Genomic DNA, 72,089 nt, shown 5'->3' on the forward strand with positions numbered 1-72,089 from the left:
TATGTTAATCCGGTTTACTTTATGTTTCAAAAGAGGTGTTAATGATGTTTTTATATTAGGTTTTTGTATGACAAATTGATGCGCCTCAATGGTTTGGACGTGTCATTCGGATTCTTAGCACCCGCGACCGTCAACTTAGGTTTAATCTTAAGTAGACCAGATACCGTGACGGAGTACGTTCTTCGGATCCTCATGGACAATAAAGATGCGGAGAAGTTGTTTTTTATACCGTTTAATACCGGGTTAGCATTTCATTCTAAATTCATCTATTATAATTATTTTCCAAGTTACCATCTAACATTTGCCTAATCATTACAGTGGACATTGGTTGTTGCTCGCAATCAATCCTATCCGAGAAATTGTGTATTATCTTGACTCGTTAGGAAATGATTGGACAACATACCCGGATATGAAGGTCCTAATTGACACGTAAGTGAGAATGTTCAAAATTTTTCTTAGTTTATGTGAATTGTTCTAATTGCTTCATTTTTATTTTATTAGCGTCCTACAAGCTTTTCGGGCCCAACGAGATATCCAAACCTCAAGGAGAGGCGCCAACTCCATTACATGGATTAAAGTGGCGGTATATTTTTAATTACCACATTTTTTATTATATTAGTGATGACACTTGATAAAACTTAGGATTTATAATCCATATTTTTTTTTTCATATGTAGTGTCCTCAACAACGTAATCAAATAGATTGCGGGTATTTCATGTTGAGGTTTATGCGAGATACTCTTGCTTTGGGCCGATTAAAGATTCCCACCGATGTATGTATTTCTAACTTATGAGTTATTTTTATATTTACACATATCTCATATAATTAAATAGTTGGAATTAATTCAAAATATGTTATATTATTATGTAGTACTTTGATGAATTCAAGTGTGCATTTTATACAAAGGATCAAGTGGACGAAATCAAAGAGGAGTGGTGTCAATTCATGATAAAGCTCAATGTTTGTTCATAAATTTGTGTAATTAATGTGTACATTTGTAGTATATGTTATGACTTGTAAATGTGTACATAAATTTGTATATATTTTGATACATTTAAGGCAAAATTGGTTTGAATTGGTATATATATATATTTGTTAGCCAAAAATTGGTAGAAAAAAGGCCAAAATGGCATATATAAAATGTGATAATTGTCTGTCAAAATCTGGTTGAAAACAGGTAGAAATTCTGGTTTATAAACCTGGAAAAAATGTGGTTTAAAACAAAAGCTTCAAAAATTTTCGTATACCTTAGACAGCGCTTTTGTAAAAAGCGCTGTCTAAGGGGGGGATTAGAAAGCGCTTTAGGCAAAAGCGCTGTCTAAGGGGGGGGCTTAGACAGCACTTTTTGAAAAGCGCTGTCTAAGGTATACCTAAAAAAATTAAAATAGGAGGGTCTTAGAAAGCGCTTTTGGCCAAAGCGCTGTCTAAGGGGGTGGGGCTTAGACAGCGCTTTTCAAAAGCGCTGTCTAAGGTATACCTAAAAAATTTAAAATAAGAGGGTCTTATAAAGCGCTTTTGGCCAAAGCGCTGTCTAAGGGGGGGGGGGGCTTAGACAGCGCTTTTAAGATTTAAAAAAGCGCTGTCTAAACCTTTAGCAGCGGAGGTTTAGACAGCGCTTTAAAGCGCTGTCTAAGGCTAAAAAAAGCGCTGTCTAAGGTCTTGTTTGTTGTAGTGAAACTACAAGTTATAAGGATCAAAATGCAAAAAGAACCACTCATTTTGGAGCTTTGGTTCAAAAGTTATGCTCTTTTGAACTTTTGAACACACTTTGCCATGATTGGACCATATCTCCTCAACCACAAATGAGAAATTCATGATCTTGGACTTTTTGGAAATGGGAGAGAAAGATCTTCAACTTTCATGTTGGACAAAATTTCATTTGAAGCTTTCTTGATGATGTAATCTTGAGTTGAAGTTGGTCCAAAATCTTTCCATTTTTGGAAACTTTCAAATTACAGGTCACTTGCTATTTTTGGAAAGTCTTGACCTGACCTCAAATTCTTCAATGTTGATGTTTGAAATGTCAAATGAGACTTGTTTGAATATGAATGAGGCATCTCTAATCACTTCCCACCTTCAAATCCACTATTGACTTTGCAGTTGACTTCTGTTGACTTCTATGGGCCTCAGATGAATTGATCATGTACTGATGAGTTCTGAGCCTTCAACACTTGGCCAAATTGCTTCAAAGTGGTCCTTGAGTCATGTGAGCTCATTGGAACCACCCTAGGGCTTTGATCTCATGGAGAATGCTCTTGTTGCCTTGCACAGTTGAATCTCCTGACCAGTCTTGCCTGATGAGATGTAATGGACTATGCAATGACAATGCAATGTTAATGACCTAAAAAATGAAATGAATATACAAATGGGAGGTGCAAATTTGAGGTGCTACAAGTGGCAAACATCACAGCTTGTAATACTTTGAGCTTTAGTGGAGAGGAATTACCTGAGGATGGACAAAATCACAATCGTGCTCTCCATATCTCGGTAAAATGCAAAGATGATGCTTTGGCAAGAGTGTTGGTTGATACCGGATCTTCTCTGAATGTTATGCCAAAAAGAACACTCGCCAAGTTGTCTTATCAAGGACCAGCTATGAAGCCTAGTGCCTTGGTAGTGAAAGCTTTTGATGGTTCCAGGAGAACCGTGATTGGAGAGGTGGAATTGCCCATATTGATTGGCCCTCACATATTCCCGATTAATTTCCAAGTCATGGATATTAATCCAGCATATAGTTGCTTATTGGGACGTCCTTGGATTCATGCTGCAGGGGCAGTCACCTCCATTTTGCATCAAAAAATGAAGTTTGTGGTGGACAATCAACTAATCATCATTTCTGGAGAAGAGGACTTTGTGGTCAGTCACCTTTCATCCTTCAGATACATTGAGGCTGATGAGGACGCTTTGGAAACTTCTTTCCAAGCTCTTGAAATAGCCAATGCCACTTTTGTGGAAATGAAGGACCCTGTTGGGAAAGCTTGTTCGTCTTTCGCTTCTCTGAAAAGCGCAAAGTCTAGCATCGAAGGAGGAAACCCTGAAGGTTGGGGTCAACTTATTGATATTCGTGAGAAGCATGATCGCTTTGGTCTGGGATATGTGCCTTCCGTTGCGAAAGGAGCCCGAGTCCCTACAAAGGACAACACCCGAAGCATCCAGGAAGTATTCCTCAGCACAGGATTCATCCATGGAGATCAAGTCAATGCAATTGAAGATAGCACTGAAAGTGAAGACGAGCCATGTTTGGTTTACCGGTGTGAGACAGCTTTGAACAACTGGAAGGCGGTTGAGATCCCCGAAATTTTTCCTTTGTCAAAGTAATAATTGTTGTCTTTTTCCTTTCAAATCCTTAGCTCTGCCCAAGGCTAATGGATCATGTTGTAGGGCCCCTTTTCATTTTCAAATAATCATTATCAATGAATGAAAGACATTTTGTTAAATTCTTCTTATTCATTTATTTTGCTTTCTCTTAAGAAAATGGCAATCTTTTCAAAAACAAAAAACTCTTCATTTATGCATCTTTTATTTTTACTTTTCTAAAAATCAATCATTCAAACATGCAGAATAAATGATAACCCCGTTGAATCCAATGACTTTACTACCTCTCATAACTTTGACTCCCCTATCTACCAAGCGGAAGAAGAGGGTGAAGAAGATTGTTACATCCCCGACGAATTGGCAAGGCTGCTCGAGCACGAGTCTAAAGCCTTTCAGCCACATGAAGAACCGGTGGAAACAATCAACCTTGGCACAGAGGAAGAGAAGAAAGAAGTCAAAATCGGCACCACGCTTGAAGAAAGCATCAGAGAGAGATTGGTCAAGCTGCTACAAGAATATGTGGATGTATTTGCGTGGTCATACCAGGATATGCCAGGTATAGACACCGACATCGTTGAGCACAAGCTGCCACTTCAGCCAGACTGCCCGCCAGTAAAACAGAAACTCCGAAGAACAAGACCAGATATGGCTCTGAAGATTCACGAAGAAGTCAAACGACAATTTGACGCTGGTTTTCTCGCAGTGGCGAAGTACCCACATTGGGAAGCTAACATTGTACCTGTGCCTAAAAAGGATGGAAAGGTGAGGATGTGTGTTGACTATAGGGATCTGAACAGAGCTAGTCCGAAGGACGATTTCCCTCTACCACACATTGATACTTTGGTAGACAACACTGCAAGGTTTGTTGTGTTCTCCTTTATGGATGGTTTTTCTGGATACAATCAAATCAAGATGGCTCCAGATGACATGGAAAAGACCACTTTTATTACCCCTTGGGGCACTTTTTGTTATAAGGTAATGCCTTTCGGTCTCAAAAATGCTGGGGCAACTTACCAAAGAGCTATGGTCACTCTTTTCCATGATATGATGCACAAGGAGATAGAGGTCTATGTTGACGACATGATCGCTAAATCTCAGAATGAAGAAGATCATATGAGCCATCTGAAGAAGCTATTTGAACGCCTCAGAAAGTTTAGATTACGATTAAACCCTGCAAAATGCACATTTGGTGTCCGTTCAGGGAAGTTGCTTGGTTTCATTGTTAGTCAACGAGGAATTGAGGTAGACCCTGACAAGGTCCGAGCTATACAAGAAATGCCTGCTCCACGCATCGAGCGAGAAGTCAGAGGTTTCCTTGGACGTTTGAATTACATCTCAAGGTTTATCTCACACATGACGGCCACGTGTGAGCCTATCTTCAAATTGCTTCGAAAAGATCAGGTTGTTGAATGGAATTCTGATTGTCAAAATGCTTTTGAGAAGATCCGTCAATACTTGCAAGAGCCTCCTATTCTGATTCCACCTGTCCCAGGAAAGCCATTAATCATGTATATGACTGTGCTTGAAGGATCAATGGGATGCGTGCTGGGGCAACATGACGAAACTGGTCGGAAAGAACATGCTATTTACTATCTGAGTAAAAAGTTTACCGATTGTGAAAGTCGATATTCGCTTTTGGAGAAAACTTGTTGCGCGCTAGCATGGGCTGCTCGTCGTTTGAGGCAGTACATGATTTGCCATACTACTTTGTTGATCTCAAAAATGGATCCAATAAAGTACATCTTTGAGAAACCTGCCTTGACTGGAAGACTTGCCCGTTGGCAGATGCTCTTGTCAGAATACGACATCCAGTACGTAACCCAGAAGGCAATCAAGGGAAGTGTGTTAGCAGAGTATCTTGCTCACCAACCAGTTGAAGACTATCAGCCATTGAAGTTTGATTTCACCGATGAGGATATAATGGTGGTAAAGGATTGTAAGATCCCATGCCCAGATGAAGGACCAGAACCAGGATCTCGATGGAAGCTCGCGTTCGATGGTTCCTCCAATTACAGTGGTCATGGTGTGGGAGCCGTTTTGATGAACCCAAATGGTGGCTTTACCCCTTTTACAGCAAGGTTATGCTTTGATTGTACGAATAATGTCGCAGAGTATGAAGCTTGTATCCTTGGTCTCGAAGCTGCAATCGATCTCCGAATCAAGATCCCTGAGGTGTATGGAGATTCAGCCTTGGTGATCTATCAAGTCAAAGGAGAATGGGAAACTCGTGATGCAAAGCTGATCCCGTATCGCGCTCATGTTGTGAAGATGATAGAATACTTCGACGATATCACTTTCCATCACATCCCAAGAGTAGAAAATCAAGTGGTTGACGCTTTGGCAACATTAGCATCAATGTACCAAGTCAGATTCCATAATGAAGCTCCACTTATTCGAATCGAGCGAAGAGATGAGCCTGCCTACTGTCAGCTGATTGAAGAAGAAACTGATAGTAAACCATGGTTTCATGACATCAAGCGATATCTTTTAAGTCAAGAGTATCCAGAAGATGCTACATTGTTGGATAAGAAAACTCTGAGGAGGTTGTCATCAAAATTCTTTTTGAGCAATGATGTTCTTTACAAGAGAAACCATGACATGGTTCTGCTCAGATGCGTGGATAGACACGAAGCAGACATGTTAATCAAGGAGATTCATGAAGGATCCTTTGGAACCCATGCTAATAGACATGCCATGGCCAAAAAGATTTTGAGAGCTGGCTATTACTGGTTGACCATGGAGTCTGATTGTTTCAATCATGCAAGAAAATGTCATAAATGCCAAATTTATGCTGATAAGGTGCATGTACCGCCAACACTGTTGAATGTTTTGACATCACCTTGGCCTTTCTCAATGTGGGGCATCGACATGATCGGTGCTATAGAGCCGAAAGCTTCCAATGGTCATCGCTTCATCCTGGTTGCCATCGATTACTTTACAAAATGGGTAGAGGCTGCTTCCTACACCAATGTGACGAGACATGTGGTTGCTCGTTTTATCAAGAAGGAGATTATTTGCCGCTATGGAATCCCAAGCAAGATCATCACCGACAACGGTTCAAACTTGAACAATAAGACAATGACAGAATTATGTGAGAGTTTCAAGATTGACCACCATAATTCTTCTCCATACCGTCCAAAGATGAATGGTGCTGTTGAAGCTGCCAACAAAAATATCAAGAAGATCCTGCAAAAGATGGTGAAAACTTATAAGGATTGGCACGAGATGTTACCCTTTGCTTTGCATGGATACCGGACCTCAGTCCGCACTTCAACAGGGGCAACCCCATTCTCCTTAGTGTATGGGAGGGACGCAGTTCTCCCAGTCGAAGTAGAGATGCCTTCAATGAGAATATTGATGGAGGCCAAGTTGGATGAAGCTGAATGGATCCAGAACAACTATGATCAACTTAATCTCATTGATGAGAAGCGGATGACCGCACTGTGCCATGGACAATTGTACCAACAACGAATCAAGAAGGCATTTGACAAGAAGGTCCGTCCTCGAGAGTTCAAGGAAGGAGATCTCGTGCTCAAGAAGATCCTGCCAGTACACAAAGATTTACGTGGGAAGTGGACTCCCAACTATGAAGGCCCATACGTTGTAAAGAGAGCATACTCTGGAGGTGCTCTATTTCTCACAACTATGGATGGCGAAGAGCTCATTCACCCTGTAAACTCTGATGCAGTCAAAAGATACTATGCCTGACAAATCCCGGTGGACTGAAAACCCGAAAGGGCGGTCCAGGCAAAAGTTAGGGATATAAAAAAAAATGGTAGCTCGCTAAGTCGAAAACCTGAAAGGGCGACTTAGGCAAAAAAGAGCGTCCCGGTGGATTGAAAACCCGAAAGGGCGATCCAGGCAAAAATTAGGGACAAAGGGCATAGACTGCATCGGTTCGTCACTGATCAACACAGAAGAGCTAAAAATGGAAGATCAATCTAGTTACTCCCTTCAGAAGCGAGGTCTCGTGAAGTCATTGTTATTAGGGATAGTAGTAGTCATGGCGATTCAATGTAAACCTTTCCCTATTGCCATTTTCAAATTTGTAACATTCCATGGAGCTACGCCATTTGTGTGCTACCATTCTTGAATAAATACAAGTTTGCCCATCAAATTCTATCATTTGTTGTTTTTCTCTGATTTTCTTTGTTATGCAAAATGTCATTTATTTGTTAATAATGAAATTTTGAACTCAAAAAAGAATTTTTCAACATATTGAGAAACACAATTTTGCTTTGACATGTGGAAATATTAAAAGGAAATCTTTCGTCTTTCCCCGCAAGTCTCAAGTTGCAAGACTCCCATTGGATGATCAGTATCTATCTCCAGAGAGCACAAATTTATCATTCTCTGGAAGGATTATTGGGCCAGTTGTAACTGTTAAGCTTGATAGATCCTCCTTTGATGCATTTACTCACTTCTTCGATTGAGTTATTGGTGTTGAGGATTCAGTACCTCCATAAAGCTTTCCCTAATTTCCAGTCTGTATATTGTCAGCATTTGCATTTCATGATCATTCATACATCATGCATATAAGCAAAATCCAAATCATGCATAGCCCGAAGCGCTTCGCGCTCATTTGCATAATCTCAGGTCTCGTTGTTGATTGTATCCCTTGACCTCTGAGACCAGTTGTTACTGACATCGTCTGTTAAGTCTGGTTGTCACCAGTGTCTTTGACCAAATCCAGTTGTAACTGGTGTCCTTTAAGGTCTGGTTGTAACCAGCATTTGTTTTAAACCCAATTGTCGTTGGCATCACTGTCAGTCTGTTTGTAAATACATTTGTGATTGATATCTGAAGTTTGGTTGTCGACACATCATTTCAAGTCCAGTTGTTACTGGCAAACTCCGTTAAAAGTTGGTTGTAATCCATTACTTACGGTTAAAATTCCAATTGTTGTTGGCACGTACAGAGAGTTTGAATACCCTGTCTTTCCTGATGATTCCGTGAAAGTCATGTATGACTCATCATCTTGGGGAGTTCCCAGAAGCTTAGAGGTTTTTCGTGTTAGAAAACTCCAATGATGTTGGTTTTGTTTGATTTCTCTGTAAAGAATCATCGTAGCCTTTTGCGTGGATGATCTACTTATAAGAAGACTCCCGCTTATCTTTGTTTTACATAAATTCCCTATTAGGAATCTCCAAAATCTGTGATTGGATGAATTTCTTGTGAGAAATCTCCAGAACCATCATATGTATTCTAAAGTGTCAGGTCATGTATGAACCTGTTATTGAAGCTTGCTTTGTATGTTTTCCAATATTCCCAGGTCATGTCTGAACCTGTTTTTGAAGAATCTTTCCAATGTTGTCAAGTCATGTATGAACTTGTTCTGGAAATTTTCTCAAAATGTTCAAGTTTGTTATCAGGTCATGTATGAACCTGTTGATATACTCTTTTGGAATTTTTCTGAGTTTGTTAGGTCATGTCTGAACCTGCTGTCAGAACTTCTTGTTATTCCAGCATTGTCAGGTCATGTATGAACCCGTTGCTGTTGAGCCTTTATTCCAGTATTATCAGGTCATGTATGAACATGTTGCTGAACCTTTTGTTCCAATGTTGTCAAGTCATGTATGAACTTGTTCTGGAAATTTTCTCAAAATGTTCAGGTTTGTCATCAGGTCATGTATGAACCTGTTGATATACTCTTTTGGAATTTTTCTGAGTTTGTTAGGTCATGTCTGAACCTGCTGTCAGAACTTCTTGGTATTTCTCAGCATTGTCAGGTCATGTATGAACCCTTTGCTTTTGAGCCTTTATTCCAGTTTTACCAGGTCATGTATGAACCTGTTGCTGAACCTTTTATTCCAGTGTCGGCAAGTCATGTATGAACTTGTTGTGGAAATGTTCTCAAAGTATTCAAGTTTGTCATCAGGTCATGTATGAACCTGTTGATATACTCTTTTTGAATTTTTTTGAGTTTTGTTAGGTCATGTCTGAACCTACTGTCAGAAATTCTTGATATTCCCCAACATTGTCAGGTCATGTATGAACCTGTTGTTGAGCTTTCTTTCCAGTATTACCAGGTCATGTATGAACCTATTTTGAAGAATCTTTCTCTATGTTTATTTCAGTGTTGTCAGGTCATGTATGAACTTGTTGATACACTCTTTTTGAATTTTTCTGTTTGTTGACAAGTCATGTTTGAACTTACTGTCAGAACCGTTCTTGGTATTCCCCAGCATTGTCAGGTCATGTATGAACCTGCTGTTGAGCTTTATTTCCTGTATTACTAGGTCATGTCTGAACCTATTTTGAAGAATCTTTTCCAGTATTGTCAGGTCATGTATGAACCTGTTGCTGAACCTTTTGTTCAAATGTTATCAGGTCATGTATGAACCTGTTGTAGAAAGTTTTCTTATTCGGGTTTAGTAAGTCATGTGTGGACTTACTGCCGAAATCTCTTGTATTCTAAGTGTCGCTCATCGAATTTCACTTTGAGTACTCTCTAGTGTTTTCCTGTTTCTCCAGCAAGATTGTTTTCCCCAGTGAATTGGTTTTTACCATTTGTCTGTTTCCCTGTGGACCATCAGTATTCCCCACAGATCGGTCTGTCCAGTAGCATCTCCTGTTAAGGATTCACTGTGTCCCTAATAGATAAATTCAAAAAAATAAAGAGTCATGCATCCATGCATATCATATCATAACATTTGCATTTTTCAGGATCAAAATCTGGGTCTCCATAGTATTTAACCATCCCCCACTGCGATCCGATGAAAATTGTTGTTTCATTTTCCTCTGGTGGAGGATGTTTAAATAGGGGCAACTGTCATACCCCGATTTTGGCCCTGAAAATTTTTCCCCATCAATCACTCGTTTGCATTCTTTCTTCATTCACCTTCATATCCTTCATTCATGTTCATGTTTACTATTTCATATTTTTTTACATTTTTCACTTTCCAAATTTACATTCATATTTTCTTCATTCGCATTGAAAAAAAAATTCCATTCAATATTCAAGAATTTCCACATATTCATTCATATTTCAATTACGTCATTCATCCATCTACATGGCATGTGGATAAGGTATCTCATCACCAGAACACCGTTGAAGAAAAACACAATGAGTAAAGCAATGTAAACTTCTCTTCTTCTATCCTTTCTCATTATTTTCTCACACTTTGTGATTGAAATCCACGAAAAAACAAACAAGTTGGAACTCTTGACCGTCTTCACAAAGCAAAATACATAGGAAATTCAGAAATTGATAAGAGTGAATTTGAAGTACAAGAAATTGTGTAAGACATTGATGCCGTTGCTGATACTCAAAAGGGTTTCAAAGAGAATGATAGAATCAAAAAGCTTTCTGGTCAACCCTTTATGAGATTCTCTTAATTTGAAGGATCCTGAAATATTTAATACAGGGTGCAATATACTTAAACGTGTGTCCAACAGTGCACTTTGGCTCCTGAAATCTCCTGCAGCAGGCGAAATGAGACTGAGGGCATATGCTGCTGCACAAGGGGTGCACCGCCACCTAGAATGGTTATAGTGCAGCAATGCAGTCGTGATAAGGGTGTATTAGAAGTTCCATGCAACTACGCATCTCCGTCTAAAAAGTCTCAACCTTCGAAGAATGTAATTGGCTTTTGTACTGCCGTTTTCATTGAACTTTTGGGGACTGTTGTGACCGTTGATGATGATATTGTCAAGAGAATACTTCCTTTTGTGGTCTCGGGTCTTCAGTCAGGTGTTAAGGGGCTTTCAGATCACAAGGCCAGTTCATTGATGACAGTTGGCTTACTTGGGAATAAAGCTGCATTGGCTTCTAAACTTTTGAATATTTTGATACGTTCAGTTGCCGAGGTTGCTCGGGAGGAGGCTAATGAGTTGATAGATCTTCATTGGTTTCGGTTGTCCCTTATTGCCTTAATCAATCTTGTCCGATCCCAAAATGTTCAAATACTTCCAATAAAGGCCTTGGAGATTTTAAAGGAACTAAGGAATTTGCCAGGGGTTTTATTAGAATTGTCCAAGGAGTTCAACATTGAAAAGTTTCTTGTTGTTTTATTGGACTCCCTAATTGACTGCAGTTCTAAAGATGAATACTGCCAGCAGGCTTTGCTGTCCTTGATAGAAAAGGTCCCCATAAATGATTCTGTTCATCATGTGGTCACCAAAATCCTATCAACTTGTGTAAAACTATCGCAAAAGTTGATGACTCGATTTCTTTGATGTCAGCAGAATCGTCAGGCAATCGGCCGGATGATAGCATGATAAAGGATCTGTTTGTATTTTTTGCTTCCTCAAAGTTCAAACATGCATTCCGTGAACACCTCCATTTCTTAGCTGCACAGTGCAGTGTATCACCTGCCCGCCTATTATCTAAGTTTTTCATAGATGAAGGTGTTCCTGTTGCAGTTCAGGTTGAAAGTCTTCAGTGCTATGCATTTCTATGTAGTTTGTCGCAAGATAAATGGCAAACTGAACTTTTGGCCGAATTTCCTTCTATTCTCGTTCCATTGGCTGGTGATGATCAGACTGTAAGGGTTGCAAACTGATTGGAAAATACACAATCATCAAACCAAAGCTACCCTGCATAATTGAAGAAAATGAAAACGTGGATGAGATTGCTGGTACATTCCAACAAGGCATTGGTCCAGAAGGAATGAATGAGTCCTTAATTTAAGTAGTGATTCCAATACCGTTAACCATGCTACAGATGCCATAGAATGATTGAGTCCTATTACAAGTTCAGTTTCCACAGTTTGATGATGTTGTTAGGAAGCTTGGTGTGAGAGCACGGTTTTGACTACGACCAAAAGCCATTCTGCATAAAACCACTGAATCTGCAGAAACAGAACAAGTTAAAGGAAAATACCAAAAGTTCTTGCCGGTAGTAGAAGGAACAGGGATCGTATCATTGGAGAGAGGAAAACTTTGCTTGAACTTGTTGATTATATTTCAGCTGTGAATTCAAAGTTCAGTGAAGCGACAATGCAGGAGATCACTAAGATGGCAGCGGCAAAATTGTTTCGAACTCTACCGTGTTCGAATCATGATGGTAAGCTTGCGGAAGCATATGATCCTGAAGAAGAGGAACCTGCATTGGAACCGGCATGGAGCCATCTTGTATATTGGTGATTATAAAGAGGAGGTTGTTGTTAGCTTAGGGAATCTTAAAAATCTTGGTTTCAGAGAGCTCCAACATGCAACGGATAGTTTCAGCTCCAAGAATATACTCGGTGCTGGAGGTTTTGGCAAAACTTATTGACGGGGGAAGAAACAAGGCTGCTACAGAGTTTTCAATCTCTCTTCTTAAAACCCTGGTCATTGACGAACCAAAAGTTGTTTCAGGACTTCACAATCTTATCGATGCTTCGACAAAGCTTACTACAAAGCCTGGATACCCCGAATCGTTGTAACAACTTATTGAGATGACCAAGAATCCTGTTGCTTTATCTGCTGGTAATGCTGGAAAGGAAGATAAATTGAGGCTATCTAGAGACAATAAAGGTCCTAGTCTGCTAGTTGAAAACCAGGATGCCATGGATGCCGCCATTGTTGGAACTCTAACTGATCCAAAAGAGGCAAGGGCTGGAGTAAGAGAGGTTCATTTCTTACCATTCAATCCCGTGGATAAGAAAACTGCCTTGACTTACATTGATAGCAATGGAAATTGGCACCGTGCAAGCAAAGGTGTTCCAGAGCAGATCATGAACCTGTGTAACCTTAGGGAAGATGCAAAGCGGAACATCCATGCTATTATTGACAAGTTTGCAGAGCGAGGTCTTCGTTCTCTTGCTGTTTCTAGACAGGAGGTTCCTGAGAAAACTAAAGAAAACGCTGGTGGTCCTTGGCAGTTTGTTGGTTTGTTGTCACTGTTTGACCCACCTAGGCATGACAGTGATGAAACTATTCGGAGAGCTCTTCATCTTGGTGTCAATGTTAAGATGATTACTGGTGAACAACTTTCCATAGCAAAGGAGACTGGGAGGAGACTTGGGATGAGAACTAGTATGTACTCATCTGCTACCTTGCTTGGACAAGACAAGGATGCGAGTATTGCTGCACTTCCAGTTGAAGAGCTGATTGAGAAGACAGATGGATTTGTTGGGGTATTTCCAGAGCACAAATATGAAGGCCGATATTGGAACCGTTGTTGCCGATGCTACGGATGCCGCAAGAGGTGCTTCTGATATTGTCCTCACAGAACCTGGATTGAGTGTTATCATTAGTGCAGTTTTAACCAGTAGGGCTATTTTCCAAATGATGAAAAACTACACGATCTATGCAGCTCTATCTCCAGTAAAATCATCTGATATTTCCTCGAGTGGATTACAGTTTAAACTAATGGCTGCAGATACGAGTGATTTGGAATTTGCAACCTTGCTAGAGTTGAACAACTCTGATATAAGTTTAAATTCAACTGCATTTGTTCCACTTCGTGCTAGGTTTTTTTTTTAGATGCCATGGTTGATTGTAAGATGCTGGAGTCTATTTATACAAAGGAGGATAAGGAAGGCCATCTAGCTGTTCACAGTGAAAAGTTAGCTATTGTGTCTGCTCTTTTGAATGCACAAGAGTCTCAAATTAGAATTACCAAAAACCTTCGTGTTTGTGGAGATTGTCACATTGCTGCAAAGTTAATCTCCAAAATAGTTGAACGTGAAATTGTTGTTAGAGACACTAATAGATTCCACCATTTTAAGGATGGTGTTTGCTCTTGTTGAGATGCTTCGGTATTTAATGGTTGCAGTTCCAGATACTTTTGTTGCTTTGAATTGCTTTCCTTCACCATCCACTGTAGTCTCACCTACAATGAATAATGGCAGCTTTGTCCAATGGAAGGTCCATATCGAATGCGAAAAAACTTGAATGTTGTAGACTTAAAACTGACACCATACAAAATATTCTTGATGGACAGTTCGAATTGGAGATATCAGGGTCGTCGAAAGGAAAAGTTGACCACGGTCATAATGCATCCAATTCAAAACCTTATTTTCCACTGTGGAATGATGGTGCCAAATAGAATAGTTCCGACAGTGAGTTGTTTGAACCTTTCTTTGAAGATATGTTGGATAGTGTTAAAGATGCAGTTTCTGAGAAGAACTAGTGGAATGAAGACAAAGCTAGTAGCATGAATGCAAGTCTGCATTCTACACTTGAGCATGGTGCTAAGTCTAGTACAAGGTCAGTTCCAATAGGAGAAAACACACAAGGAAGATCTGATATGGGATCTCCAAGACAATCTTCTTCTGTGGAAATTGATGATCTTAAGATTGCCGCTAATAGTTTGCAGCCGCATCAGTATCAGCAGTAGTGGATGTCCATGCGGTATCCTGCTACTGCTATGGCTATGATACAGCAGCAAACGATGATGTATCCACAGCATTACATGTTGTGTGCTCATCCTCATCATTATCAGGCGCCGCCTCATTAACATTAACCGTCGGCCGGTTGTAGCACAAAAGCACTCCAAGCCATCGGTTTAAATTGTTGCCAAGTGTTTGAGCTGCTAAGGTTGCCGGCAAAGTGCTTCCTGCCTTGAATGGAAAATTGACCGGTATGTCATTCATTGTCTCAACTGTGGATGTCTAAGTCGACGGCCTTACAGTGAGGCTCGAAAAGACCAACCTCAATCCACGCCGAAGCTGTTGCAATACAAATACCCAAAATCAGTTAATTCTAAAACAAACTTTTCAGCTAAGTAAGTTACAGTGGTGAAAGTTTTTCTCACCAACAGTAGAGTTTTCAAAATGAAGAGAATTGAGAAGGGGACCACAAGTTGGATATGGACAAAATTCAAAACCTCTCCACTGCACAGCAGACCTCCACTACTCTGAGGAAACACAACAACACAGCAGAGAGGCCACTGTTCATTTTGAGGGAGAGAGCCGAAAAACCCTAATTCTTTGGAGGAGCCGCGTTACTGTTCACCAACGAAAAAGAGGTCGACGGCAAGGAGAAACGAAAACCATAGTGGTTCTTGGTGGTGAAAAGCGGAAGATCAAAAACCGGTTCAGACGGAACCGTACCTACATCCGTCGGTCAATCTCGCCGCAACCGGTTAGTTTCTTTTTCGAGTTTCTATTTCTATCTCCGCTTCCTTGATGCTTCCATTTGTGTGGTTATTGTTGTTAAATCTTTGATGTTCAAAATGGAAAGAAATCTCTGTGCGTTAAGATGAGCTTGTTTGACTTCTGCTACTGTTTTAAACTGTGTTTTATTTAAAAGGTTAGGTGTTTTTTTTATGTTATGTATTAGTGCTTGAGACTATGAGACAAGGATGCCTGTCCGGCGGAGTTGGTAAAGGAATGCTTTGGCAAACCCTTGGTCCTGGGTTCAATACTTGTGGGCGCCATATTTGATTTTACAACATTTTTAATTTCTTTTTAATACCCCTTTTATTTATTTTAATTGTTAAATATCGATTTTAATTTATGGATTCAACCATTTCCATGTTGTTTATCCATGATTTATTTTATCGATATACTGATAGTATTTCGCCGCGTTTTGACTAATCGCATATGACATTTCAATTATTGTCAACATGCGCAAACCGACTTTGAGCACATTATTTAGGTTTTGTGTGTCCCTCAATTTCCATCCGTGCAAAATCCCGTTTTTACCCTTTTTAGATTTAATTTTTAAGTGTTTTGTAAATAAAATTTATTGTATTATTTTTTTTTCATATGGCTTACTCTTGGGCCTTCTTACAATGAGACAGTTCTCTTGCACTTACACTCATACATTGCATTAATTGTTGTTTGGGATCGATTTAATTATTCCAGTATTCTGAATCCCCATTTGACAAAATGTACCCCACTCCCCCGATGTGTAATAATTTTACTGTTTTATTTCTTTATTGCTTGACTGTTTAGTTAGCTACTAACACAAGAATAAAATCAACAATTTCAAAAGATCAAAAAGAATGACTCGATCCAACGTCGAGTATTTTCTCAATAAACAAATCAATACATTTCTTCCTCTCGTTTTATTCCATTGCTTTCAAAAATTTCATCAAATGCTTGATCCAACGTCAAGCCATTTTTCATAATAAAAACTCAAAAATATTAATTCATATTCAAAACACTTTTCAATAAAATGGAAATGGAACGTGGTGTATACCGCGCACTCCTGAGACTAGGATTCGAGATGTATATCTCGCCAATCCTAGCTCTCGCCATCATCCAAATTTATCCACTTTGTTTTCTCTCAAACACTCATCCAAATTTCTCTTAAACGTCCATCAATACTTGATCTAGTGTCAAGTCATTTTCACAACAAAACTCAAGATACCTAATTCTTATTTAACACTTTTTCAATAAAGATGGAAATGGAACATGGTGTATACCGTGCACTCCTGAGATTAAGATTCGAGACGTATGTCTCGCCTATCTTGGCTCTCGCCATCATTTTAAATTGTCAATGCGGTTTCTTCAAACCCTTTCTCAATCAAACCTAAAAATACTTAATCTCTATTAAACACTTTTGCCAATAAAGATGGAAATGGAACATGGTGTATACTGTGCACTCCTGAGGCTAGGATTCGAGATGTATATCTCGCTCATCCAAGTTCTCGTCATCACTTAAAATAAATCCAACCAATCAAACTCTTTTCTCGCCGCCGTGCGATTAACCCTTCAAACCTTTTCACAAGCGAAAGGTACTAAACAATGCAAGGCAATGTTTTTCCACCTGTTTTGGGTAGTCCAACAATGTTTTCGTCAATTTGACACAAAGTAGCTTTCGCTAAAATCGACCAACAAACAAACATTTTTCTACCCAGAACTACGTAAGCCTTGATTTCTCTGTTGAGATGCGTAGGAGCAGGATTTGTAAATCTTGTCAGGCCCACTAATAAAAAACTTAGGTTTAGTCCTTCGTCAAAAATCCAAAAACATTTCTTCTCTCTTCTATTCTTTCTTTCCCACATAATAATTCGAAAAGCCTAACATTTCAAACTAACATTAACGCACACAACTGACCTAATGGTTCCCGTTGAGTACAACGGACGTGAGGGGTGCTAATACCTTCCCCTCGCGTAATCGACTCCCGAACCCTGATATTGGTTGCGATGACCATATCTTATCCTTTCTTTTGTCTTGGGTTTTATCGATATTTCCCCTTTCCTTTTTAGGAATAAATAAAGTTCGGTGGCGACTCTGTTCGGTCCATCATTGCGAGCGTGCGATCGCGCTTCGCTTAAAAGTCGTATCCCCATTTTTTCTATGAGGTACGACAGAACCTTTCATGGTTTCTCCTCAGCGAGGGTGCTCAGTGCAGTGTTGTTTGAAGTTGTTCATCTTCATTTCCCCGGCAGTGCAGCATTCTCCCTCCAAGCCCTATTAGCCCTATTGTGGGTCATCCCCAGTAGAGTGCTGCTTGAGCCCTATGGTGGGTCATCCTCAGTAGGTTGCTGTTTGGACACTTTTGTGGGCCAGTTCCCAAGCAGAGTGTTTGATGAAGACTTCAACTTTCTTCTCTCCAGCAGAGCAGTCTTCTCCTCTCCCCAGCATGGGTGCTTTTCTTTGGAGATTTGGTATTTGGTGGATTGACATCCCAGTACTCCATCATTTCCTCGGATAGATCCCCAGCGGAGTTGTTGGCATGATGACCTTTATCAATGCCTATCTATCCCCACCAGAGATCTGGTTGCTTCTTGGTATCTTTGACCCCAGCATGAGTTGTTGTTGTGGCAGTTCCTGCCTGTGCTATGAACTCTTTTCTCCGGTTGTGACTGACGATCCCTCCGGAAGCCTCTTGTGGCCTTTTTCCTCTGCAAGATGGTGTTGTAGCCTGATATCCAGTCTCTGGTAGATCTCCTTTGCTCTCGGGTGATCTTTTGGCTTTCCCTCTGGAAGGGTAGTACGGGGTGGTTGATTCCTGGACCTATGTGTGTTAGACATGTCTGTTTGTCAGCATTCATCATACATAAATCATGCATATATGCATAATCATAACATTCAGATATTCATGTTGCATCTTTTGCCATATATCTGTTGATTGTTGTCTCCTGCTAATGGGTGATATAGATCTCTCTAGTAGATCTCCCCAAGCAGATGTTGGTGTGTCTGATCTCTCCATATAGAGTCAGCCCCTTAGGCAGAAAGTGTCTACCATTTCCTTCGACACTCCCCACTGAGTTATATCCTCGTGGATGACGGTTGTTTCCGTTCCCTACCTACACACATAACGGGATGGGTTTTCCCTATTGAGTTCTTTCCTCATTAGGATGAGTCTTGATTCAGTTTGCCTTTTTGGATCGATCCTAAATTGGCTTCCTATTGGCTGTCTCTTGTGCTTCCTTGTGGTATAAATGAATAGTTTCTCACTAACCGGCACTCATTCATCTTATCCTCAGCGGGATTTGTTGGCTTCTACCCACTAACCGGTAGTTGTAAGTCCTATCTTTACGGTTTTCTACCTACTAACCGGTGGTTATAAATCCTACTTTCATCCCCTAGCAGAGGTAACCTTTGGGGTTCATTCTGGTTGTTGGCGGATTTTTGCGGTCTTCTACCTACTACCCGATAGTTGTAAATCCTATTTTCTCCCATTCTGTTCCTCAGCAGATTGTTGTGGTTTTCTACCTACTAACCGGTAGATGTGAACCCTCTTTTCTCCCCTTTGTGGAGTCAACCCTTATGCTCATCCTAGTCGATGACGGTTACTTTTCCGTGGTTTTCTGCCTACGAACCGGTAGATATAATCCCCTCTTTGCGGTTATCATTATCCAGTTTTCGGTATTGATAGTCCTTTTCCCTTTTGGATATTTGCTTTGATTAAGCAATCTTATCCCCAGCGGGTTTTCCCCTTCCTTTTGGATAATTGCTCAGAGTAAGCCATTTTATCCTCAGTGGGTCCTCTTTCATTCACCGTTTGCCGGTAATGTTTGTGGTTTCCCCTTTTGATTGGTCATCTTTACATACTTAGTCTGGTATCCCGATGCCTTTCTTTTCGGTTGATTTATCCTTTGACAACCTACAACCCGGTTATGGATAATCTTCCATGCGAGAGTATTATCTACGTTTTGACGGCTATAGATAATACATCTCATGCACTCTTCGGTCGAAGCCCTTCGTGTTTCCCCAGTCGAGTAAGATTCGTTGTCCCTTTGCGGAATCGAATATTCATTCCACCCCAGTTGTTTGGATAATTGCCTTGTTCACGCAATTTATCCCTAGTGAGTCATCTCTCGTCTACCCTGTTGTTGTTGGTAACGATTGTTTCTCTTTTCGGTCGATTTATCCTTTGACAACCTACAACCCGGTTATGGATAATCTTCCATGCGAGTATATTATCTACGTTTTGACGGCTATAGATAATATATCTCATGCGCTCTTCAGTCGAGGTTTTGTCCTTCCCAGTTGAGTAAGATTCGTATTCCTTGTGGAATCGAATATCCATCCTTTAACAAGTTTGCTTTCGCTCTCTTCAGGATGATGAGTGTTTTGGAACACACACCAATTCACGATTTCGGTCGATTTATCCTTTGTCAACCTACAACCCGGTTATGGATAATCTTCCATGCCAGTATATTATCTACGTTTTGACGGCTATAGATAATATATCTCATGCACTCTTTGGTTGAAGTTCTGTCCTTCTCCAGTTGAGTAAGATTCGTATTCCTTGTGGAATCGAATGTCCATCCATTAACAAGTTTGCTTTCGCTCTCTTCAAGATGATGAGTGTTTTGGAACACAAACCAATTCACGATTTCGGTCGATTTATCCATTGACAACCTACAACCCAATTATGGATAATCTTCCTTGCGAGTATATTATCTATGTTTTGACGGCTATAGATAATACATCTCATGCACTCTTTGGTTGAACCCTTTGTTTGTTTCCCCAACTGAGTAAGATTCGTATTCCTTGTGGAATCGAATGTCCATCCTTTAACAAGATTGCTTTTCTAGCTCTCTTCAGGATGATGAGTGTTTTGGAACACACACCAATTCACGCCTTGGTCGGTCACCTGTTATATGCCTACAACCCGGTATCCTTGGTGTTCCTTCCTGTCTGCTCCCTATTGCGACCTTGATCCCCTGTGGAGTCAGATTTTCCTGAGTCGAAGTATGCCTCTTCAGGTTTTCCTCAGATGTTTTTGGTTGATTGATATCTCTCACCCGTACACCGGTATTTGATATTCATTCTCCCCGAGCTTGTTACCTACTAACCGGTAACACCTCACCCTTTCTTGCTTCCCCAAGAGAGTCTTTTATAGACAGTTGTTTTTGTATTGGCGTTTTCCCCAATACATGCATGTTCCCGGCAGGGACATCTTGTTCAGATCTTTCCCATTCTTCCGTTGACGTTGGGTCGTTGTTTCTTTACTTCATCCCCCGCATAGTGCAAATTCCAGGTTCTTTTGGTATTCAATCCCTGATTACCTTGAAAGTATGATAGCCGTTGCTTTCATCCGTTCAGGTTCTCAATTGATTGAATAGGGGCAGCTGTAGCACCTCAAATTTGCACCCCCCCCATTCATGCATTCATTTCATTTTTTAGGTTACTAACATTACATTAACATTGCATAGTACATTGCATCTCATCAGTCAAGACTGGCATCAAGAAAATCCATATGTGCAAAAGACCAAGCATTTCCTTGAAAAGAAGCCACATGAGTATGCTAGAGAGCTTATATGAATCAAGGTTCATTTTGAAGCCATTGTACCAAGTGCTAGAGGCTCAAAGTCCACAGTGCAATTTCAGGTCATCTAGGGCCCATAAAAGTCAACTGAAAGTCAACTAAGGACTAGGAGGTGGAGAAATGGTTTGAGACACTTCATTCATGTCCCAATTAGGTTTATTCAACATGTCAAACATCTACCTTGAAGATTTTGAAGCCAGATCAAAAGTTTCCCAAAATGGAAAGTGACCTGTAATTTCAAGTTTCCAAAAATGGCAAGTTTTGGATCAAATTCAACTTGACTTTCCAACATCAAAGAAGCTTCAAATGAATTTTTGTCCAACATGAAAGTTGAATATCTTTCTCTCCCATTTCCAAAAAGTCCAAGATCATGAGCATCTGATGAATGGTTGAGGAGATATGATCCAATCATTGCCAAGGGTGCATGGAACTTCAAAAGGACATAACTTTTGACTCATAACTCCAAATTGAGTGCTCCTTTTTGCATAATTCTTCTCATGACATGAACTTTCCAAATCCATCAAGGCATTGCATGAAATTTCATCACATGACCATTTGTTCAATCATGCTCATTTTGGAGGGAAAATCATGAATTTGAAATTGGTGCATCACATGAGCTTTTTAACCATTCCAACACGTTCATAAAATGGTTTTAAGTGAAATTGCATGGCCATTGGCTACTGTTCACGTGGGATTGCCATGCATGAGGTGAAAAAATCAATTTTGGTCATACACCTCTTTTCTTCTTAAAATTCCATTAACCAAGCCTAAGCATGATTAGCAAGTGGATTAACACATGGTATAAATAGTAAATCCTAACAGAAATTTCAGATTTCACCATTCTAGATCTAGATTCAAACTTTCCCTCCAAAATTTTCTCTCCACCATAATTCAAAAATTCTCCAAGTAACACTTGATTTTCATTGCATATTCTGGTTTCTTGATCATCATTTGGTAGAATTCAAGCCATTGATTGAAGAAATTGGTGAAGAATCAAGCAATTCCATACATGAACATGAACATGGAGTTTTGAAGATTTAGCTAGATCCAAGCATCTCAAGGTTACTAGAGCTGATCTACACACTTGCCAAGCCTTGAATCTACTACTGCCATTGTTGGAGCTTCAAGAGGTCAGATTTTCGAGTAGCCTAATTCTCCATTTTATTGCTATAATCTTGTAGTTCTTTGCTTCCTGAGCACACTGATATAAAAATCTTGAAAAACGGTTGAGTATTCATGGAGATATGATGAATTGGAGTTTTGAGTTCATGTATGTTTTTGGTTCGATTCGCATGATATCCAATGTTTTAGGCCAAAATAATGATAGATTTGAATTCCTCATGTTGTAAGCTTTCAAATGATGTACTCATGAGCGAAATCTGGAAAAAAAAATTGCATAACGTTACTGTTCATCCACCGTCTTCATGAAGAAGACGGTGGTTTCCACCGGGAGCACCACCGTGCATGGCCTTGGTCACTATAGCGCTAGGGTTTTCTGGAAATACACTGTAGCGCATCAAAACGGCGTCGTTTTGAGTGAAGCACGCACCTCACTTCGATCCCGGCCTGGCGCATTTCCAAATTGCCATATCCATTTTCATTATTTCATGTTTTTCCATTCTTATTTCATTATTTCATGATATTCAAAAAATCACCAAAAATAGCTTGATGGTCCAATTAATTCCAGATTTTTTTCTACATGATCATATGAATGTCTTCTATTTTTTGATGTGGATTTCTGGAATTGTGCATGGCTGGAATTTTAATTGTGCTAGACTAATTGAACATGTATGCATTTGTACCATGCCTCATTCAAATTGTTGTGAAATGCTCAATAATTATCCAATTGCCATGAAATTTTACATGATGATTCCTAACATTTTGAAGGATTTTTTAGGCTTAGTTGTGCATTTTTAGCATTTTCCTTTTCTGTTTTAGGCATGTGTTAATATGGTGTGACAATGTATGTCACACAATTTGATGTTGATCTTATTCATTTTCATTGCCTTATCAAATGAGCTCCTCTGTTTCCAATTTTTGGCATGATGATTGTGTTTGACATATTGTATGCTCATAAAAATTTCCATGATTGTTTGAGTCATTTCTGTTTTAATATGGAATTTTGATTCTTGTTGACCAATTGTATGCACCTTTTGCTTGCCTTGCCTTCTCTTGGTTGAATGATGACTTTGCTTAATGCTTTTGACTTGGTCCTTTTTAGGACATGTTCTTACTTGTTTAAAGTTGCTTCATGTTGAGTATTAGCTTCTGTTTTGAATTTTTTCTCCACCTTTGACCCTAGGCTTTGCCCTAGGGGTTTTGTACTCATCTTTTGAGGTTTGCATTTTAGGTTCAAGCTTATAGTCCTAAGGGATGATGTTGATCTCATGATTTGAGATGCCTTTACTTTGTCCACTAACCCTTGCTGTTTTTAGGTCATTTGAGATGATGAAACAATTTGAATGCTTGCACATAAAGCTTGCTTGTTGTGTATATTGGGAACCACTGTTGTTAACTGTTGATTGTTTGTCTGAACATAGTACTGATTGTTTAGCTTTTCTTACAGGTACTTTAGCCGCTTTAGCTCATTGCTTGAGTTGCTTTGCTTGTGGTTGGCATACCACCTAGGTAACTTCTTATTCTCCATGTAGTCTGGAAGACCTGTCATTTTCTTTTGGCAGGCACCTGTCTGAAGCCCTCCTTAAGAGGCAATGTTTGTGGTTGTTTATGTTTGTGCCTTGTACATGTAAAGACCTCCTAAGTGAAGAGGCATTGGCAGATAGAAGGGATGTGCAATCCATCCCCTTCTATTCAGTTGAGTCTTTCATATTGCTCGCACTATGTGCTGATGCATTCTGAATAAACACCCAAGATCCTTGTATATAGAGTCAGTCAAGTGGAGTAGAGTCCCGCATTCTGGACTCCCACGTTTTCATTGATTGAAGCTCACCCAGGCCGGGTTAAGTGCTATGAGGACCAATCCTCATTACCTTTCATCTGCTCACCCTGACGGTCAATGTCAGTGGTTAAGAGCCTCAGATACCCTTTCCAGTTGGCTTGTTTGTCGAGGTTGATATGACCCCTTGACTAAAGCCTTACCCTTGATGTTTGAGCCCCTTGTTGGTGTGTTTACTTCGTGCTGAATGTGTTTGTGTAGTGTGATTGTATCCCCATAGGTTTGCTAGACTCCGCGTAGTCTCTCGTTTGCATGTCAATTAAGGTAGCACGGTTCCTTCGTCTAGGACTTCCTTTCTTGCGCGAGCTTTCCTAAAACACAAACAAACATTATCCCCTCTTAAGGACACGTTGACTCCTTCTACTACAGGTGAGTAAGTCTCCAAAGGTCGAGCATCCGGTAGATTGCGTAGCAACGTCATCCATCTAAAAAACACAAAACAAACAGAAATAGTTTAGCAGAACTACGGTAACTCTGATTCTCATGTTCAGATGAGATACGTAGGCACGAGATGCGATGTCTTGTCGAGTTTGACTAACAACTAACTTTGATCCTTTTCTCTCGCCCCCGTTGCGATTGAGACCTTCCCTTTCTCTTGCCCTAGTTGCAATCGAGACCCTTCTTCTTGTGTGTGTGCCTGGAGTCTGACGTAAGTCCAGTGATTGGCAGTCGGTTTCCCGTGTGTGTTTGTTTGTTTGGAGTCTGATGTAAGTCCAGCGATTGGCATTCGGTTTCCTGTTTGCGTTTCCTTTTGTGGAGTCTGATGTAAGTCCAGTGATTGGCATTCGGTTTCCTGTTTGCGTTTCCTTTTGTGGAGTCTGATGTAAGTCCAGCGATTGGCATTCCGTTTCCTGTTGTGTGTTTCGTTAGACATCTCAGTGTCTTTGCTTTCAGCGTTTTGTTTCGGCGTGCGTTAGCCGAGCTACGAGTGCTCTGATTCTTTCTCTGGTTAGAGAAGATACGTATGCATAGGATGCGATGTCCTAGCGAGCACATTTCCCGTTCCCCCGAACTACGTCGACTCTGATGCTTGTGTCTGACAAACTACGTAGGCCCAGGATGCGACATCCTGCCGAGTCCTCTTCTTCCGTCTTTCCTGTGTTTCATCCCAGTTTTGTGCAGTGTTTGAGCAGTTATTTAGCAACCTTATTCTATTTTCTTGAGCGTGGATCCCGTCGAGTACGACGGACGTGAGGGGGTGCTAATACCTTCCCCTTGCGTAACCGACTCCCGATCCTATCAATCTCTGGTCGTGAGACCATTCCTTTCCAGGTTTACTTCGAGCGTTTCCTTTCCCTCCTTCGGGATAAATAACGCACGGTGGCGGCTCTGTTTCCTTTCACTCAGGAGCACCCGGACACTCGATCGAGAGTTGTAAGGCCTTCAAATACAAGGTCCAGGAACTGATTGATTCAAAGGTTACCGCGTTCACACCAAACGGACTGGATATACTAAGCAACCTCATGATGCCACATGAAGGCACTTCTGCAATGCCACAACCAGTGCCAATGGATGAGGAACAAGAAGCTAAATAAGAGCCTCCTTGGGGACTATCATACATAAGTTCTTACAAGCATGATGACACCGATCTACGGTTGAAACAAGGCTAATCACGTCAGCAATTATGTTATCATTCATTTGTTTTCATGTGTAACTTTCTTGCTTGTCATTGTAATATTCACTCTTAAAAACTTGTTTTTGCAACAATGAAATGAATATGCATGTTTTAAGTCAATCCAATCGTGTTCACTCTTATCTTACTTTTGTTTAAAAACGAAACTTAGAAGGAGAATGATGAATATAAGGTACAATACCTCATTGCATGTTTGCTTTTGAATAAACACCTTGCTGATGATGTAAGGCATTGCTTCAAACCCCCAAACACTAGAGGTATAAGGATGATAATCCCTAGTCAACCCCTTTGAGCCTAGAAGTAGGAGTTTTCTTCCAAGCAGAGAAACCCTCGCATCTTAAACCCGGGGCAGGGTAGTCTTCAGCTAATTTGACCACGTGTTCAATTCTTAAAAAGAAAGAGTAGGGAGTGTCCCATTTGAGGATCAACCACGTCCTAGGGAGTGTCTTGTCTAAAGGACAACCACAACATTTCTCTCACGAGAGGCCGAAATCACAAATCCAGTGGTTGTCCCTCGCCAACAAAAAAAAAGTGAAACAATCACAAATCCTTTCAAACCAAATAAACAAACGTCACACGATTTGTTCCATAAAAAAAACTCTAAAAAAGAGAGAGAAGAAACCCGCTAAGTCGAAACTTGAAAGCGAGTGGCTTAGGCAAAAATTAGGGTATCCCGTTGGACTGTAAGCAAAAAAAAATCAGTCCAGGAAAAATTCGGGAAGTTAAAAAACAAAACAAAAATAGAAGGGGAATCGAAAACAAAATCCTCAGCAAGAACAAAGTCGTGTGACTGCAAACACAAAAATAGGAAGGCGAGTGACTGTCACTCCCAAAACCTTGTGGGTTCTCTTACTACCACTCCCATCATTCTAAGAGGCGAACGTCTGTGTCAAACTAGTTGAACATAGGACTGAAGGGTATCAAGAAGAATGGGCGGGCTAAATAAATTTTTGAGCCATAAAACCTTTGTTTCTTAAACCGTGAACCATCCCACGTTACAACCCTCAAAATACCTAATTGAAGCAAGGTCTATTTTGAAAGCATATTGCATTGGAGCTTGTGTCAAAACTGACTCCTATTTGTTTTGCTAAGTATCATTATGACTTTTGTAACTAGAGATCCATTCACTATATGTCATCTTTTCAGTGGACATACTTGGATTTCTAAGACTACCATAAACATAATGTTAGCATAAATAGTTTTACTTGTGAATGAGCATTGGCATCAAGAGCGTTTTCATAATGAACATGACTTGAGAAGTTTTCGGTCACCCAAAAGAGGCAAATTTCCTGAGGACTCCGATGAGCAAAAGCCATCCTCTTAGATTGATCTTACCAGGGGGAAAGGTATCTGATAACTCCATTGAGGAAGCCACTTCAAGATTCAGTCAGTCTGGAACAACCACGTCGAGATTAGGCAAAACACTCCAAAGGCAGATGGCCAGGGGCATTCCCTCAAAGATCAACCAGTCAGGAGTAAAATCCCTTCAAGGTTCGTATCAGGGCAGACCACCTCAAAGGCATGAGAAAGTCAAAACACTCCAAGAGATGGATGAGTAGGGGTAGGCAGACCCAAGACGTTGGGGAATATCAGATCAAGATTACTCTATCCATGGTTTGCTTCATAACTTGTAACTGGGGAAGTCCATGTAGATGCCTAACAGATTGGGGCAGGACTGGCCATGGAGAGGAAGCATTTCCTTATATTTTGGATTTTCTTGCTCAGATTAAGCATGGGGCATCAGAATATCCAGACCAAGCTCACTACATCAGTCAAGTTCAAAGCAAATGTCGGGAAGTCATGCTAAACACATCATCCCATAATTTGTAAACAATAAGTCTTGAAGCCAAGCAAAATATTTCCCAGTTCCAACAATTCTTGACCCACCTCAAGGACATTTGTTGAACTATCCAAAACCATTGCATCAATCATTAGACACCAACCATGTTGCTTCACTCATACATATCATGCATCATGCATAACATTAAGCCTTTCCCGATAAAGAATAATAAAGCCCAATCGCTATTGGCATTTCCAAAACCGTAAAGCCCAATCGTTATTGGCACCTCACAAAACAAATCTTTATCATTAACCATAAAGCCCAATCGTTATTGGCACCTCCTAAAACAAATCTCTGTCATTAACCCTAAAGCCCAATCGCTATTGGCATCTCCAAAACCGAAAGCCCACTCCATATTAGCCATCACTAGAAATAACAGCCCACTTCGCTGGCATCTTCATAAACTCAATTCCAATCAACATTGGTACCCAGAAAGTCTCACCTCCCAAAAGGGAGATCAATCCAAAGACAATCAATATTCATCTTGCATTACCACATGCACTGCATACAATAAACACACATGACCTTCTTTCAAAATAAGGAAGTTGCATATCAAAAAGCTCTCTCACAAAAAATGAGAAATTCTCATTTAACATGCACCATACGCATACATAACATAATAAATCCTCCCCATCAACCCTTTAATGAGGACATAACCTGCCTTGATTCTTTTCCGTCAATCCTTTGACGATGACAAGTTTCTTTTCCGTCAACCCTTTGACGAAGACAAATTACCTTTCCGTCAACCATTAGACGAAGACAAATTACCTTTCCGTCAACCTTTTGACAAAAACAAATTACCTTTCCGTCAACCTTTTGACGAAGACAAATTACCTTTCCGTCAACCCTTTGACGAAGACAAATTACCTTTCCGTCAACCCTTTGACGAAGACAAATTCTTTTCCGTCAACCCTTTGACGATTACAAATTCTTTTCCGTCAACCCTTTGACAATGACAAATTCTTTTCCGCCAACCCTTTGACGAAGACAAATTCTTTTCCGTCAACCCATTGACGAAAACAAATTCTTTTCCGTCAACCCTTTGACAAAGACAAATTCTTTTCCGTCAACCCTTTGACGAAGACAAATTCTTTTCCATCAACCTTTTGACGAAGACAAGTTAACTTTCCGTCAACCCTTTGACGAAGACAAATTACCTTTCGGTCAACCCTTTGACGATGACAAACTTTTTTTCCGTCAATCCTTTGACGAAGACAAATTACCTTTCCGTCAACCCTTTGACGATGACAAACTTTTTTCCATCATCCCTCTGATGACGACATTTTATAACAGTTTCTTTCCGTCAACCCTTTGACGAAGACAAATTACCTTTCCGTCGACCCTTTGACGATGACAAACTTTTTGTCGTCGACCCTTTGACGAAGACAAATTACCTTTTTGTCAAACCTTTGAGGATGACAAATTACCTTTCCATCAACCCTTTGACGAAGAAAAATTACCTTTCCATCAACCCTTTGACGAAGACAAATTACCTTTCCGTCAACCCTTTGACGAAGACAAATTCTTTTCCGTCAACCCTTTTGACGAAGACAAATTACCTTTCCGTCAACCTTTTGACGAAGACAAATTACCTTTCTGTCAACCCTTTGACGAAGACAAATTACCTTTCCTTCAACCCTTTGACGAAGACAAATCACCTTTCCGTCAACCCTTTGATGGAGACAAATTCTTTTCCGTCAACCCTTTGACGATGACAAACTTTTTTCCGTCAACCCTTTGACGATGACAAACTTTTTTTCCATCAGCCCTCTGATGATGACATTTTACAACAGTTTCTTTCCGTCAACCCTTTGACGAAGACAAATTCTTTTCCGTCAACCCTTTGACGATGACAAACTTTTTTTCAGTCAACCCTTTGACGAAGACAAATTACCTTTCCGTCTACCCTTTGACGAAGACAAATTCTTTTCCGTCAACCCTTTGACGATGACAAACTTTTTTTCCGTCAACCCTTTGACGAAGACAAATTACCTTTCCTTCAACCCTTTGACGAAGACAAATTGCCTTTCCGTCAACCCTTTTGACGAAGACAAATTACCTTTCCGTCAACCCCTTTGACGAAGACAAATTATCTTTCCGTCAATCCTTTGACGAAGACAAATTTTTTCCGTCAACCCTTTGAAGAAGACAAATTACCTTTTCCGTCAACCCTTTGACGAAGACAAATTACCTTTCCGTCAACCCTTTGACGAAGACAAATTATCTTTCCGTCAACCCTTTGACGAAGACAAATTACCTTTCCATCAATCCTTTGACGATGACAAATTCTTTTCCGTCAACCCTTTGACGAAGACAAATTACCTTTCCGTCAACCCTTTTGACGAAGACAAATTACCTTTCCGTCAACCCTTTGACGAAGACAAATTCTTTTCCGTCAACCCTTTGACGATAACAAAATTACCTTTTTCGTCAACCCTTTGACGAAGACAAATTCTTTTCCGTCAACCCTTTGACGATGACAAAATTACCTTTTCCGTCAATCCTTTGACGAAGACAAATTACCTTTCCGTCAACCATTTGACGAAGACAAATTACCTTTCCGTCAACCCTTTGACGAAGACAAATTATTTTTCCGTCAACCCTTTGACGAAGACAAATTACCTTTCCGTCAACCCTTTGACGATGACAAACTCTTTTCCGTCAACCCTTTGACGATGACAAATTCTTTTCCATCAACCCTTTGACGAAGACAAATTACCTTTCCGTCAACCCTTTGATGAAGACAAATTCTTTTTCGTCAACCGTTTGACGATGACAAACTTTTTTCCGTCAACCCTTTGACGAAGACAAATTACCTATCCGTCAACCCTTTGGTGAAGACAAATTACCTTTCCGTCAACCCTTTGACGAAGACAAATTACTTTTCCGTCAACATTTTGACGAAGACAAATTACCTTTCCGTCAACCCTTTGACGAAGACAAATTACCTTTCTGTCAACCCTTTGACGAAGACAAATTACATTTCCGTCAACCCTTTGACGAAGACAAATTACCTTTCTGTCAACCCTTTGACGAAGACAAATTACCTTTCCATCAACCCTTTGATGATGACACCCTTTTCCATCAACCCTTTGATGAAGACACCCTTTTCCATCAACCCTTTGATGACGATGTTCCAAACCTTTTTCCATCAACCCTTTGATGATGATATTCACCGACAATCTCTCATTGGAAACAAAAATAAATCCCTATAAAAATCCAAATACCCAGTTGCAGTCCCACATGCATTGGATGCATCACTTCATGCATAATTTTTCCCTCCGAAACGGAAAGTTCCACTAAATCCCAACCATATTTGGCACAATCCATAGACCATGCATTTGCATACCCCAGCAGCCCGAGCATACATCGACTTTCTGCATACATCGACATTTTACATGCATAACATTGCATCGTAACATACTCTTCATATTGGGGCAAGTATGTTTAGCGTAAGTTGGATTCAAGCCTTTCTCGAAAGTGCAAGGATCCCCGTGAGCAACCCTAACAGGTTTCCCCAAAGTATCTCTTTTTATTTGCCTTTTGCAAATATTGTTGGCCCTTTGTCAGTACCTTGCCTTTTGCAAGACCCCTCTGCTTTTTTGCATGGGAAAACCTTGTTTTGCCTTTTTGCAAGCCTCCTTGTTGCCTTTTGCACGAGAGAGTTTACCTTTATCAACTTTGCATGTTAAGCAAAAATGAGAGATTAGACGATTGACCTATTCTCTTATCGTTTGTCTTAAAACACCTGATGTAGGTTTGGCAAGTCCCAAGTGGTAGCCATATTTTGAAAAATTCATCCCCGCCGTTGTGCCTGAGGGATATAATGAGTTTTTCGTGCCTACCGTAAATTTTCCTCTACCTTGTGTATGATAACCATCATATCTATTCACCTGTCTTTTGGAAGTACTCTTGTGCCTTTTGCACACTTTCAAAAATCAAACCTTCCCAGCCGCTGCTAGGGATTGACACTTTCAAAACTAAAATTCCCCAACCGTTGCTAGGGATCTACACCTTTAGATTTCGGGTATTCCAGCCATTGCTAGGAAGCGTCACTGAACTAAAACCTCCCAAGTCGTTGCTAGGGATCTACACCTTTAGATTTCAGGTATTCCAGCCATTGCTAGGAAGCGTCACTGAACTAAAACCTCCCAAGTCGTTTCTAGGGATATACACCTTTAGATTTCAGGTATTCCAACCATTGCTAGGAAGCGTCACTGAACTAAAACCTCCATAGTCGTTGCTAGGGATCTAACCTTGACAAATACCCATCACTTCATATCACATTCATTTCATTTCCAGTAGGGTGAATTTTTGGATATTTTATTTATTTAATCCTGTCTTACCTTGGATGTGTGGAAGTCGTTGCTATCTAAAGATTCAGGTTCGAGAAGATTAAATAGGGGCAGCTGTCATACCCCAAAATTTACCCTACCCCGATACAATTTTCATCTGATCCATGACCCTACTGCACATGCATACATTCATTATTTCTATATAAAAAAAATTGGGTAACCGGTTACCCTAATCAGCGTAACTGGTTAGACAGACCCAAAATTGAGTTTTTGGCCATTTTGGACTGTGTAACCGGTTACCCTAATCAGGGTAACCGATTACACCTGCACAGACAGCAGAAAAAACTCTGTTTTTTACCCAAGGGACCTTTTCTTTCACCCACTTCAACCCCTTTGCTTCCCCTATAAATAGAGCACTATCCCCACTCATTTTTCAAGCTTTAAAGCCACAAAACCTCCGCCCAAATCACCTTTAAGCTTCCTCTTTCAACCTAAACCCTAACTCACCCAAACCCTCTTTTCTTCTTCGAACCACCCAACCACCATGTAAAAATCCACCATTTCCACACAACAACAACAGTAGCAAACTTCTAACCTTCACTTACATAATCATTCACCACCACCACATAAACATACAACTTTCTTCCTGTTAGACGGTGTGGCTAGTGATCGAGAGGGGGGATGAATAGATCACCTCTTTAAAATTTAACGGATTTAAAGTTTTATCAGAGTTTTCAAAGTTGGCGGAAAAATCAGTCCCGAATCGACTTCCGTCTATTCTGAACCGCTACTAGAAAACCGGACACACAAGTTTAATGCTGGATTTTAATGAGAATGACAGAAACAATCCACACCAGAATTTTAACTAATTGAATGCACTTTTCATTAAAGTCTATTTCCAATGAATAAAATCTAGCTAACCGTTTTGTCAAACAGTTGGTGTGTGTGTGATCAATGATAGACAGCAATGAAATTTGCATAAAAGTTTTCTTGCCACTGCTGTCTTGCAAAAGGAACAATCACAACACACTAACTGGAATTGCTAAAACAGTTTTAAAACGTAAAGAGGAATAAGGTAAGAATACGATACGCAGAGATTTGGTAAGGAAGTTCCCCACGTCGTCCTCGCGTGTGGGTACGTCTCCCTCTCAATTTCAAATGAAATTGAGAACTTTGATTATCAATTATTGCCGAATCCGTTGATACAAGGTTATGATACAAAGACAGAATTCTAAACTCTAAGAACCTCTTCTTGTATGAACCTTCACTTGATCTGAGCACGATCAAGATTTTCCTGCACGAAATTGCAAACAATTCACCGGTTCCACGACCTGCTTGCGAAATCCCCCGATCTCCAAACGCAACGCTGCGGCTGAATATGTTCTGCAAACGTGACTCCCAAACCCTCAAGAACACTCCAGTTCTTGAAGGACAAACCAGTAGGTTTTTCCTAGAAACCCCCTTCAATCTTCAACTCAGCTAGATCCTTGATCGTTCCACTGAAAACCACAGCTAGATCCTTGATCGTACCACTGAACGTTATCTCAATGCTTCTTTTTATCCAAAGAACAAGAATGGTTATGTGTAAATGTTCTTGAAGAAAAGTGATTGAGAAGATGAAGAAGATGAAGTCTCTTTCAGGTTTCTATGTGCCCTCAAACAATTGCTCCAACACTGCTTTTTGATCTTGTGTTCAATTGTTTTTCCTCAATGAATTCGTCTCCTTTTGCTGCTGTTATAACCTGTCTTATATATGCAACCACAGGAACTGTTATAAAACAAAAACAGCTTTATGCATTGATACATGAGAGTATGCATCGATGCATACTGTAATATAAGTGAGTATTTGGTGAAATGAATTAATCATGTATCGATGCACAATTCGTATGTATTGATGCATGCTCCTTTTTCACTAGCATGTATCGATGCCTAATGCGTATGTATTGATACACAGGCTGTTTTCAATTTGTCATGTATCGATGCCTAATGCGTATGGATCGATACATGGAGCCTTTTGCCTTTCATGTATTGATGCATGACTCGTATGCATCGATGCATACTGAACAAAAAGGTTTTGTGATTTATCACATGCAGTATGTATCGATGCAGAGGCTTATGTATTGATGCATACTGACACAAAATGCATTTTAATTGTTATTTTAAGAGAAGTATCAATGTAGGTCTATATGTACAGTTATGCAACAATAGAGTGGGATGAAAAACACAGTAAAATACAAATGTATCATGTAATGTAATGCACAACCAACATTTGGATGATGATCACACAATTTGCTATCATTAAAAATTAATTCAAAGTAAAGAATTCTCTCACAAACTCCCCCTTTTTGATGATGGCAAATTCTTGGCAAGATGTGTGATACTCCCCCTGAGTTTGTGCATATCTGCATTTTCTCCCCCTTTGTCAACATCAAAAAGAGGAAGAAACAGATCTATCAAGGTAGCATAGTGTAGCAGGACATGGCAAAAATGGATAACCAGCTATTAATCACAAAGAAAAAAGCTTCAAAGTAAAGAATCATTCACAAAGAATGACGAATACGGGCAATAACAATAGAGATAAACAGAAAGAGAAAAGCATTTAAAGATTCGAACGAGTTTAAGGATTACATAAGCTAAACCATATATTGTGCAACAAAATAAAACTTGAGCAATATGAGATGAAATGCTGTGAGATGAAATGCAGGTGGGTTAATTTGGATTGTTGCCACCACAAGACTCTTCATCATTTCTGGTAGGATCTCTGTAGCTTGGTGGAGGCGGAGGAGGAGGCATTGTGTCTGGATTTTGGCCCATGAAGGAGTATTGCCTAAATCGGTTCTGAACTTCAATGCTTCTAAAGCTGTCCATGATACCAGGATTTTCACGGCAGTCGTCCATAAAGCCGGACATTTCGTTGTAGAACACTTGATGCCATTTAACCAAGTCTTGGTGCCAAGCGTGTTGATTCTGATACATTCTTGTATGCTCATCATGCCAGTCACGATGCTCCTTGTGCCACTCAGATTGTTGTACATTCCAATACCGTGCTTCTTCATGGCGTTCTTTGTTAGCAATTTCCATCTGTTAAAGCATATGAGTGATGTCCGCAGTAGGTATTGAGGATGAAGTACCACCTGAGAATGGAGGGGCTGTAGGTTCAGGTACGTGGTTGGTGGGAGACCACCTTCGTGGCACCCAATCTCCCCAACCGGCATTGGCCTCAGCTTGAGGCGCATCTTCTTCAGGCGCATCCTGCATTTCTTCATCTGGCTGATCTTCAACGACATAGACTCGTTCAGAAGGCTCATCAAAGTTGTAGATTCTGGTTTTAGATTTTCTTTCAAAGAAGTAGAAGCATTTACGGTCCCTGTCCCACCGATATCCCATATGCGATAGAGTGGAAGAGTCAAACTCTTGAGCAACTGATGGAGATAGGAGAGGAACAGGAGGTATTTCAACTTTCCAAAACTTAAGGATTTTCATTATTTGAGAGGCATAACCTAGAGCCACATTCTTGGAGCTGTTGCGCGCAAAAAATAGACGTTTTACAAAGTAGTTTGCCCAATTTAAAAGAACCTTATTTTGCAGAATGTAGAGAAGGTGTATGCTTGGCCTGTCCAACCGAGAATGGCCACTGTTTGTCGGGCGCAAAATATGTGTGATGATCTAATGAAGAATACGCGGAGTTTGCTTTATCATACCGGACGTGATGTGTTCATCCTCACTTAGTGGTCTGTCTATCTTCAAGATAGATGGAGTAAAGTCCTTCATGTCAAACTCAGTGTCAAAATTCAGGTCATGCCAGGATTTGAAATTCATCGACGGAGGCGGAATTTGAAATACCGATTCCCAATCAGAGGCTTCAAAGGTATATGTTCTGATACCGATAGAACACCGGAACATATAGCCTCTACCAGTTTGTAAACCAGCATAAAAGGCCCGGATGAAATCCTCATGATACTCATCTTTTGTAGATAGAAAGGACCCAAGTCTTTGTGCATGCAGTAGTTCAATCACTTCAGTTAGATGCAGATGAATAGCATCTGTTTTATCAAAGATATGGGGTTTCATTACCAACCTTGCCTTGAAGGATTCCTCAAATTCAGCAGCAATGGCAGGATGAAGTATGTCTAAGGCATTTGAAGGAACACCTGGTGGTTGCTGAGAAGTACCGGCTGCTTCCTTTCCCTTTCCTTTTCCTTTTGCTCTGGCTGGAATAGTGCGTGGAGGCATGGTGATGTGAGATTTAGGGTTTTAGAGAGAGAGTGAAGATGAGGAAGATTAGGGTTAGCCACTGGTTTTGGGGTTTTTGAGGACAGATGATATGAAGTCTTGAGATAGGAAGTGATGGGATTGGCTGATGTGTCGATGCATGAGAGAGAAAAAAAATGCATTTAATTCAAATAGCATCAGTATGTGTCGATGCAAATGGTCATGCATCGATGCCTATTATTCACATTTGGCCTGTGTATCGATACGTGCGATGGATGCATCGATGCATCCTGAACCATTTTTAAAAAAATTGAAATTCTGAATATATGTATCGATGCATACATGTTTTGTGTCGATGCATACTGATGCCAAAGCAGATTTTGATGACTTTTGGTGCAGTATGGATATGCATTATGCACTATGTCATGATGATTATGCTCAAGAAAGATTCAGAAGTCAGATTGTTAATGTGCACACAATATAGACAAGGAATGTATGCAATCAAATTTTATATCAACTAGAGTAAGAACATTTGTTCTAACATACACAATCACTTAGCAATAAGAAAATTGTAGAAAGGATTGATATTACCTCTATTGGAGAAATCTTGTGATGGATAATTGACATCTAAAACAGCTCTTATCAACAATGGTGAGGCATAATATAATTAAGAGGTAACATGCTTATGACATCAATTGAGAAAGATCTAAGATCCCTAATTCGCGACGAATGTTGAAGAAAGGTTCTGTTGCCAATGGTTTAGTGAAAATATCAGCAAGCTGATTTTTGGAATCAACGTGCTCAAAGACAACGTCTTCTTTTTCAACATGATCACGAAGGAAATGATGTCTAATCTCTATGTGTTTAGTGCGTGAGTGTAAAACAGGATTTTTAGTAAGGTTTATGGCACTGGTGTTGTCACATTTGATAGGAATACGTTTGAGTTGAATGTTGAAGTCTTGTAGTTGCTGCTTCAGCCATAAAATCTGAGCGCAACAACTACCGGCTGCAACGTATTCTGCCTCTGCAGTTGACAAAGCCACAGAAACTTGCTTTTTGCTATGCCAACTGACCAAGGAGTTTGAAAACAGGTGACATGTACCACTAGTGCTTTTCCTATCTGATTTGCAGCCAGCAAAATCAGAATCGGAGTACCCTACTAAGCTACAATCACTTCCTTTGGAATACCAAAGCCCATATTTAGGTGTTCCGTGAAGATATCTAAATATGCGCTTCACCGCTTTTAGGTGCGATTCCTTAGGATTTGATTGATAGCGTGCGCACATACAAACACTAAACATGATGTCAGGTCTAGAAGCAGAAAGATACAAGAGAGATCCAATCATACCTCTGAACCTTTTGACATCTACACACTTACCGTGCTCATCCTTATCTAGATTTCCGTTGGTAGGCATTGGGGTGTCGATTGATTTTGAGTCATTCATTCTAAAGCGCTTGAGTAGTTCTCTGCAGTATTTTGTTTGACATACTGCTGTACCCTCATCAAGTTGCTTTATTTGCAGTCCTAAGAAGTAGTTCAGCTCCCCCATTAGACTCATCTCAAATTCACCCTGCATAACCTTAGAAAATTCTTCGACCAAGTGTATGTTAGTTGAACCAAATATGATATCGTCGACATAAACTTGAACTAAAAGAATGTGCTTCCCTTTGTGTTTAATAAAGAGAGTATTGTCCACTTTACCTCTTGAATATCCATGATCAATTAGGAATTTGCTAAGCCTTTCATACCAAACCCGAGGGGCTTGTTTAAGACCATACAAAGCTCGTTTTAATTTGTAAACATGATCTGGATTTTCAGCATTTTCAAAACCAGGAGGTTGTGAAACATATACTTCTTCATTTATGACACCATTAAGAAAGGCACTCTTTACGTCCATTTGGTAAAGCTTAAAATCCTTAGAACACGCATAGGCAAGCAAAAGACGTATAGCTTCAAGGCGAGCAACTGGAGCATAAGTTTCCTCATAGTCTATGCCCTCCTCTTGGTTATACCCTTGTGCTACTAAACGTGCCTTGTTCCTAGTAATCACTCCGTTTTCATCAAGCTTGTTTCTAAAAACCCACTTAGTGCCTATGATATGATGATCTCGCGAACGAGGGACAAGTTCCCAAACGTCATTTCTTTTAAATTGATTAAGCTCTTCTTGCATGGCCATTAGCCAAAATTCATCAATCAAGGCCTCTTTGGCATTTTTAGGTTCTACTTGTGAAACAAACGCGAAGTGAGAACAAAAATTACTTATCTTAGAACGGGTCATTACTCCCTTTGAAATGTCTCCCAAGATGTTGTCAATGGGATGGTCTTTTGAGGATCTCCAAGCTGTTGGAAGATCATTCACTTCAGCTGTCTTTTCTTCCTCAATTTCTTCATGACTAGTATCTTCCTCCTTCTCATGGGCAGCTGTTTTGGACTGATCAGTTTCCTCAACAGCTTCCTTGAGTATGTCTTCTGTAGATACACCTGCGTCATCAAAAGAAATACCTTTTCCGACATTTTTCGGATAAGACTCATCAAAAGAAACATGAACAGATTCTTCAACAGTAAGTAAACGCTTATTATACACTCTATATGCTTTACTTGACAGTGAGTAGCCAAGAAAGATACCTTCATCCGCTTTTGCATCAAACTTCCCAATGTTTTCCTTACCGTTATTCAAAACAAAACATTTACAACCGATTACGTGAAGATGTGACAAGTTTGGTTTTCTTCCTTTCAAAAGTTCATAAGGAGTTTTATTTAAAATAGGGCGAATTAAGATTCTGTTTAGAACATAACAGGCTGTGCTGACAGCATCAGCCCAAAAGTATTTTGGTAATCCACCCTCATTAAGCATTATTCTTGCCAACTCCTCTAAAACACGATTTTTTCGCTCCACAACCCCATTTTGTTGTGGAGTTCGAGGAGCTGAAAAGTTATGCTCAATACCATACTTGTCACAAAACTTCTCAAAGTGATAATTTTGAAACTCACCACCATGATCGCTACGAATTGTAACTATTTTGGAATTCATTTTGTTTTTGGACAGATTTGCAAAATTCTTAAAAGCAGAAAAAGTTTCATCTTTGCTATGAAGGAATATAGTCCAAGTAAATCTAGAGTAGTCATCAACTATTACAAAGCCATAGTAATTTCCACCTAGGCTCTTTGTCCTAGAAGGTCCAAAGAGATCCATATGGAGAAGCTCAAGGGGTCGTGAAGTTGAAATTACGTTTTTTGATTTAAAAGAGACCCTTGTTTGCTTTCCCATTTGGCACGCATCACATAGGTGGTCTTTTGAAAATTTTATTTTTGGTAGACCGACTACTAGATCCTTAGATACAACCTTATTAAGCAAATCGAAATTAACATGCGCTAAACGTCTATGCCAAAGCCAAGAATCATCATTCAAGGTGACTAGACATTTAGTACTTGTTAGAGGTACATCAAACAGGTCAAGCATATAGATATTGTTTACTCTTACACCCTTAAACACAATGTTTTGTTCAGCATGTTCAATTATGCAGCAAGTTTTTGTGAACGAAACTTTATAGCCCATGTCGCATAGTTGACTTATGCTTAACAAATTGTGTTTAAGTCCCTCTACTAGATGGACATTTGAAATAGTAGTGGTGGAGGGATTACCTACACTACCTTTGCCGAGTATAGCTCCTTTGTTATTGTCTCCATAAGTAACATATCCCTTCTTCTTTGCCTTGAAGTCTATAAAGAGCGATATGTCACCGGTCATGTGCCTCGAGCAGCCGCTGTCAAGAAACCACCTTCTGTCTGCGGAGACAAGGCACTCATCCTACAATATCAAAAGAGAGAAGTTGGTCCCCAATTTTCATTGGGTCCAAATGGGTAAGTGCTAACATGGTTGCCTTTTGGCTTCCATTGATAAATACCTTTAGGGACAAGAAATCTCCTAAACTTGCATTTCTCAATGGTATGGCCAGCACGACAACAATAATGACATAAACCATGATGATGTGTTTGTTGTTTCTTGTTCATTGAATCCTTTAGAATAAAAGAGTATTTTGCATATGGAGGATTTAATGACTTCTTGAACAACCTAGAGTCAACGGCATAAGTAATTTTAGGTTGTAGCGCCTTCTTTAATTTGACCTTAAGAGTGTTTACCTCTTTTTGCCAAATATAACAAGCGTCACAATACCTAACTCTACTACATCCATCAATGTCAATAGTTTTTGAGTTTTCTGCAATACTAGTTTTCAATGCTTCTAAATCAATTTCAGCTTTGTTTACTTTACCTTCCAAAAATGAGAAGATATGTTTGTCGGAAGATAGTCTTTTAAATGCATCTACAGCTTCGTTATGCAGTTTTTCAAAAGCTATTTTTAGTTCCGAAAAAGACATAGAGGAGAAATTATTGTAATAGGCTTGTTTTACCTTTTTGTCATTGTTTTTCTTCTTGTGGTAGGACAGATTTTTTGTGTGAGCCATAAGGCACAGATTTGCAGCTTCATTACCATCACTTGAGCTTTGTGTGCTTGATGAATCACTATCACTTTCCCATGCAATATACGCTCTTCTTTGTTTGCTGTACCCTTTTGGCGAATCTTTTCTTTGATCCTTATACTTCATAGGGCAGTCCGTTTTATAGTGTCCAGATTTACCACAATTAAAACAGGATCCTCTTCCTCTACTCTTCTTGTTCTCTTCTTGTTTCGTATTTATAGATTGTCTTCTAAATTTCATGAGATTTTTGTCGGAATGCTTGACTCCATTCTTTCGAATGAATCTATTATATCTCCTTACAAACAGTCCCATTTCCTCATCATCCGAGTCTTTGTCACTACTTGAATCATTGTCGCTTTGCTCTTTTCGTGAGGACTTAGAGCTGGAGGCCACAAGAGCTATTGGCTTCTTCTCTCCCTCTTTGTCTCTTTTCTTCTCCTTTTCCTTCTTACTTTTATTCTCATATTTTTCAAGACTTTCCAAAGCTTGCTGATGTTCTTCCAGCTTTTCAAACAGAGTTGTAATTGTAAGTCTTGTAAGATCGTTGGCTTCCTTGATTGCTGTAACTTTAGGTTGCCACTCCCTGCTAAGACACCTGAGAATTTTATTAGTAGCAATTTCATTGGAAATAGGTTTTCCAAGCGCATTCAATCGGTTTGTTAGGTGAGTGAATCTCTTTTGCATGTCGGAGATAGATTCTCCTTGTTTCATGCGAAAGAGCTCAAATTCTTGATTGAGTGTGTTAATGCGGGACTGTTTTACTTCAGTAGTACCCTCATGGGCAACTTCTAAAGCGTCCCACATTTCTTTAGCTGTCGTGCAATGAGATACTCGATAATACTCATCAACACCAAGTGCTGAAATTAGCATGTTTCGAGCTTTCCAATCACACGACCACTTTTTCTCATCTTTCTCATTCCAATCATCTTCTGGTTTAGGTACTATGGCGCCAGCCGCATTTGTCATAGTAATTTGAAACGGACCATTTTCAATGGCAGCCCATACTAACCTATCCACAGAATTTATATGAACTCGCATGCAGTCTTTCCAGTAGCCGTAATTTTCACCGTTGAAAATAGGCGCTCTATTATACGCCCCCTTTGGTTCAGAATCCATACTGTTACAGGCAGCCACAGAGCACCAGCGAACCGGCGCTCTGATACCACTTGTTAGACGGTGTGGCTAGTGATCGAGAGGGGGGTGAATAGATCACCTCTTTAAAATTTAACGGATTTAAAGTTTTATCAGAGTTTTCAAAGTTGGCGGAAAAATCAGTCCCGAATCGACTTCCGTCTATTCTGAACCGCTACTAGAAAACCGGACACACAAGTTTAATGCTGGATTTTAATGAGAATGACAGAAACAATCCACACCAGAATTTTAACTAATTGAATGCACTTTTCATTAAAGTCTATTTCCAATGAATAAAATCTAGCTAACCGTTTTGTCAAACAGTTGGTGTGTGTGTGATCAATGATAGACAGCAATGAAATTTGCATAAAAGTTTTCTTGCCACTGCTGTCTTGCAAAAGGAACAATCACAACACACTAACTGGAATTGCTAAAACAGTTTTAAAACGTAAAGAGGAATAAGGTAAGAATACGATACGCAGAGATTTGGTAAGGAAGTTCCCCACGTCGTCCTCGCGTGTGGGTACGTCTCCCTCTCAATTTCAAATGAAATTGAGAACTTTGATTATCAATTATTGCCGAATCCGTTGATACAAGGTTATGATACAAAGACAGAATTCTAAACTCTAAGAACCTCTTCTTGTATGAACCTTCACTTGATCTGAGCACGATCAAGATTTTCCTGCACGAAATTGCAAACAATTCACCGGTTCCACGACCTGCTTGCGAAATCCCCCGATCTCCAAACGCAACGCTGCGGCTGAATATGTTCTGCAAACGTGACTCCCAAACCCTCAAGAACACTCCAGTTCTTGAAGGACAAACCAGTAGGTTTTTCCTAGAAACCCCCTTCAATCTTCAACTCAGCTAGATCCTTGATCGTTCCACTGAAAACCACAGCTAGATCCTTGATCGTACCACTGAACGTTATCTCAATGCTTCTTTTTATCCAAAGAACAAGAATGGTTATGTGTAAATGTTCTTGAAGAAAAGTGATTGAGAAGATGAAGAAGATGAAGTCTCTTTCAGGTTTCTATGTGCCCTCAAACAATTGCTCCAACACTGCTTTTTGATCTTGTGTTCAATTGTTTTTCCTCAATGAATTCGTCTCCTTTTGCTGCTGTTATAACCTGTCTTATATATGCAACCACAGGAACTGTTATAAAACAAAAACAGCTTTATGCATTGATACATGAGAGTATGCATCGATGCATACTGTAATATAAGTGAGTATTTGGTGAAATGAATTAATCATGTATCGATGCACAATTCGTATGTATTGATGCATGCTCCTTTTTCACTAGCATGTATCGATGCCTAATGCGTATGTATTGATACACAGGCTGTTTTCAATTTGTCATGTATTGATGCCTAATGCGTATGGATCGATACATGGAGCCTTTTGCCTTTCATGTATTGATGCATGACTCGTATGCATCGATGCATACTGAACAAAAAGGTTTTGTGATTTATCACATGCAGTATGTATCGATGCAGAGGCTTATGTATTGATGCATACTGACACAAAATGCATTTTAATTGTTATTTTAAGAGAAGTATCAATGTAGGTCTATATGTACAGTTATGCAACAATAGAGTGGGATGAAAAACACAGTAAAATACAAATGTATCATGTAATGTAATGCACAACCAACATTTGGATGATGATCACACAATTTGCTATCATTAAAAATTAATTCAAAGTAAAGAATTCTCTCACACTTCCTTTCCATTTTTCTATCACAACAACCATAACCACCCTCTTCCAAGCTTTTTGCTTCATTCTCAAACCCAAACACAACAACAACCTAGTTTTGACACCACAATCTTGGTAATATTTTGGACTCAAACTCCTTGATATTTTTGGTTTTATTTTGTGTTTGAAAATGGATTTTTAATCTTGGGTTGTATTTTGAGATATATTTGAGTCAACTTTGAGACAAGTGGTTTTTGTTCGGTTTACACCCTTTTGGGGATTTTTTGCTCTTACTACTTTTTATCCACCATTTTCAATCAAACTTTGTTTCTTGTTATCATTTACATTTATTTGGTTGATGAGATCTATTAGATCATGACTATGGTTGTTTAGAGTTGATAAAACCTTCAATGTTTCAAACCTATTAATGATTGATCAATAGATCCTTCATGATACTTTGAGGCATTGATAGGTTGCCTCTAATTCAACCATGTTTTGGTCATTTGATACATAGATGAAACCATTTCCTTTACATTGTTTCTTCTTATCATTTAATATTTATTGTTGACTTGTTGTTACATTTATTTGGTTGATGAGTTCTATTAGATCATGACCATGGTTGTTTAGAGTTGATTAAATCTTCAATACTTCAAACCTATTAATGGTTGATCAATAGATCATTCATGATACTTTGAGGCATTGATAGATTGCCTCTATTTCAATCATACTTGGGTCATTTGATACATAGATGAAACCATTCTATTTACATTAACTTGCTATTCTATTTGCTTATTATTATTCTACTAACCACTAACTACTAACTACTAACTTTTATATTATTTCACTTTAATTCCTTGCAATTTATTTTATTGTCACTAACCATTATTATTGTGATATTGTCATTCTTTATCTTGTGATTTACTTTTATGTCATTACCTTGTAGTTTACATTCAAGTACTCCTTATCATCATCATTGTACAAACTCATCATGCATGTTTATTTACTTGTTATTTATTTTATTGTCATCATACATTAAAAATAACAAAAACATGATAAAATTATAAGACCAAAAATATTCACTCCACTCTTAATCAACTTGGACTTAGAGGATTTCATCTTAGGACCTTTGCTTGGAAGCGTTCCTTTACTCTTTGTGATACTTTGTAAACACTTGGATTTTCATCCGTAACTTACATGCATGTTGTAAGAATGGCATCATGGCACCATCTTAGGGGGACATGCTTGTAAGACCAATATCCTTTGTTTAGTTTAGGTCACTTTTGCACACAAAAGGCTTTCTCTTGGGCTACCTTACAAGGAGACTCTTTAATTTCTTGTTGGTTACTTTGCATTCATGTTGCATAAGCCAAATTTCATAATCAAAATAAAAACAAACCCTTGATTCAACGTCAAGTGGCATTTTCATAATCAAATTCAAAACACTTAATAATTACGATTGTTATTGTGCGCCACGAGCCTTAAATGGTGGAGAATGAGTGAGAATGGAGTATTCCTACCCTTACTCTGATTATTTTGGACGCAAGACGCTTGGCTTGTTGTCTAGAATAATCACCTCTGCCAATAGACTTTAGTACAATATAATCACAAACATTCTTTCATAAAACCCTTATTCAAGGTAAAAACAATACAACTCATCAAACTCATTTTTGTGCCTTAGGGCATCATCCTGAAAACCCTTTTTTCAAAGGTAAAATCAACCAACACACAAACATTTTCTACTCCGAACTACGGAGCTCTGATTCCTCATCCCCGAATGAGTGATACGTAGGCACAAGGGCCACAATCCTCGGCGAGCACTATAATAACAAAAACACCCCCTCCTTTTCACACATTCCTTTGAAAATAAAATAATAATAGATAAATCCCATGTATGTAAAACAACACAAATGGTTCCCATGGAGTACCATGGACGTATGGGGTGCTAATACCTTCCCCTTACGTAACCGACTTTCGAACCCAAATCTCGGTTGCGAGACCGATTCCTTATTCTCTTTTAGCGCTTCCCATGCGCGTCTCTTTTCTGAGGGTTTTATCGACTATTTCCCCTCTCCTCTTCGATAGAGGTAAACTAAATAAAATTCGGTGGCGACTCTTCTGACTTTGCCTCTCTTTGGCATTCTCTTTAGTCCCGGTTTCGTTATCGTGAAATCCAGGTAGCGACAAATGGTAACATGGGAGTCCATAAAGACAAATTGGCTTTGAATCGAAGAGTAAACAGACAGACCGACAAGTGAGGGGCCCGAGGCATGGTATCATTGTCGTCGAATGACTGGAAACAAAGAGAATTAAATGTCTGGCAATAAGCCAAACAACTCTTGATTCACAAGGTGGAATATTCATTAGACATCCTAAAAGGATGAATATTGAACCCAAAAGGAAGTATTGATTGATACAAGGATAAGATATATCACTTGATAGGGAACATACAATTTAAGATCAAAGAGAATGATATCTTGGATCTATGAAGGAATAAACTCTGAACCGAAGAGAAAAGGTAAACCAACAAGTGAGGGGCCCGAGGCATGGTATCACTATAGTGGAATACCAAAAACAAAGGAATTAAATGTCTAGGTACAAGCCAAACAACTCTTGGTTCACAAGACAAACTATTCATTATGCATCCTAAAAGGATGTACATGAAAACCAAGGGAAAGTAATATTCGATCTTAAAAAGATGGTATTGATTGATGAAAGAGTGGGATTAATAAATAAGATAGCTCGGGGAGAATCTGAATTCTCCTGCCTACGTATCCTTATAGTGCAATAAGGAAATCAGAGCTTTCGTAGTTCAGCCCACTAGGGCTGAAAATAAGGTGATTAAGGAAGCAAAAGAAAAGATTGAAATAATTGAATGAGAGAATGGAATATACCTGATATTTACTTGATAAGAATCATACTAAAGTCTATGAGTAAAGGTGTATACGATAAGCAACATACCAAACGTCCCGCATCCAAAGATATCCAGAATGAATGTAGGAAAGCTCTAGTCTCATTCCTTCTTTACTACTTAAGGCTCGTATCGTGTAATTCTCATCTTGACTTTCAAGTTGCTGGAGTAGAATCTTTGTGGTTTTTTGTATTGAAGATGAAGACCTTATCAATCATTTTATTCGAATTGCAATAAAGTCTATGAATGAAGGTGAGTATAATGAGCAACTGGATCATTCGTCCCGTACCCAAAGATATTCCGAATGGGGGTAGGAGTTCTCCAGACTCATTCCTTCTCCATTGCTTAAGGCTCGTATCGTACAACTTGAGTTATGATTGATAAGTTGTTGGTGAAGTCCTTTCTTATTGCATTCCTTTGTGAAGAGAGAGACATGTCAATTGTATGCTTAGGATTGTGCTAAAGTCTATAAATAGAGGTGAATACGATGAGCACTGGGTCATTCGTCCCATACCCAAAGATATTCAGAATGGGGGTAGGAATTATCTAGTCCCATTCCTTCTCTATTACTCAAGGCTCATGCCACACAATCCTAGCTTTGATTTAGCAGGCTCTTGAAGATGCAACCTTTGATATGCTTGTATTATCCACTGCTTAGTATGACTGAGGACCTTGATTGAAGATCTGACTTGAAGCTTCGAGCTCCACAGCTTAGAGAAAAAGTCTTATTAAGTGACCAAGGATCTTTTGGTCACTCAAATTAGACTGTCGGATTATACAATATCAACGGATTTAATTGATCAAAATAGCTTTTGATCAATTTGAATCGAAAGGTTTGAATTAATTTTGAGAACTAGGTTAAAACCTAATTTAAAAGGTTAGAGAAGAATCAAACTATCCTAAGGGATCATATTAATATGTGGTTCAAAGTTTAATTAGAAATCTATGTTAAAATTCTGTGGGAACAAGCAATTATATGGTCGAAATGTCAAAATAACCCCTAAGGGGTAAAATGGTCAATTTACAAAAATAACCAATCGTGGACACAAATTTAATTCCAATTAAAGTCTAATTAGAAACTTCAAATTGATTAAGTCCTAAATTCTAAAATTACCCTAATGTTCAAGAATTAACTAAATTCTAAAATTAACTAAAATCTAACTATTTTCTAATTCCTACTCTAACTATATTAAAATCTATTTAGAAAACTATACAAAAATCCAATTAATTCCTAAATTCTAATTTAAATCTAAAGCCTAATTAAACCTAATTAAAATGCTAACAAAATAATTACCAAAAATATCAACACAAAATAAAATGGAATTAAGGGTAATTAAAGTGGTAATTAAAATATTGGGCCAATGGGGGTGCAGGCCCTGGATATAGTGCAGAATTTAGCAAAAAAAAGGGTTTTTGGGTCCAACAGAATGAGTCCAAATACCAATAAGTGTAGTTGGGTTCAACAAGTATCAAGCAAAACAGGGGTGTGGAAAGCAAACTATTAGGCTTAATGGTTAAGCCCAACAAAATTTGCAAAGGGGAGTGCAAAAATTCAGCAAACTCATTTTGTCTTCTCTATACATCAACTTCCAATTTTCATGTAAAAAAGGAACCACCACCGAAGCTCCGGCACCACTGCGCCGGAGGCGGCGGAGTTGACCGGAATCAAGAAAAAACACCATTTTCTTACTCCTCTTAACCTCTTTTATCCTAATCTCTCATCTATTCTAACTAGAAGTTAATAAATTCCGGAAATTGAGCCATTAAAGTCAAGAACCCTAAGCACAAAATCTGAAATTAAATGGGGATGGAGGAGAATCAAACCACCAAACCTTGCGGTTTTGATTCTCCACTACATAAAATACATTATGGTATCAAAAAATCAGCAAACAAACAAAGATGAAAATTCGTCGACCTGCAAGACGGAGGATTGTCTTGGAACTTGTTGAAATTTGAAGGTGATGAAGATGAAGAATAGAAAACCATAGGTATACTACTTGGACTCTTTAATCTTCTACTTCTACTATGAACTTCTCCTCTTCAAGAATCAACTCTGAAAAAATCTGAATTGAATTATAGTTGTTGATGTTAATTATATGAATGTAGGGATGATTGCTTAAGGCAAGAGGTTTAGCTCAATTGATAACAAACTTAAATGTGAAGCTTGCTCCAATGGTGGTTTGAGCTTTGGTGTAAGGAGAGGAATTGGAGAAGATGAAGTGAGAGGAGAAAACTTGAATTTGCAATGAGTAATTTGAGAGAATTCTGATTTTGGTCATTGTTTGATTTGATGAGAGTGATGAGTTTATATAGATTATAGGTTTGGATCAAATGGAGGTTCAGAGTTAGTTTTGATGTGGCTTAGAATTAGTTAAATGAGGCTTGGAGTTTGTTAAAATGGTTTGGAATTATTTTAAGAGGTTTGGAGTTAGTTTGATATGGTTTGGAATTAGTTTGGGACTGTTATGAGTAATTCACAAATGCTGAGAAGTTTAGTGAATTGAAGTGTTAAAAGCTTGGTTCAATGCATGAATGATATGGTTAGTTGCTGCATAATCATGTACAGATTTCAATGTGTATTGATGCAAGCATTGGTATTGGTTTGGAGTGCAAAGGATATTACATTACTGTTGAAAAATGTAGCATTTTGGCTACTACCAACAGGTGTAGTCGATTACCCTAGATGTGGTAATCGATTACCATAAAAAAATAGTTTTTTTAAAGCTACTAGAAGCAGTGTAATCGATTACCCAAACATGGTAATCGATTACCATCATGAAAATTGATTTTTTTTACTACTGGAAGCAGGGTAATCGATTACCCAAACATGGTAATCGATTACCATCATGAAGGAATGGTTTTTTGCTTTGTTTTGATGTATGGGCTCATGTGTGAGGCATAATGGTTTGACTTTTTTTGAATGAATGAATGAAATGGAATTAATGGGTCATGGAATGACTTGATCAAATGGACAATGAACTTGTATCAATGAGACTATAAATCAAATCATGAATGAATCTTAACATTTTAATAAAACCATGAAAGTAATGGATGAAGCGGGAATGAAATAAGACTCGAATCAAATGGATCATGAGACCATGAGGTCAATGAAACATGAATGCAAACATGCCTTGAATAAATCATATAACACCACGCATTAGGGTTTACTAAGTCAAAGTTAAATCTATGTATCAATCCAGAATCTCGAGTCAGGTGAGAAGCTAACTCAAGTGGTGTATCAATGCCATGAACCACAACTAGAGTTTCCACTACCTTAATGCAAACCATAGGGTTCATAAACCTCAAATCTAAGTACTATGGTTGGGATATACAAATGAATGTCAAGAGCCAAGGTCCCAAAGAATCCAAAAATTAGGGTTTCTCTCCACACGATGAGTAATACCATAATCCTCAAGCCAAAACCCTGATTTTCATTAGCCATAAACCCTTAATCTACGATGCCTGTTAGCAAGTGTTAATCATGAATGAACGATGCACATGAATGAAATATGAATGAGTCTCAAGCCATAAGTCATATGAGAAGCGAAAATGGAAGGAAAATTTTGGGGTACAATAGATTCCCTTGGGGAATGCCACCAAACTTCGTGCCAGAGGGGTATGCACCAAATTTGTTTCTCTACCGGCATCTAGCCCGGTCATGTCAGTACCTCCTATCATCGTTCATACTCTGCCTCATGTTGAGAACACTATCTACCACTCTGAGTCGTCTGAAGGTCCAGATGTATATGAGAAGATGTGTGAAATGAAAGATCAATTCCTTGAGTTGCACAAAGAATTGAAAACTCTGAGAGGGAAAGATTTGTTTGGAAAGAGTGTTGTTGAACTCTACTTGGTTTCCAATGTTAAGATTCCGGTGAAATTCAAGGTCCCAGGCTTTGAAAAGTACAAAGGGAATACTTGCCCGCTGAGCCATCTTGTTATGTATGCCAGGAAAATGTCTACCCAAACTGATAATGATCAGTTGTTGATTCACTATTTCCAAGACATTTTAACTAGGGCCGCCTTGAGATGGTACATGGGCATGGACAATGCAAGCGTCTGTATTTTCAATGAATTGGGCGAGGCCTTTGTCAAGCAGTATAAGTACAACGTTGATATGGAGCCTAATAGAGATCAGTTGAGGTCGATGTCCCAAAAGGACAAAGAGACATTCAAAGAATATGCCCAGAGATGGAGAGAATTAGATGCTCAGATAAGTTCGCCTCTTGAAGAGAAAGAGATAACTAATATTTCCCTGAAGACACTGAGTTCGTTTTACTATGAACGCATGATTGCAAGTGCCCCCAATGATTTTACCGAAATGGTAAACATGGGGATGAGGCTAGAAGAAGGAGTCTATGAAGGACGTTTGACTAGAGAAGAGGCATCAGCCAACGAGAAGTATGGTGGAAGTTTCTCTAAGAGGAAGGAAGGAGAAACTAATTTAGTGTCAGTGGGGAGGCAGAGGAGGTCTCATGTTAGGAAAAGTTCTCAATCCCGTCAACATCAACACCAAGTTTCTTCACTAATTCTAGTTTTTTCCAACAATTCCAACAATCAATCAGTTCCAATTCAGCAACAACAACATCAACAACAACCGCAACAAAGAACCAACAACAACAACAACAATAATCATTAGCAAAATTTTGAGAGGAAGAAGGTTTCCTTTGACCATATTCATATGACGTGTCGCAACCTAAAAAATGGAATGCAAAAAAAAACAACCGGCGAAGAAAGACAGGAGAGTCGCCACCGTGCGTTATTTATCCCAAAGGAGGGAAAGGAAACGCTCGAAGTAAACCTGGAAAAAGGAAAGGACAAGACAGGGTCTCGCAACCAAATCTTGGGTTCGGGAGTCGATTATGCGAAGGGAAGGTATTAGCACCCCTACGCATCCGTAGTACTCTACGGGATCCACTTTTGTAGTTCTTATCTAAAGGGTGTGGGTTTATCTAATGTGTTATTTACTAAAAAAAGGGGTCAAAAGAAAATGACTCGCACGGATGTCGCATCCACTGCATACGTATCTCATCTGAATATGAGAATCAGAGTCTTCGTAGCTCGGCTACCTAGGGGTTAAGGGTAATTGTGCTCGCTAGGACATCGCGTCTTATGCCTACGTATCTCATCTGGAATGAGAATCAGAGCAAGCCGTAGTTCGGCTAACTACGGGGTTATGGATTGGGTTTTGGACGAACGATGTTACTACGCAATCTACCGGATGCTCGACCTTTGGAGACTTACTCGCCTGTAGTAGAAGGAGTTAACGTATTCTTAGGAGAAGAAAAATAAATGAGTTGGTAGGGTTAGGGATGCTCATGTAAAAAGGAAGTCCTTGACGAAGGAACCGCGCTACCTGTGGGGATACGAACACATACAAAACAAACATGTATAAAGTAAACGTGCCAACAAGGCAATCAGAATAAATCTCCCAAATGGTATCCCACAAGCAAAGTGGAATATCCAGCGAGCTATCCCTGCAAAAGTCATGTGAGCCTTCACAAAAACTCGACAAAAAGGTTAGTGAAACACGATAAGCATTCAAGGCATTCAAGGTATTATTTATACATTCATACATAATTATGAACCCGTGGGCAAAAACCTAATGAAATTCATCCATCATACCTCAAACATTCAGAGTATTCAACTTCAAAGCACAAAGGTAATGGGAATAAGGGCAAACCTGATTGGAGAGATCGGTTGAAATCAAATGGCACGGCTGGATTTGCAAACCAATGTTAGGGTTTGCTTGAGCTGAAAGCGTGTGAGTCAGAATGAACCTTTCAGAGTTGCCTGGAGGTTGCTGCAGATTAATTCTCACTCTCTCTGTCTAGGTTTCTCTCCAGGTTTTGTCCAGGGTTTTGTTCCAAGGAAACCTCAGAGTGTTTTGCTTCTCTTCCTTTTTCTGTTTGTTCTTCCTCTTTTATAACCTGATTTTCATGGCTTTGTGGGCTCAAATGAGAGAGGTCTAAGTCTGAGATTTTTTCTTTTATTTATTTATTATTTTTTATTTATTTATTTATTTATTTTTCCGTTTTTTTTTTCGTTTTTCTTTTTTTTTTCTTTTTTTTTGCTTGCATAACACGTGGGCTTCGCCTAGCGAGCATGACATCTCATGAACAAACATTTGCTCCTTCAAGATTAACGTTTTGACTAACGAATAAACCCCTGTTGGAAGTAACTCAAGTCTTTCCCTTGTGTTGACTGATCATCTAAATAGAACCCACAAAGTGTCCTGGATGATGTTCAAGCTTCTTGGAGCTAATCCCGATTGACATGATGAAATGCAATGTATCTAATGTTAAATTACCTAAAAATGAATGCGTGAATAAGGAGGGCAAATTTTGGGGTGTTACAGCTGCCCCTATTCAGTCATCAGCTAACCCGAACAGGATGAAAGCGAACAGCTTATCAGACAAACAGGGTGAGCTGTGATTGAATACCAAAGACAGACCAAAAATTTGCGCTCCGAGAACACCACAAAAATGCTGAAATACACCGCGCTGTTTATTTCTCTTCCGATCCTCTGGCTGAATCTGAATCAGTCTTCTGACTTAATCTGGAGTTTCGATCCTCTGGTTGGATGTTAATTTTGATCCTCGGGTTGGATACGGTTTCAATCTTCTGGCTAGATCTTCTTCGATCTTCTGGCTAGATCTTCTTCGATCTTCTAGCTAGATCTCCTTTGTTTCGATTCTTTGGCTGAATCTATTTTCTTTGATTCTCTGGCTGAATCTACTTCAATCTTCTGGCTAGATCTGAATTGTTTTGATTCTCTGGCTGAATCTATTTCCGGTCTTCGGGCTAAACCTGACTTCGATCTTCTGGCTAGATCTTCTTCGATCTTCTGGCTAGATCTCCTTTGTTTCGATTCTCTGGCTGAATCTATTTCGATCTTCTGGCTAGATCTGAATTGTTTCGATTCTCTGGCTGAATCTATTTTCTTTGATTCTCTGGCTGAATCTATCTATTTTTCGGTCTTCGGGCTAGACCTGACTTTGATCTTCTGGCTAGATCTAGATTGTTTTGATGATAAATTCCCATCATCAAGATCTCGCATCTGGGGATTGCGCTGGTTGACCCTCTTTCGAAATCTACAGTCTTCATGTTAGATATGCAGCTTCGAGAATATCCCACTTTTGGGCTTCGTACATATTCTTCAGGCTAGAACATGTTATAACGACTCTTCGATTAGACTTTGTTTTTTTAATGCGATCCGCGGGCTGGATCCTCTTGTAGGTTGATTTTCTGTTGAGCTGTCAATCTATTCCTCCAGCTGGCTTGCTGGGGAAATAACGCTCGTAGTCGACTCTCTGGCTGAATCTTCGAAATGACCCTCGGGCTGGATCTCTGGAAAACGATTCTCAGGCTGAATCTTCGAAATGACCCTCATGCTGGGTCACACACACACTTGATCCTCTGGCTGAATCTCATGACTTTGGTTGTAAAGTAATTTTTCAGTCTGCTTTGAAGAACCTGTTTATCAGCTTATATGTATGTTTGATATGCATGCAAATGCAAATGCAAATTTTATGCATGGTGCAAAAGAAAAAAGAAATCTGCTTGGGGAAGCGACTCTGGCAGGGAGCGGATCGCTGTATCAATCCTTGAATGCTCTATGGGGAACGATCCGTCTGCCGGGACCGGGGAGCCACCGAAAATAAATCGGCCTTTTTTGAAAAGTTGACCTTGCTGGGGAAGTATCAACTATGGAAACTTTGCTTGGCGAGGCTCTGCGAGGAGAGTCTGTGAGGAAAGCACTTCCTGGGGAAATGTCGTAGGAATCGACCTTTGCTGGGGATATGAACTTGCTAATCGTCCTCAGGCTGGGGATTAAAACAAATCTGTTAAAAAAGATAATCTGCTGGGGACGAGATGAACACTGGGAACACCACCCTCTTGTCTGTTGGGTATGCGACTACTCCGCTGTTGCTGGGAAGATACAGTTTGGCACTGTCGACTCCGCTGGGGATATACAGTCTGGATATTGTCAACTCTACTGGGGATATACAGTCTGGATACTGTCAACTCTATTGGGGAACCTGCTCTGCAGAGGAGAGGCTTTGTCAACCGCTTAGGGGTGAGGATTCATGACTTGACATCCGGTTCCTGTGACCTGTAACCAAAAAATACACGTATGCTCCGGGGAATTACTCGGTTTGAATTCACCGTCCGGGATTAAGCACATTCAAAGCAATTTTGACTGTTTTCCTGCGCAAGTCATCTGCAAAAGCCACAATTACATTCAGATGCAATATGTTTCCTCAAGAATTCAGACATCTTTTGCAAACAAACTGATAAATGAAAAGTAAAGAGGCTTTTTAACTGAATTATTCGACTTTTGTTGGTTGAAAAATTTGTGCCATGAATAGGCGAGTACATCAGGAAGCTGATCCCTGGAAAGAGGCGATCGCTATAAATTGAACAAGAGAAACTATCCTAATGGCAATGTGGAAACGGGGTCCCACCGAGTTTCGACTCTGCTATGGCTCGTATGACCTCAAGACGCTCTGCTCATCTTGCTTTGTGAAGTGGATGATTAGTCGATCTTTAACCTTCGAAGATTGCCGGATTGAATGAAACGGTGATATAACACGGATGAACTCAGACCGCAGTCATTCGCTTATTCCCTAACTTTTGCGTGGACCGCCCTTTTGGGTTTTCAATCCACCGGGATACCCTTTTTTGCCTGAGCCGCCCTTTCGGGTTTTCGACTCACCGAGTGTATATTTTTTATTTATTTTTATATCCCTAATTTTTGCCGAACCTCTTCATTCTTTTTTTTGGTTCGTCGGGATGCCCCTTTTTTGCCTGGACTATTCTTTTTACTGTCCAGCGGGTCTATTTTATGCGAAGTATTTTTTAACTGCGTCTGAGTTGACAGGGGACGGGAAGTCTTCGCCATCCATGGTTGTTAGCATCAGAGCTCCACCAGAGAAAACTATTTTAACCACGTATGGACCCTCGTTGTTCGGTGTCCATTTGCCCTTGTGATCTGTGTTGGGAGGAAGAATTCTTTTGAGTACCAATTCACCGACTCGATACTCCCGAGGGTGCACTTTCTGATCAAACGCTCTCTTCGTCCGTCTCTGATATAGCTGGCCATGGCATATAGCTGCTAGTCTCTTTTCCTCAACTAGGCTTAGCTGATTGTATCGAGAACGGACCCATTCTGCTTCGTCCGGCTTCATTGTTGGTGCAGGGAAAAGTTATTCTGGCACAAAATGGCATATGAACCCCCTCCGGCGTGATCAACACTGCACCAACTCCGCGACCATTGACGTTGACCTCCCCATCAAACATCATAATCCATTTGGATTCAGGGTCAGGCCCCTCCTCCGGGAGTGGTTCCTTGCAATCTTTCAATTTGAGAAACATGATGTCCTCATCAAGAAAGTCGAACCTCATAGGTTGGTAATCATCAATCGGTTGCTCTGCAAGATAGTCTGACAGGACACTTCCTTTGATGGCTTTTCGTGAAGTGTATTGGATGTCATACTCTGTCAGTATCATTTGCCACCTAGCAACCCTTCCGGTAAGCGCTGGCTTTTCAAAAATATACTTGACTGGATCCATCTTTGATATCAATAGAGTCGTGTGAGTCAACATATACTGTCTTAGTCGGCGAGCAGCCCATGCTGAAGCGCAGCAAGTTTTCTCGAGCAGTGAGTATCTTTGTTCACAGTCGGTAAACTTTTTACTAAGGTAGTATATTGCATGCTCTTTTCGACCTGACTCGTCATGCTGATCGAGCACACAACCCATTGACCTTTCTAACACAGTCAAGTACATGATCAACGGTCTTTTCCTCTCGGCCTGTAGACTGACCCCGATCTTGATCTCTTTCTTGTCGTCTTCGGTACCAATGTTGATGGTCTCAACCACCTCCTGATAAGGTGTGATAGCTCGGTCCTCCTGTTTCAACAACCTGGCTAACTCCTCAGGCAATTCACAATCTTCCTCAACCCCTTCTTCGACTTGATAGATAGGATTGTCGAAGTCATACTTGGCCATAGCAGTGTCGTTAGCAGTGAGATCCGGGTGATCAGTTTTACGAGGTGTTTTTTTGGAAAGAAAAACGAAAAAGAAACATGAAAAAGAAACATTGCCGTTTTTGTAAAAGTAAAAATAATTGAAAGAAAGAGAACACAAAATTGTTTGCAAAAGCTGTCATTTATTGATGATGAAAATAATTGCGAAATGTAACTAAATGGATGGCCCTACAGATGAGTCATTACACCTTGGTCAAAATGTAAGACTTTGTTATGCATGTGATAAAAGGAAAACAATAAAAATTACTCCTTCAGTAGAGTAAACCGGACGACTTTTTCAGACGACCAATTGTCGAGCTTTTCTCCTGGGACACACGGGCGAATCCAGCTATCTAAGTCACAGTCGCTGTCATCCTTGTCTTCATCTGCAGCATTGACGATGTGGGGAGAAACCAAACCCCCGCTGGAGAAAGTACCGACTTCATTCTTCTGAGACCCCGGAGTATACCCCAATCCAAACTTGTCTTCTTTTATGATTGGCTCTGTAACACCCTTCTAAAATACCCCAAATATTTAATTAAATAACAATATATCAATCAGAGTAAATATGCAATTAAGGGTGTCACACAATTATTTCACACCATTCACCATAATAACTGTCATGCTCTTTTATTTAATCAAAATAAAACATTTGCATAATACGCAGCGGATAAAACTAACAACATTCAAACCATGTAACACATTACATGTAAAGTTGTTCAACAACCAAATGAAAACATAGTAAAACATCCCATCCCGATGTTACATCTACCAGAGCATGACCCACTAAGGAACTACACTAGACTCCAAGGACTAGCTTCTACTCAATCACTGCTCGTTACCTGAAACATAGTTGTAAGGGTGAGTTCCTCAATCGATATAATAAGCATTATAAAATATCATGTAATGCTAAGTAATTTAACACATATCATCACCCTAATCAAATCACACATTCAGCAACGGCAACATCAACTCATAATCATAATCATACTCAACACCAACACAAACAACACGTATAATATTGGAATACATCCATTCATATTATACGCCATACATACATTATGCAATGAGACTCCATGCATGCGGTACCGACTATTCGTGAACATATAGTTCAACCTCACCGATCAAATCCAGATACGGCTACCAAGCTCACTAGTCCCACTCATTTGAGACCTAGTGACTCACTCACTAATTCCTCACCATGGGAATTAGCTACCACCCCAAGGGCTATGATATGCACGCTAATCACCTAGCATGCAAACATCAACAACAATCCACAATACTCACTCACTAATTCCTCACCATGGGAATTAGCTACCACCATAAAGGCCATAATATGCAAGCTAAATCACTTAGTCATGCAAACATCAACAATCATCCACAATGGACATATGCTCACACTCTAAGCCATAAAACAGTCCATTCCACATAATACATACATAATATATATTCACAACATTATGCATATTTTCACACATCATCAGCATATTTATCACATAATCATATCATGTCATGCTAATTAATCAATCACAGTATTAGCACACTCTACTAATACCTATACTACTCAAAACAACGGGAAATGATCCCTACTATATTACACCTCAGCTAAATTGCATTACTCAGCTGAACAACCAAAAACTGCACAACAACAGCACAGAAAAATCACAATTCTGCCCATACGCGTATTGCCTAGTCCCATACGCGTATGGCCCATTTCTCAGCCAATCCCATACGCGTATTGCCTGCCTCATACGCGTATGCTACGCGTACCACATCCTCATACGCGTACCAACAGAGACAAAACCACGTTCAAAACATCATCTTCCTCATCCATACGCGTATTGCCTAGTGCCATACGCGTACCAGACCATCCCATACGCGTATTGCCTAGTGCCATACGCGTATGACCAGAAACCAATTTTTCCAGATCTGCTATGGGTTTTCTCTGCTACGAGATTCCTCAGATCCAACCTCCCACAGTCCAGTTTTACACAGTGTTCGTTCATATCATCTAACACGAATCATACCCTATTCAATTTCACAAATTCTAACATTATTCCATCTAATTCTTACGAACTTTCTTCAATCATAACCCATATTCGTTCATCCAATATTTCACCAATTTCAGCATACATCATTCTAATCAGAGACAAATCAATGGCTTATCACTACCCATTACATGTTAACCCATAATACCCATCAAACGACGATAAACCCCCCCTTACCTGAGTTAATCCGGCGAATCTTTAAGCTTCAAGCTTTTCTCTTCTCCAACCTTCTTCCTCTTGCTCTGTCTCTTTGCCCTTTTCCTCTTTTCAGCCGCTTCTCTGCTTTTTCACGTGAAACCCTTTCTTTACCAAATGGGACTCTTTTTCTTATTTCCAACTTATATATTTTCCAATAATTATTATTCCAATAATAATAATAATAATAATCCAATAGTTCCAATTATTTAATTAAATTAATAAATATAATATTAACTTAATTTAAATAATTATCTTATTTTATCGGGGTGTTACAACTCTCCCCCACTAAAAGAGTTTTCGTCCTCGAAAACATACCTCAAGCGAACAACTCAGGATAAGACTCCTTCATCTGACTCTCAAGTTCCCAAGTCACATTGCCACCTGCTGGTCCTCCCCAAGCTACCTTCACCAAGGCAATCTCTTTACCCCGCAACTGCTTCAACTCTCGATCCTCGATCTCATAGGTGATGTTTCAACAGTCAGGTTATCTCTCACCTGTACATCATCTACTTGGACTACATGCGACGGATCATGAATGTACCTCCTTAACTGAGACACATGAAAAACCTCATGCAAATTCGCAAGTGACGGCGGTAAAGCGATACGATAGGCTACCTCCCCTATCCTCTCCAAAATCTGATAAGGACTAATAAATTGAGGTGTCAACTTCTTCGACTTCAAAGCTCGACCAACCCCAGTGATCGGAGTAACACGAAGAAACACATGATCTCCCTCTTGAAACTCAAGTGACTTCCTCCTCTTGTCGTGATAACTCTTCTGACGACTCTGAGCAATCCTCATCTTCTCCTGAATCATCTTAATCTTTTCCGTAGTTTGTTGAACAATCTCCGGTCCAACCACAACACTCTCACCGGACTCATACCAACATAAAGGCGTCCGACATCTCCTACCATACAAAGCTTCAAACGGTGCCATACCAATGCTCGAATGAAAACTATTGTTGTAGGTAAACTCAATCAAAGGTAAATAACAATCCCAAGCACCTCCTTTTTCCAAAACACAAGCCCTCAAAAGATCCTCCAGTGACTGAATCGTCCTCTCAGTCTGACCATCAGTCTGCGGATGATATGCAGAACTCAATCTCAGCTTAGTTCCCAAAGCCCTCTGCAAACCTTCCCAGAACTTCGATGTAAATCTAGGATCTCTGTCCGAAACAATACTCGACGGAATACCATGCAAACTTACAATTTTCTCAATATACAACTCAGCTAATCTCTCTAACGGATAATCCATTCTGATCGGAATGAAATGAGCCGATTTTGTCAATCTATCAACGATCACCCAAATAGCTTCAAAATTCTTAATTGTCCTCGGTAAACCAGAAACAAAATCCATACTGATACTATCCCACTTCCACTCTGGAATAGCCAACGGTTGCATTAGCCCAGACGGCTTCTGATGCTCAATCTTTGACTTCTGACAAGTCAAACAAGAATAAACAAAACTCGCAATTTCTCTTTTCATTCCCGGCCACCAAAATAACTTTTTCAAATCATGATACATCTTCGTAGCTCCAGGATGAATACTCAAGCCACTACGATGTCCTTCCTCAAGAATACTCTTCTTAAGTTCGGTAACATCCGGAATACACACCCGATTACCAAATTTCAAAACACCATTCTCGTCAACTCTGAATTCACCACCTTGACCTTGATTCACTAGAGTCAACTTATCAACCAAAAGCACATCGGATTTCTGACCCTCTCTAATCTCATCCAGAATACCACTCGTTAACTTCAACATTCCCAATTTAACACTATTGTGAGTACTCTCACACACCAAACTCAAGTCTCTAAACTGCTCAATTAAATCCAATTCCTTAACCATCAACATAGACATATGCAATGATTTCCGACTCAATGCATCAGCCACTACGTTTGCTTTACCCGGATGGTAATTCAAACCAAAGTCATAATCCTTCAGAAACTCTAACCATCTCCTCTGTCTCATATTCAGCTCTTTCTGATCAAATAAATACTTTAAACTTTTATGGTCACTGAAAACCTCAAATCTTGACCTGTACAAGTAATGCCTCCATAACTTCAGAACAAACACCACATCTGCCAACTCTAAATCGTGTGTCGGATAGTTCCTCTCATGAACCTTCAATTGTCTCGAAGCATAAGCTACAACCTGCTTATTCTGCATCAAAACACCACCCAAACCCAACAATGAAGCATCACAGTAAACCTCAAATGGTTCCGACGGACTTGGTAATATCAGAATAGGAGCAGTAGTTAACCTTCTCTTTAACTCTTGGAAACCTTTTTCACATTCTGAGTCCCAAACAAACGCTTGCCCCTTTCTAGTCAACATCGTCAACGGTAACGCCAACTTAGAGAATCCCTCAATGAATTTCCTATAATAACCTGCAAGTCCAAGAAAACTCCTTATCTCAGAAACTGACTTCGGAGCTTCCCACTTAGATACCGCTTCTATCTTAGAAGGATCAACAGCAACACCACCTCTTGAAATCACATGACCAAGAAAACTAACCTCTTCTAACCAAAATTCACACTTAGACAGTTTAGCAAATAACTTCTTTTCTCGTAGAACTCCTAAAACCACTCTCAAATGCTCAGCATGCTCTTCTTCAGATTTCGAATACACCAAAATATCGTCAATAAACACCACAACAAACTTGTCTAGGTACGGATGGAAAATCCTATTCATATACTCCATAAATACTCCAGGCGCATTAGTCACACCAAAAGGCATTACAGAATACTCATAATGTCCATACCTGGTTCTGAAAGCAGTCTTCTGAACATCCTCAGTTTTTACACGTATCTGATGATAACCCGATCTCAAATCTATTTTGCTGAACACACTCGCACCAACCAACTGATCCATCAAATCATCAATCCTCGGCAAAGGATACCGATTCTTGATCGTCACTTTATTCAGTTGCCTGTAGTCCACACACAACCTCATAGTACCTTCTTTCTTCTTAACCAATAACACTGGTGCACCCCACGGTGACACACTCGGACGAATAAATTTCTTATCCAACAGATCTTCCAACTGACTCTTCAATTCAGTTAACTCAACAGCAGACATACGGTACGGAGCCATCGATATCGGCCTAGTACCAGGTACCAAATCAATCGAGAACTCAACTTCACGCTCTGGTGGCAATTCATTCACTTCTTCAGGAAACACATCAGGAAAATCACACACCACGGCTAGATCGCAAATCACCAGTTTCTCCTTAGCCTCCAAAGTCGTTAACAGCATAAACAACTCTGCCCCATCTGCTACTGCCTCATTCACCTGCCTTGCTGATAGAAACAAACTCTTTCCTTCCTCAATCTCAGGAAAGATCACAGTCTTATCAAAACAGTTGATATAAACTCGGTTAAACACCAACCAGTTCATACCCAGGATAACATCAATCTGCACTAGTGGAAGACACACTAGGTCCATCCCAAAGTCTCTACCAAAAATACTCAAAGGACAATTTAAACAAACTGAAGTAGTAGTCACTGAACCCTTCGCAGGAGTATCAATCACCATACTTCCACGCATCTCAGATATCTCTAATTTAAGTTTCACAGCACAATCCAAAGATATAAAGGAATGAGTCGCACCTGTGTCAATAATAGCTACAAGAGGAAAGCCATTAATATAACACGTACCTCGGATCAAACGATCATCTGCAGAAATCTCAGAACCCGATAAAGCAAAGACCTTGCCTCCCGACTGGTTCTCTTTCTTCGGCTTAGGACACTGTGGACTGATATGACCCACCTCTCCACAGTTGAAACAAGTCACAGTCTTCAACCGGCACTCTGCAGCCAAGTGACCACCTTTTCCACACTTGAAACACTTCCTCTCAGCACTGGTACACTCATGGACACGATGTCCAGCCTGACCACATCTGTAACACTTAGCAGGGGCACTGGAATCTCCCCCACTAGGTCTCTTCATCCCACTCTGCCTCAGGAAACCCTTGCCAACTGCATACGGTTTTCCACGATCATTCTGATTCTTGCCTTTCCTATCAACCCTTTGCTGATAGCTCTCTGCTCTAGCCTTGGTATCCTGTTCAAAAATCCTGCAACAGTCAACCAAATCAGAAAACACTCTAATCCGCTGATACCCAATAGCCTGCTTGATCTCAGGACGCAACCCGTTCTCAAACTTCACACACTTTGAAAATTCCCCAGTAGCCTCGTTATAGGGAGTGTAATACTTCGACAGCTCTGTGAACTTAGCAGCATACTCAGTAACAGACCGGTTGCCCTGCTTCAATTCCAAGAACTCTATCTCTTTCTTTCCTCTGACATCCTCTGGAAAGTACTTCCTCAGAAATCTCTCTCTGAACACCGCCCAAGTGATCTCAGCATTCCCAGCAGCTTCCAACTCAGTGCGGGTAGCAACCCACCAATCATCTGCTTCCTCTGACAGCATATGCGTACCGAACCTGACCTTCTGGTTATCGGCACACTCCGTCACTCGGAAGATCCTCTCGATTTCCTTCAACCACTTCTGAGCACCATCTGGATCGTATGCTCCCTTGAACATTGGAGGATTGTTCTTCTGGAACTCACTCAGTTGACGAGCAGCTCCCATTCCCACAACATTCGGATTCCCTCCAAGTACTCCAGCTAGCATACCCAGAGCCTCAGCAATCGCAGCATCGTCTCTACCTCTTCCAACCATCTCTATTCTGAAAACCCAACAAGCTAAAACAATAAGTACTGATAGGGTTACACAACACCTATCACGTACAGGGAACAGAATAATTACGACTCGACTCGACCGACTATGCTCTGATACCACTAATGTAACACCCTTCTAAAATACCCCAAATATTTAATTAAATAACAATATATCAATCAGAGTAAATATGCAATTAAGGGTGTCACACAATTATTTCACACCATTCACCATAATAACTGTCATGCTCTTTTATTTAATCAAAATAAAACATTTGCATAATACGCAGCGGATAAAACTAACAACATTCAAACCATGTAACACATTACATGTAAAGTTGTTCAACAACCAAATGAAAACATAGTAAAACATCCCATCCCGATGTTACATCTACCAGAGCATGACCCACTAAGGAACTACACTAGACTCCAAGGACTAGCTTCTACTCAATCACTGCTCGTTACCTGAAACATAGTTGTAAGGGTGAGTTCCTCAATCGATATAATAAGCATTATAAAATATCATGTAATGCTAAGTAATTTAACACATATCATCACCCTAATCAAATCACACATTCAGCAACGGCAACATCAACTCATAATCATAATCATACTCAACACCAACACAAACAACACGTATAATATTGGAATACATCCATTCATATTATACGCCATACATACATTATGCAATGAGACTCCATGCATGCGGTACCGACTATTCGTGAACATATAGTTCAACCTCACCGATCAAATCCAGATACGGCTACCAAGCTCACTAGTCCCACTCATTTGAGACCTAGTGACTCACTCACTAATTCCTCACCATGGGAATTAGCTACCACCCCAAGGGCTATGATATGCACGCTAATCACCTAGCATGCAAACATCAACAACAATCCACAATACTCACTCACTAATTCCTCACCATGGGAATTAGCTACCACCATAAAGGCCATAATATGCAAGCTAAATCACTTAGTCATGCAAACATCAACAATCATCCACAATGGACATATGCTCACACTCTAAGCCATAAAACAGTCCATTCCACATAATACATACATAATATATATATTCACAACATTATGCATATTTTCACACATCATCAGCATATTTATCACATAATCATATCATGTCATGCTAATTAATCAATCACAGTATTAGCACACTCTACTAATACCTATACTACTCAAAACAACGGGAAATGATCCCTACTATATTACACCTCAGCTAAATTGCATTACTCAGCTGAACAACCAAAAACTGCACAACAACAGCACAGAAAAATCACAATTCTGCCCATACGCGTATTGCCTAGTCCCATACGCGTATGGCCCATTTCTCAGCCAATCCCATACGCGTATTGCCTGCCTCATACGCGTATGCTACGCGTACCACATCCTCATACGCGTACCAACAGAGACAAAACCACGTTCAAAACATCATCTTCCTCATCCATACGCGTATTGCCTAGTGCCATACGCGTACCAGACCATCCCATACGCGTATTGCCTAGTGCCATACGCGTATGACCAGAAACCAATTTTTCCAGATCTGCTATGGGTTTCTCTGCTACGAGATTCCTCAGATCCAACCTCCCACAGTCCAGTTTTACACAGTGTTCGTTCATATCATCTAACACGAATCATACCCTATTCAATTTCACAAATTCTAACATTATTCCATCTAATTCTTACGAACTTTCTTCAATCATAACCCATATTCGTTCATCCAATATTTCACCAATTTCAGCATACATCATTCTAATCAGAGACAAATCAATGGCTTATCACTACCCATTACATGTTAACCCATAATACCCATCAAACGACGATAAACCCCCCCTTACCTGAGTTAATCCGGCGAATCTTTAAGCTTCAAGCTTTTCTCTTCTCCAACCTTCTTCCTCTTGCTCTGTCTCTTTGCCCTTTTCCTCTTTTCAGCCGCTTCTCTGCTTTTTCACGTGAAACCCTTTCTTTACCAAATGGGACTCTTTTTCTTATTTCCAACTTATATATTTTCCAATAATTATTATTCCAATAATAATAATAATAATAATCCAATAGTTCCAATTATTTAATTAAATTAATAAATATAATATTAACTTAATTTAAATAATTATCTTATTTTTATCGGGGTGTTACAACTCTCCCCCACTAAAAGAGTTTTCGTCCTCGAAAACATACCTCAAGCGAACAACTCAGGATAAGACTCCTTCATCTGACTCTCAAGTTCCCAAGTCACATTGCCACCTGCTGGTCCTCCCCAAGCTACCTTCACCAAGGCAATCTCTTTACCCCGCAACTGCTTCAACTCTCGATCCTCGATTCTCATAGGTGATGTTTCAACAGTCAGGTTATCTCTCACCTGTACATCATCTACTTGGACTACATGCGACGGATCATGAATGTACCTCCTTAACTGAGACACATGAAAAACCTCATGCAAATTCGCAAGTGACGGCGGTAAAGCGATACGATAGGCTACCTCCCCTATCCTCTCCAAAATCTGATAAGGACTAATAAATTGAGGTGTCAACTTCTTCGACTTCAAAGCTCGACCAACCCCAGTGATCGGAGTAACACGAAGAAACACATGATCTCCCTCTTGAAACTCAAGTGACTTCCTCCTCTTGTCGTGATAACTCTTCTGACGACTCTGAGCAATCCTCATCTTCTCCTGAATCATCTTAATCTTTTCCGTAGTTTGTTGAACAATCTCCGGTCCAACCACAACACTCTCACCGGACTCATACCAACATAAAGGCGTCCGACATCTCCTACCATACAAAGCTTCAAACGGTGCCATACCAATGCTCGAATGAAAACTATTGTTGTAGGTAAACTCAATCAAAGGTAAATAACAATCCCAAGCACCTCCTTTTTCCAAAACACAAGCCCTCAAAAGATCCTCCAGTGACTGAATCGTCCTCTCAGTCTGACCATCAGTCTGCGGATGATATGCAGAACTCAATCTCAGCTTAGTTCCCAAAGCCCTCTGCAAACCTTCCCAGAACTTCGATGTAAATCTAGGATCTCTGTCCGAAACAATACTCGACGGAATACCATGCAAACTTACAATTTTCTCAATATACAACTCAGCTAATCTCTCTAACGGATAATCCATTCTGATCGGAATGAAATGAACCGATTTTGTCAATCTATCAACGATCACCCAAATAGCTTCAAAATTCTTAATTGTCCTCGGTAAACCAGAAACAAAATCCATACTGATACTATCCCACTTCCACTCTGGAATAGCCAACGGTTGCATTAGCCCAGACGGCTTCTGATGCTCAATCTTTGACTTCTGACAAGTCAAACAAGAATAAACAAAACTCGCAATTTCTCTTTTCATTCCCGGCCACCAAAATAACTTTTTCAAATCATGATACATCTTCGTAGCTCCAGGATGAATACTCAAGCCACTACGATGTCCTTCCTCAAGAATACTCTTCTTAAGTTCGGTAACATCCGGAATACACACCCGATTACCAAATTTCAAAACACCATTCTCGTCAACTCTGAATTCACCACCTTGACCTTGATTCACTAGAGTCAACTTATCAACCAAAAGCACATCGGATTTCTGACCCTCTCTAATCTCATCCAGAATACCACTCGTTAACTTCAACATTCCCAATTTAACACTATTGTGAGTACTCTCACACACCAAACTCAAGTCTCTAAACTGCTCAATTAAATCCAATTCCTTAACCATCAACATAGACATATGCAATGATTTCCGACTCAATGCATCAGCCACTACGTTTGCTTTACCCGGATGGTAATTCAAACCAAAGTCATAATCCTTCAGAAACTCTAACCATCTCCTCTGTCTCATATTCAGCTCTTTCTGATCAAATAAATACTTTAAACTTTTATGGTCACTGAAAACCTCAAATCTTGACCTGTACAAGTAATGCCTCCATAACTTCAGAACAAACACCACATCTGCCAACTCTAAATCGTGTGTCGGATAGTTCCTCTCATGAACCTTCAATTGTCTCGAAGCATAAGCTACAACCTGCTTATTCTGCATCAAAACACCACCCAAACCCAACAATGAAGCATCACAGTAAACCTCAAATGGTTCCGACGGACTTGGTAATATCAGAATAGGAGCAGTAGTTAACCTTCTCTTTAACTCTTGGAAACCTTTTCACATTCTGAGTCCCAAACAAACGCTTGCCCCTTTCTAGTCAACATCGTCAACGGTAACGCCAACTTAGAGAATCCCTCAATGAATTTCCTATAATAACCTGCAAGTCCAAGAAAACTCCTTATCTCAGAAACTGACTTCGGAGCTTCCCACTTAGATACCGCTTCTATCTTAGAAGGATCAACAGCAACACCACCTCTTGAAATCACATGACCAAGAAAACTAACCTCTTCTAACCAAAATTCACACTTAGACAGTTTAGCAAATAACTTCTTTTCTCGTAGAACTCCTAAAACCACTCTCAAATGCTCAGCATGCTCTTCTTCAGATTTCGAATACACCAAAATATCGTCAATAAACACCACAACAAACTTGTCTAGGTACGGATGGAAAATCCTATTCATATACTCCATAAATACTCCAGGCGCATTAGTCACACCAAAAGGCATTACAGAATACTCATAATGTCCATACCTGGTTCTGAAAGCAGTCTTCTGAACATCCTCAGTTTTTACACGTATCTGATGATAACCCGATCTCAAATCTATTTTGCTGAACACACTCGCACCAACCAACTGATCCATCAAATCATCAATCCTCGGCAAAGGATACCGATTCTTGATCGTCACTTTATTCAGTTGCCTGTAGTCCACACACAACCTCATAGTACCTTCTTTCTTCTTAACCAATAACACTGGTGCACCCCACGGTGACACACTCGGACGAATAAATTTCTTATCCAACAGATCTTCCAACTGACTCTTCAATTCAGTTAACTCAACAGCAGACATACGGTACGGAGCCATCGATATCGGCCTAGTACCAGGTACCAAATCAATCGAGAACTCAACTTCACGCTCTGGTGGCAATTCATTCACTTCTTCAGGAAACACATCAGGAAAATCACACACCACGGCTAGATCGCAAATCACCAGTTTCTCCTTAGCCTCCAAAGTCGTTAACAGCATAAACAACTCTGCCCCATCTGCTACTGCCTCATTCACCTGCCTTGCTGATAGAAACAAACTCTTTCCTTCCTCAATCTCAGGAAAGATCACAGTCTTATCAAAACAGTTGATATAAACTCGGTTAAACACCAACCAGTTCATACCCAGGATAACATCAATCTGCACTAGTGGAAGACACACTAGGTCCATCCCAAAGTCTCTACCAAAAATACTCAAAGGACAATTTAAACAAACTGAAGTAGTAGTCACTGAACCCTTCGCAGGAGTATCAATCACCATACTTCCACGCATCTCAGATATCTCTAATTTAAGTTTCACAGCACAATCCAAAGATATAAAGGAATGAGTCGCACCTGTGTCAATAATAGCTACAAGAGGAAAGCCATTAATATAACACGTACCTCGGATCAAACGATCATCTGCAGAAATCTCAGAACCCGATAAAGCAAAGACCTTGCCTCCCGACTGGTTCTCTTTCTTCGGCTTAGGACACTGTGGACTGATATGACCCACCTCTCCACAGTTGAAACAAGTCACAGTCTTCAACCGGCACTCTGCAGCCAAGTGACCACCTTTTCCACACTTGAAACACTTCCTCTCAGCACTGGTACACTCATGGACACGATGTCCAGCCTGACCACATCTGTAACACTTAGCAGGGGCACTGGAATCTCCCCCACTAGGTCTCTTCATCCCACTCTGCCTCAGGAAACCCTTGCCAACTGCATACGGTTTTCCACGATCATTCTGATTCTTGCCTTTCCTATCAACCCTTTGCTGATAGCTCTCTGCTCTAGCCTTGGTATCCTGTTCAAAAATCCTGCAACAGTCAACCAAATCAGAAAACACTCTAATCCGCTGATACCCAATAGCCTGCTTGATCTCAGGACGCAACCCGTTCTCAAACTTCACACACTTTGAAAATTCCCCAGTAGCCTCGTTATAGGGAGTGTAATACTTCGACAGCTCTGTGAACTTAGCAGCATACTCAGTAACAGACCGGTTGCCCTGCTTCAATTCCAAGAACTCTATCTCTTTCTTTCCTCTGACATCCTCTGGAAAGTACTTCCTCAGAAATCTCTCTCTGAACACCGCCCAAGTGATCTCAGCATTCCCAGCAGCTTCCAACTCAGTGCGGGTAGCAACCCACCAATCATCTGCTTCCTCTGACAGCATATGCGTACCGAACCTGACCTTCTGGTTATCGGCACACTCCGTCACTCGGAAGATCCTCTCGATTTCCTTCAACCACTTCTGAGCACCATCTGGATCGTATGCTCCCTTGAACATTGGAGGATTGTTCTTCTGGAACTCACTCAGTTGACGAGCAGCTCCCATTCCCACAACATTCGGATTCCCTCCAAGTACTCCAGCTAGCATACCCAGAGCCTCAGCAATCGCAGCATCGTCTCTACCTCTTCCAACCATCTCTATTCTGAAAACCCAACAAGCTAAAACAATAAGTACTGATAGGGTTACACAACACCTATCACGTACAGGGAACAGAATAATTACGACTCGACTCGACCGACTATGCTCTGATACCACTAATGTAACACCCTTCTAAAATACCCCAAATATTTAATTAAATAACAATATATCAATCAGAGTAAATATGCAATTAAGGGTGTCACACAATTATTTCACACCATTCACCATAATAACTGTCATGCTCTTTTATTTAATCAAAATAAAACATTTGCATAATACGCAGCGGATAAAACTAACAACATTCAAACCATGTAACACATTACATGTAAAGTTGTTCAACAACCAAATGAAAACATAGTAAAACATCCCATCCCGATGTTACATCTACCAGAGCATGACCCACTAAGGAACTACACTAGACTCCAAGGACTAGCTTCTACTCAATCACTGCTCGTTACCTGAAACATAGTTGTAAGGGTGAGTTCCTCAATCGATATAATAAGCATTATAAAATATCATGTAATGCTAAGTAATTTAACACATATCATCACCCTAATCAAATCACACATTCAGCAACGGCAACATCAACTCATAATCATAATCATACTCAACACCAACACAAACAACACGTATAATATTGGAATACATCCATTCATATTATACGCCATACATACATTATGCAATGAGACTCCATGCATGCGGTACCGACTATTCGTGAACATATAGTTCAACCTCACCGATCAAATCCAGATACGGCTACCAAGCTCACTAGTCCCACTCATTTGAGACCTAGTGACTCACTCACTAATTCCTCACCATGGGAATTAGCTACCACCCCAAGGGCTATGATATGCACGCTAATCACCTAGCATGCAAACATCAACAACAATCCACAATACTCACTCACTAATTCCTCACCATGGGAATTAGCTACCACCATAAAGGCCATAATATGCAAGCTAAATCACTTAGTCATGCAAACATCAACAATCATCCACAATGGACATATGCTCACACTCTAAGCCATAAAACAGTCCATTCCACATAATACATACATAATATATATATTCACAACATTATGCATATTTTCACACATCATCAGCATATTTATCACATAATCATATCATGTCATGCTAATTAATCAATCACAGTATTAGCACACTCTACTAATACCTATACTACTCAAAACAACGGGAAATGATCCCTACTATATTACACCTCAGCTAAATTGCATTACTCAGCTGAACAACCAAAAACTGCACAACAACAGCACAGAAAAATCACAATTCTGCCCATACGCGTATTGCCTAGTCCCATACGCGTATGGCCCATTTCTCAGCCAATCCCATACGCGTATTGCCTGCCTCATACGCGTATGCTACGCGTACCACATCCTCATACGCGTACCAACAGAGACAAAACCACGTTCAAAACATCATCTTCCTCATCCATACGCGTATTGCCTAGTGTCATACGCGTACCAGACCATCCCATACGCGTATTGCCTAGTGCCATATGCGTATGACCAGAAACCAATTTTTCCAGATCTGCTATGGGTTTTCTCTGCTACGAGATTCCTCAGATCCAACCTCCCACAGTCCAGTTTTACACAGTGTTCGTTCATATCATCTAACACGAATCATACCCTATTCAATTTCACAAATTCTAACATTATTCCATCTAATTCTTACGAACTTTCTTCAATCATAACCCATATTCGTTCATCCAATATTTCACCAATTTCAGCATACATCATTCTAATCAGAGACAAATCAATGGCTTATCACTACCCATTACATGTTAACCCATAATACCCATCAAACGACGATAAACCCCCCCTTACCTGAGTTAATCCGGCGAATCTTTAAGCTTCAAGCTTTTCTCTTCTCCAACCTTCTTCCTCTTGCTCTGTCTCTTTGCCCTTTTCCTCTTTTCAGCCGCTTCTCTGCTTTTTCACGTGAAACCCTTTCTTTACCAAATGGGACTCTTTTTCTTATTTCCAACTTATATATTTTCCAATAATTATTATTCCAATAATAATAATAATAATAATCCAATAGTTCCAATTATTTAATTAAATTAATAAATATAATATTAACTTAATTTAAATAATTATCTTATTTTTATCGGGGTGTTACAGGCTCCACAAATTTGCCCCAGCCTTGGGCATTACCAGCCTTAACCACTTCAACAGCTTGCTTGTATGAAGAGATAGAAGTCCCGACCTTCTCAGACTCAGGTGAAAAGACAGTTTCGGACGTGACCTCACTGATGTTTATGGCTTCGAAGCCCTGACACAGCATCTCATGCATCTCGCCATCCATATCCACATACTTAAATGTAGACAGGTGGCTAACAAAAATATCCTCTTCACCACAGACGGTGACGATCTGACCTTCTAGTCCATATTTGAGCTTCTGGTGGAGAGTAGAAGTAACAACACCGGCAGCATGAATCCAGGGTCGACCTAGCAGACAGCTATAGGCAGGCTGGATATCCATCA

At 39.9% G+C, this 72,089-nt stretch overlaps 1 pseudogene; it reads left to right on the top strand.

Moving 5' to 3' along the window:
* The first annotated feature begins 12,695 nt into the window (after nucleotides 1-12,695).
* Nucleotides 12,696-13,725, top strand: LOC127131840 (plasma membrane ATPase-like; annotated as a pseudogene).
* Nucleotides 13,726-72,089: the final 58,364 nt, after the last annotated feature.

The sequence above is a fragment of the Lathyrus oleraceus genome, chromosome 3, assembly GCF_024323335.1.
Source record: "Lathyrus oleraceus cultivar Zhongwan6 chromosome 3, CAAS_Psat_ZW6_1.0, whole genome shotgun sequence".
NCBI classification, from domain to species: domain Eukaryota; kingdom Viridiplantae; phylum Streptophyta; class Magnoliopsida; order Fabales; family Fabaceae; genus Lathyrus; species Lathyrus oleraceus.